At 42.6% G+C, this 60,000-nt stretch overlaps 3 protein-coding genes across 4 annotated transcripts in view; 2 read left to right on the forward strand and 1 right to left on the reverse strand.

Annotated features, from left to right (window-relative positions):
* tgs1 (trimethylguanosine synthase 1) overlaps positions 1-10,502 on the forward strand; it is an 11,087-nt gene extending 585 nt beyond the window's left edge. The window contains exons 2-15 of the mRNA XM_034702952.1: positions 400-467; positions 1,451-1,575; positions 1,672-1,753; positions 1,912-1,989; positions 3,850-4,341; positions 4,605-4,734; positions 6,050-6,136; positions 6,354-6,510; positions 7,223-7,583; positions 8,521-8,685; positions 8,773-8,919; positions 9,202-9,418; positions 9,755-9,833; positions 10,072-10,502. Of these exons, the coding sequence (XP_034558843.1) occupies positions 400-467; positions 1,451-1,575; positions 1,672-1,753; positions 1,912-1,989; positions 3,850-4,341; positions 4,605-4,734; positions 6,050-6,136; positions 6,354-6,510; positions 7,223-7,583; positions 8,521-8,685; positions 8,773-8,919; positions 9,202-9,418; positions 9,755-9,833; positions 10,072-10,194 (2,311 nt within the window). The 3' untranslated portion in view covers positions 10,195-10,502. The remainder of the gene's footprint in view (positions 1-399; positions 468-1,450; positions 1,576-1,671; positions 1,754-1,911; positions 1,990-3,849; positions 4,342-4,604; positions 4,735-6,049; positions 6,137-6,353; positions 6,511-7,222; positions 7,584-8,520; positions 8,686-8,772; positions 8,920-9,201; positions 9,419-9,754; positions 9,834-10,071) is intronic.
* Positions 10,503-13,506: 3,004 nt separating this feature from the next.
* cntnap2b (contactin associated protein 2b) lies at positions 13,507-53,837 on the reverse strand. The gene is made up of 25 exons (XM_034704028.1): positions 53,280-53,837; positions 35,609-35,719; positions 34,529-34,722; positions 34,258-34,405; positions 30,981-31,178; positions 30,704-30,888; positions 30,302-30,445; positions 29,730-29,988; positions 29,468-29,617; positions 28,157-28,319; positions 27,956-28,062; positions 27,761-27,880; positions 27,224-27,339; positions 25,565-25,649; positions 24,939-25,098; positions 24,722-24,849; positions 24,469-24,639; positions 24,160-24,378; positions 23,831-24,067; positions 22,361-22,594; positions 21,793-21,926; positions 20,605-20,698; positions 20,122-20,352; positions 19,963-20,037; positions 13,507-17,779 (listed from the first exon to the last, which is right to left on the reverse strand). Exons 1-25 carry the CDS (start codon positions 53,359-53,361, stop codon positions 17,580-17,582), a joined length of 3,945 nt encoding a protein of 1,314 aa, XP_034559919.1. The 5' UTR covers positions 53,362-53,837; the 3' UTR covers positions 13,507-17,579.
* Positions 53,838-58,978: 5,141 nt separating this feature from the next.
* Positions 58,979-60,000, forward strand: part of LOC117826848 (acyl-coenzyme A thioesterase 11-like) — a 16,843-nt gene continuing 15,821 nt past the window's right edge. The window contains exon 1 of one of the 2 annotated variants that reach the window (XM_034703226.1): positions 58,979-59,060. The gene's annotated coding sequence lies outside the window, so the exon portion shown is untranslated. Of the gene's footprint in view, positions 59,061-59,116; positions 59,231-60,000 lie in introns of those variants that run through there. The other variant, XM_034703227.1, reaches the window with a different exon arrangement.

Raw genomic sequence — 60,000 nt, forward strand, 5'->3', positions numbered from 1 at the left:
GGTCAAAGTGATGCAATCTAAGTGCAAACATGTGTTTAAATCTGCATTCAGCTCATGCAAAATTATGTCTAAATTATTCCTCAGTTTGCTGTCTTACTATCATGAAGATAACTAGTTTTCCTTGCACACTTTTGCAGATTTCTAATGCATAGTTGGTCATTTCTCTTGTGCCCTGTTTGACCCAATGCAAGTGATGCTGATTTATTCCTAATAAATCCCTTAATGAAGTCTAAAATAATTCTGGCATCTATAATTATTCTGATTAAATGTTATGTCAGGGCTTCTCTGGTGTTACATGTCCAACTAGTTGCACTACTAGGGTTCATTTTATGTCCTCTTAACAGTTAGGAAAATAAATGTGACTGAAGCTGTGGACTTTTTGTCTTTTCCTCTGTCCAGGGATCGAGAGCTGTATCGCTCTGATAACAGATTCCTCTCCTTTGACCCGGCTGACCCTGCAGTCAGAGGTAAGTCATTCCCTTGTCAGTGGTGGACCAGCCGTCTGAGGGCTGAGGTGCAAAAATCAAAGGGATGTATCTGTTTTGAGTCTAGTGTGCAGAAGGTTCGCATGACAGCCTGTTGCACAGCATCACATTTCTGCCAGGAGTGGGAAAACCTGCAATGCAATTTACTACTCCAGCTTACTTCATTACTAATTACTATATATGAATAGACATAAATCACTCAATCTTTATTTATAAAGCACCAAATCACAACACATGTTCTCCTCAGACTCTTTCCAAACAGAGCAGGTCTAGACCGTACTCTATGTTCTATTATTAACAAAGACCCAACATCAAGACCGGATCAGATCCAGTCCCATCTTCCAGACAGGACTCAGTCTGATCTCATCTTAATCCACCATGAGCAGAGCACTTTGCAGCATTTAGCAAGTTACAGTGGCAAGGACAAACTTCCTTTAACAGGCAGAAACCTCCAGCAGGACCAGACTCATGTTAGACACACGTCTGCTGAGACCGGGTTGGAGAGAGGGATAGAGGGTGATGTTACTTCACTGAATCACTCAAGTAACAGTAGTGGTTGTTGGCAGGACATTAAGAGAGACAGGGTGGGGTGAAGATGGACACACCTGCAGCTCTTTAAATACATTTGATCTGAAATAGGTTGAATTAAATGCTGATACAGATAATCCGCCAAGTGCCTAATCTCAGCCTCAGATTCACTGCCAGGCTGATCATTGATTGACTTGTGTTTGTACTATATGTTTCTGTTTGTAAAGTCACCTTGAAAATGATGTCAAATCTCAATACAAGGGGTTATTCCTCTTAAAGTATTTCCATATAGAGTCAGGAGTTCCAGTAGGTTTTAGAAACGCCCTAAGCCACGCCTCTTTAACGTGTAATAACTTGTCTACACTCTGTGCAGTGGCAGAAACCTCCACGTAGTCTCACTGGTGTTTTCATTTCAAATCCATTTCCCCCTCTAACAGAAACAGATGATGAAGAGGAGGAGGAGGAGGAGGAGGAAGAGCAGGTGTTGGATGAAGAGGCTCTGTTGATGGCCAGCATGGGTCTGCCTGTGGCCTTCGTCAGCTCCTCGAAACAGAGGAGGGAGGTGAGTTGAGCTCATGAATTTACACCTCAGGAGATGACTGTAAAGTGAAATATCTGGAGCAGATCATGTGACTGAAATGTTCTGATCATGTGACAGGGGAGACGATCTAACAGAAAGATTACTGCTGAACCAGCTGAGGAGGAGGAGGAGGAGGAAGATCTTCAGACTGATAACACAGGTAATAGAAGGAACTCAAATGAACTATCTGCAGCACCAGCTCAGGCTGCTGTAATATGTACTTAACGTGGATCAAGTATCTTAATTATAAGGCGTGATCTTTAATTATAACTTTACATGGTGAAGTTATTTGACACTGCTCTGTGGTATTTGACTCAGCTGATCAGAGGGAGCTGTGGGATCCATCGGAGGAAGGAACAAAGGAGACTCAAGATGCCGGCTGGGAAGTCTACTGGGGTGAGGAGACAATGGTGTTAAGATCACAGTGAAGGTCAGCGATCACAGTCAGGCAGGGAACTCAATGATTCAATATGATTTAGGAGAGGACTCCAAGTCCTTTTCAAATGTGCTCGAGGAACCATTAAGGGAAAACATGAGCTTTTCAAGTCTAATAGACAGTAACAACTCTTTCACCCCTCCGTCATGAGATGGAGGTTGAGGGTGTTTCCATTTGAGGAGTAGAAGTCGCCTGGCCAAGAGGGTGGAAAAGGCAAGAAGAACAGTCTGCATGACAGTCTGATCTCATCTTAATCCACCATGAGCAGAGCACTTTGCAGCATTTAGCAAGTTACAGTGGCAAGGACAAACTTCCTTTAACAGGCAGAAACCTCCAGCAGGACCAGACTCATGTTAGACACACATCTGCTGAGACCGTGTTGGAGAGAGGGATAGAGAGAGATGAAGAGAGAGAGAGAGATGATAGTGGGGAGATAGATAGTAGTAGTTGTAGCAGCTGGAGTCTGGCACATCCACAGCAGCAGAGATCCAGAGGAACCTATGAGACAAGGGAGCTCAGGGACTCCAGAAAGGTCTAAGAAAAGAGAGAAGAGAGGGAGACCAGAAGAAAGAAAAAGAGGAGAATAAATGGTGAAAGAATGATAGAAGGAAAGGACTGGGTAAGAAAAGGAGAAAGAAAGGATGAAGAAACATGGAAAGAAAGAAAGAAAGAAAGAAAGAAAGAAAGAAAGAAAGAAAGAAAGAAAGAAAGAAAGAACAAAAGAACGAAAGAAATGAATAAAGAAAAAAGGAAGGAGAGAAGTAAAGAAAGAAAGAAAGAAAGAAAGAAAGAAAGAAAAGGACAGAAAGACAGTAGAAAGGAAGGAAGAAGAAAAGAGAGATGTGAAGAAAGGAAAAGGGAATTAAAGAAAGAAAGAAAGAACGAAAGAAAGAAAGAAAGAAAGAAAGAAAGAAAGAAAGAAAGAAAGAAAGAAAGAAAGAAAGAAAGAAAGAAAATAAAAACAACAGAAAGGAAAGAAAGAAAGAAAGAAAGAAAAATAAAAACAACAGAAAGGAAAGAAGGAAAGAAAGAAAGAAAGAAAGAAAGAAAGAGGGTGAGGGTGGAAAAGGCAAAAAGAACAGTCTGCATGATTTTAGAGGTAACAGGCTGCAGGGGGGCGCCAAACAAGTCCAAGAAATGCTCAGGAGTGATAATAAATGATATGCTGTGCTAAGCGTTTTGAATATTTCAGACCAGAATGTGGGAAGCCAGAACCAGAACATATGAGAATGGTCAACTGGGGATTGTTTGCACCTATTGCATGAGTCAGTTACATCGGGGTAAATCCGAGATAGTCTCAAATCAGTGCAGTGAGCTTTGTGCACAGCTTTACACTGTAAGAGGCCGTGCCTTGCACAGATTGAGGAGGAGTGAACCAAACGTAAAACTTGTTGCCAGTAAACATCAGGAAGCGTGGTTTCCAGCTCCTGCTCCCAAGAACCCTGGGGCAGGGCGCTGGGCTGTTAATGGTAGAATTGATAAGGCTGTAGATGCTCAAAATCAGCTGCTTTTGTTCAGGATCAAGAGCCAGGAGGGAGTCCATTAGAGTTTCCAGGGGGGCGACTGGGGAATTTGGGGTTCTGATTTTGAACAAAATGCCTTATGGGATTTTGGTAAGACATGAAACCATTCTATTGAAAAATCAAACCCATTCCACTACAGTCACTACAGCTTCCAGTCTCATCCTCATCAGCACATGGACTTTGCTTAGCTGTTATAGAACTTAGGGTACAAGGCGGCACTAAAAGTAGTCAACACAACCTTTGTACCTCTGAAACATGGCCTCCTCTTCTCATCCACTTCCTGTTTATCTCCTGAAGCTCAACAGGGTGAAGCTCTGATGTGGAGCAGCTGGCTTGAGAAGCATCCTGAGACTCCAGCTGAAGATCCAGGATCAGCGGCTCCACCTTGGGAAGACCCGGACACAAAGGCTGCCTGGGATCAACATGCAGCAGAGACGTATTACTCCTACTGGGAGCAGTATTCATACTGGGCAGCGCAGGGCTGGACCGCTGACCAGACCACCTGTGGAGGAGAGGCAGCAGCAGCAGGACTGATGGACGGCAGCACAGAGGGAGGGAGGGATGGACAGACTGAAGCTGAGAGCCAACAGGGACAAGAGGACAATGTGGAGGTTTTGAATGATATGGTTAAACAAAACTGCAGGATAGAAGAAGACAGGAGCTCTGAGGCGGACCGGATAGACGGACAGCGTGAGGGTGTGATCTGTTACTCTGATGATCCCTCTGATGGCGGGAACCAGCGCAAGAGACCGGCTTCCTCCTCTCAGAGGAACACCGCTGAACAGAAAGGTAACAACTGAGTGTGATACAGTCCAGGCTGTCTAAGCCTGTAACAGCATAACTAGGCACGGTTGCCGGTCTAGCATGGGCCAGCCCTGACTCTGAACTTTTAAGAGTAGGCTTCCAAGTTTCTCTTTATAAAAACCTCAGAGGGAGACTGCCCCTCCAACCCAAACCTGTGCATGATTTCACTCGAGAGGGGACCGATTAGTGAAGACTACCTCCCGTACTATTTTGGGAAACTCTGGTAAACATGTTGTGTTTTGTTTCAGGCTCCCAGCAGGTTCCCCGCAGCGCTGACAGAGACTGTGGCTCAGATAAGAAGTCAACATCAGGAGGAGAGGATGATGAAGATGATGATAGCAAGCCCCCAGGACGAGGACATGTTAAAGTCAAACGCAGGTGAGTTTGCAAATGTTTTTTCTTTAGACCGCCCTCTATGTTCTATTATTAACAAAGACCCAACATCAAGACCGGATCAGATCCAGTCCCATCTTACAGACAGGACTCAGTCTGATCTCGTCTTAATCCACCATGAGCAGAGCACTTTGCAGCATTTAGCAAGTTACAGTGGCAAGGACAAACTTCCTTTAACAGGCAGAAACCTCCAGCAGGACCAGACTCATGTTAGACACACATCTGCTGAGACCTACCGTGTTGGAGAGAGGGATAGAGGGAGATGAAGAGAGAGAGAGAGATGATAGCGGGGAGACGGATAGTAGTAGTTGTAGCAGCTGGAGTCTGACACGTCCACAGCAGCAGAGATCCAGAGGAACCTACGAGACAAGGGAGCTCAGGGACTCCAGAAAGGTCTAAGAAAAGAGAGAAGAGAGGGAGACCAGAAGAAAGAAAAAGAGGAGAATAAATGGTGAAGGAATGACGGAAGGAAAGGACGAGATAAGAAAAGGAGACAAAGGATGAAGAAACATGGAAAGAAGAAAGAACGAAAGAAAGAAAAAAGGAAAAAGAAAAAAGAGAAAGAAGCAAGGAATGAAAGAAAGAAAGAAAGAAAGAAAGAAAAGAAGGACAGAAAGACAGTAGAAAGGAAGGAAGAAGAAAAGAGAGATGTGAAGAAAGGAAAAAGGAATTAAAGAAAGAAAGAAAGAAAGAAAAGAACAGAAAAGAAAGGAGAAAAGAAGGGAAAAAAGAAGGAATGAAAGAAAGAAAGAAAGAAAGAAAGAAAGAAAGAAAGAAAGAAAGAAAGAAAGAAAGAAAAGAATGAATGACAGACCCAAAAAAAGAATCTACAGCAGAGATCCAGAGGAACCTACGAGACAAGGGAGCTCAGGGACTCCAGAAAGGTCTATGGTTAGTAACTTTAATGGGACAGGAAGAGTTAAAGTGAGAGACAGGCAGAGAGAGGAGAGAGAGGGAAAGACAGGATCCCAGTGTGTCAGTCTAAGCTTATAGCAGCATAACTAAGAGCTGGTCCAAGCCTGATCCAGCTCTAACTATAAGCTTTATCAAAAAGGAAAGTTTGAAGCCTACTCTTAAAAGTAGAGAGGGTGTCTGCCTCCCGGACCCTGACTGGTAGATGATTCCAAAGGAGAGGGGCCTGATAACTGAAGGCTCTAGTTGTTTCAGCAAAATCATGAATTAAATTTGTTCTAATCTGTGAGATTAAAAAACACTTTAAATGTATAAACTCATTTCAAAGTCTGCAGCACAGAAAGAATGTGTGTGATAAATAAACTGTCATGTTTTCTTCTTGATGTAGTCATGAGTTGGATTTGGAGGAAACCCCACAGATGACATCAGAGGAGGCTTGGAGTAAACTAGGACTCAAACACAACCCAAACCCTCAGTGAGTTTAATCCACGAGTGCTGCTGGGTTTCACTGGGAACTGGGTTCAGCTGGATTACAGTCCAGTCGGTCTACTGCTCAGTAACACTGACATGTCTCTGGGAAGTCACCTGATGTTGAGCAGGCTGCCAGCTGTTGAGTTTTCACTCAGGCATCACAGGGTTTAGGGTCTCAGAGAGAGTCCTCTTCCTGTCTGAAGGTTGATCTTGTGTCCCAGGTATGACAGCGTGCTGAGATTTAAAGGCGGAGCTGATCAGAGGGGTCCGAGAAAGTGGCTCACCAAGACGGCGGCCTGCAGCATCGGCAAACACACCAGATTCTCTGAGACAGGTGGAGGCGACCCGCAGCCCCGGATCAGCTCCACCCTCTGCAAGGTACCGCATGAAACCACTGTGCAGGATGTACCTGTGATTCTTCATTAAATAATTCCATATATGTTCTTTCATAGTTTTGATGTCTTCAGTATTAATCTACAGTGTTTACAATAATTAAAATAAATACAAACCCTTGAAGGAGAAGGTGTTTCCAAACTTCTGACTGGTAGTGTACATGTATTGCATTCTTCCTGGTGGCCAGCAGGGGCTCACTCCACCTGCTGTAAATAAAGAGCTAATGGGAACATGACCCTCCATCTAACAGTCATTATTACCTCAGTAAACATTCCCTCAATTCATGTTTGTTCCCCTCTGTTAGCTTTGAGTCTTCTTTAATGACAGCTGGATATGCATTTTTATTGATTTTATCATTGACAGTAAAATAAATAATAAGACAAGGGATGCTCAGGGCTGTCTTGTGATTGGCAGGTCAAAGAGCCAAAGATTTGAACCCTAATGAGTTAACCCTTTGTTCATCCCAAGATCCATTAAGCTTCCTTAATTTGAAACACCCTTTCCATCCACCTGCATGCTGCATAACTGAAGATATTCACCCTGAGACTTCAGCGTAAAGCCTGTGGTTCAACAAAATCCTGCAAAGTGTTCGGCTGAAACAACAGTTTGACTTTGATGAAAGAATAAGGTGAATGATGACCCTGCAGGCGGGCTGCAGCCATGCAATGATGAAATAAAACCTGTGTTTATTTTAAAGGTCAAAAACTTCCTTGAAAAGAACCAGAGAGCGGCAGAAACGACCCAACGGGACCCGAGCGAGACCAGAGGAGGCAGCGCACACACACAGGAGGTGCAACCCTCATGTCTGGAAGAAGGGATGGAAGAAGAGAAGAAGAGGAGCCTGAAGGAGGTGGATGGAGAGACTTCTAGTACTCTGTGTAGAACAGGTACTGACGAGAAGGAGTGCACCCAGCCAAGATCCTCTTTTAACTCTGCGACTTGGACTGTAGAAAGAGAGAGTGACGAGGAGGAGAGGGAGAAAGAGCAACCCGGGAGACAGATAGTGTGTCCAGAAACTCCGGACTTCCTCCTACCTGACGCACCTGAAGGCAGCAGAGGTGAGTATATTTGTTTATGTTTGTTTGAGTTTGTGTTTGTTTGTTTGTTTATGTTTTTTGTGTTTGTTTAGAATGTTTTATATTTGTTTATGTTTGTTTATATTTGTTCATGTTTGTTTGTTTATGTTTGTTCATGTTTGTTTGTTTGTTTGTTTGTTTGTTCATGTTTGTTCATGTTTGTTTATGTTTGTTTGTTTATGTTTGTTTGTGTTTGTTTATATTTGTTTGTGTTTGTTTAGAATGTTTTATATTTGTTTATGTTTGTTTGTTTATGTTTGTTCATGTTTGTTCATGTTTGTTTGTTTGTTTGTTCATGTTTGTTTGTTTATGTTTGTTTGTTTACATTTGTTTATGTTTGTTCATATTTGTTTGTGTTTGTTTAGAATGTTTTATATTTGTTCATGTTTGTTTGTTTATGTTTGTTCATGTTTGTTCATGTTTGTTTGTTTATGTTTGTTTGTTTATGTTTGTTTATGTTTGTTCATATTTGTTTGTGTTTGATTATGTTTGTTTATATTTGTTTATATTTGTTTGTGTTTGTTTGTTTGTGTTTGTTTATGTTTGTTTGTTTATTTGTTTATGTTTGTTCATATTTGTTTATGTTTCTTTGTTTATATTTGTTTGTTGATGTTTGTGCTTGTTTATATTTGTTTATGTTTGTTCATATATGTTTGTTTGTGTTTGTTTGCTTATTTTTGTTTGTTTATATTTGTTTGTGTTTGTCTGTTTGTTTATGTTTGTTTATATTTGTTTGTGTTTGTTTATATTTGTTTATGTTTGTCTGTTTGTTTGTGTTTGTTTATATTTGTTTGTTTGTCTGTTTGTTTATGCTTTTAATGTTTGTTTATATTTGTTTATATTTTTTTATGTTTGTTTATATTTGTTTGTTTGTGGTTGTTTATGTTTGTTTATGTTTGTTTATGTCTGTTGTGTGCAGAGATGAGCACAAAAGACCGAAAGAAGCCGACAAAGAGGAAAAACAAGCGAAGGGGGAAGCAGCCGGTTCCAGCGGAGATGGCAGCAGAACCAGGACTCGCCAAATACTGGGCTCAACGCTACAGACTCTTCTCCCGCTTTGATGAAGGGATCAGGCTGGACCGAGGTCAGTCTGTTACCTCTTGTCACACAGTCTCTGAGGACTGAGTCATGCTGTTTAGCGTCACTCACTTGTTCTTGTTGTGTTCTTCAGAGGGTTGGTTCTCTGTGACACCGGAGAGGATCGCTGAGCACATCGCCCTCAGGGTGCAGCACAGCTTCCCCGACTCTCAGCTGGTCGTGGACGCTTTCTGTGGGGTGGGAGGAAACGCCATCCAGTTTGCACTCACTGGAAAGAGAGGTAACTCTTCTGTATCCATACTTTAGTGTTTCCATCTATCCTATCAGTTTAACATGTCAGTGGTTATTCCTTAAGTTGGTTGAAGAGAGGATGAGTACATAAAAACAGAGCAGAGCTGAGGATGCTGCTTTGAATAATGTCAGACTGAATTTAAAGGGAGATTCGTTTCAGACTCAGAACTCTCATGTCAGTCTGAGCTGCTTCTCAGTTTCTTTCAAACCTTTCATTAACTATCAAACTGCAAGACTGGAAATGTTACATTCCTCTTCCTCTTCTTCTCAGTCCTGGCCGTAGACATCGACCCGGTGAGGTTAGATCTGGCACGCCACAACGCCACCGTTTACGGTGTCGCCCACCAAATCGACTTCCTGCAAGGAGACTTCCTCCAGCTGGCGCCCCACCTCCGTGGAGATGTGGTCTTCCTCTCGCCTCCATGGGGAGGGCCAGACTACCTGACCGCCGAGGTGTTTGACATCAAGACCATGATGGATCCGGATGGATATCCTTTGTTGTAGAAGCAGTGGGAGATGTTAGAGCTGGAGTCTTGCTACTTGCTACGGTGCCAATTAGTCAGAAAACAATGTGAAGTTAGCATGTCTGCAGAGTTTCTGGATTTTGGAGCATGCATAGGGCCTCAAAATATGAGACATATATAAGAAATAATGATGAAAAACCTCAGTAATTACACTGAGGCTCCTGCATCGTGCAGTGCTAGAGTCCTAATGAGTGAAATACCCCACAGTGAGGGTCTTGTTTGTCTGCAGGACTCCATTCTGATCCATTTCAACTCTGTATATATTACAATCTTTCTTGCTTCTTCCTTAACATCAGACACATTTGAGATTTTCCACCTGGCCAAGCTGATCTCAGACAACATCGTGTACTTCCTGCCTCGTAATGCTGATGTAGACCAGGTCTGTATGGTTCATGTTTGTTTGTGTGAAGTACAGGCTGAGACTAAGCACAGGATCTGATCCTGTCTTGATGTTGGGTCTTTGTTAATAATAGAACATAGAGTACGGTCTAGACCTGCTCTGTTTGGAAAGAGTCTGAGGATAATATTTGTTGTGATTTGGTGCTTTACAAATAAAAATTGACAACAACCCAGCAGCCTGTTTGATCATGTCTTTGTGTGTGTCTGTCTCTCTGCAGATCGCCTCTCTGGCTGGTCCAGGAGGAAAGGTGGAGGTGGAGCAGAACCTCCTCAACAACAAACTGAAGACTGTGACTGCTTACTTTGGCAGCTTGATCCATTCAGACTCTGAGGGACTCTAAAGGACTCTTCTCTTCCTCCTCTCAGTGAGAGTGGAACAGGAACTTACTTCAGACTGCTTTCAGATCAGATCCTTTACACTCAGTCGGTCTTCTACGTACGTCCTGTATTCAGATTTTAGTCGTTATGATTTAGTGATATGTAATGATATGTTGTTAATGATCACAGGTTACAGTTTCTGATGTTTGAGTTCCTTCAGTTGGTTTTATGGTTTTATAACACACAGAGGGGATGACATTTTTACAGATATTTATACATGTTGCTGTTTTAATTTTAATTCTATGTAAGAGCTAATAAATGTTTTCCAGAACGTTGTGTGTCGTCATCATTACAGTACTTCTACATTTAATAACACTCTTTGCTCGTAGCTTCAGATCTGGTGGTATTAAACCCATACGAGGTTAGCACTGGATCACATGATCACAGAAGAATATCTGCATGTAATGTGTGGAATAGATTTAGTATGATTTCTAAAATAAATGTTTGCATTTTATTATTAATACTGCATCATGTAGACTTCATCATTTAGCAGTGTGAAAAAATATCAAGCAGCACGACTTGTGCGCCTAGTAATCCAGATGTAGTGAGTCTACCTGTAAAGCAGCTGTTTTAACATATGAATGAGTTTTATGAATGAATCAGGACAGACCCTAACGGGCTGGGCTGGTTTTAGAGAGGTGTAGCTCTTTGAGAATGAGGAATAGTTCACTTTAGTGTTTCTTTTCCCTCAGCTCTTCTATTTTAGGGGATGCTCCCCGTGTATCGGGGTGTTCAAGTCGGATCCTTTAGCCAAATATTCAGCTGACAGGTTGGAGAGTAAGATGTGTGTTTCTAAGTTTTCATAGCGGCAGGTTTTCTTGTCTTTTACTCTTAATACCTGTCTATGATTCTGAAGTAGAATACAGTCATTCATGTAGTTCAGTAAATGTCAGTGATTAAGGGCTGGAGACTGAAGTAGAGGAGGCTCTGCTGAAGAAGAATTCAGCTAAAACAATGAACGTGAAATTGTTCATTTTTAGTGTGAACTGGCACAACACTGGCCTCAGTACATGAGGTGCACGCTTAAGCCACTCAGCCAAACAGCTCCACCATGTAGAGAATGTTAGCTAACATTGTGTGCACATTTCCTACTAGCTGGGATGTTGCTCATTAGCTGCTGGCGTACCTTTCCACCAGGTGTCACATCATGTTTTAAGAGTTTTGACAAAGACCAGGAAAAGAGAGCACACATTATGCCTATTTTAAAATCTTTACATTGATTTTAAAATTATTTCACTTGTTTTTAAGGCGCTGCATGGCCTCGCACCAGACTACATCTCAGAGATGCTTTTAGTGTTTAAACCAGGAAGTGCTCTCAGATCCTCCGGCTCCTCTCTTTCAGCTGTTCCTCAGAGAACAGAAACATTTGGTGACGACGCTCCTGATTATCTGAGGGGAGCTGATAGAGATATTAAGACTTTTAAACGTAAACTAAACACATATTTATTCAGTCTGGCTTTTATGCAGGGTTTAACAATTATATTACTAACTTTTTCCTATTATATTGATTTTTTTTAAATTATTATTATTTTGTTAATTTTAAATTTGTATCTTATTTTATTTTTATGAATTTATTCATTCAATTATTTAATTTATCTACTCAGTTTTATTGATGTTTTTAGCCTTAATTTTATTTTCAACTCTTATCCTTACCCCTTTTTAAAATGTATTTATTTTAAGTATTTATATTCTTAATATTAATTTGATGCTTTAACTTATTTTAATTACACACATTTTATTTTATATATTTTATAGTTTTCAGTGTGCATTAGTCTCTATTTTAAAATTTGGTTTTTAATGTGTCTTGCCATCATTTTATTTCTGCTTCTTTCTTGTTTTCAATCGCCATAAATTTCTTACTGCTAAACTCAGGAAAAACTGAAGTGATTGTTATCGGCCCCAAACACCTCAGAGAGACTTTTTCTAATAATATAAGTACCTTAGACGGCATTAGTCTGGCATCCAGCACCTCGGCTAGGAATCTAGGAGTCCTATTTGATCAAGATTTATCCTTCAATTCCCAAATTCAGCAAATCTCAAGGTCAGCCTATTTTCACTTGCGCAATATTTCTAAAATTAGACACTTCCTATCTCAGAGCGACGCAGAAAAACTAGTCCATGCATGTTACCTCCAGGTTAGATTACTGTAACTCCCTCTTATCAGGCTGCCCCAATAAGTCTCTAAAGATTCTTCAGCTTGTTCAAAACGCTGCAGCTCGAGTATTGACTAAAACTAGGAAGAGGGAGCACATCTCTCCAGTGTTAGCTTCTCTACACTGACTCCCAATAAAATGTAGAATAGAATTTAAAATCCTTCTTTTAACCTACAAAGCCCTTAAAAATCAGGCACCCTCGTATCTTAAAGAGCTCATAGTGCCCTATTATCCCTCTAGAACACTACGCTCCCAACATGCAGGCTTGCTAGTTGTACCTAAAATCTCTAAAAGTAGTATGGGAGGTAGAACCTTCAGATATCAGGCCCCTCTCCTTTGGAATCATCTACCAGTCAGGGTCCGGGAGGCAGACACCCTCTCCACTTTTAAGAGTAGGCTTCAAACTTTCCTTTTTGATAAAGCTTATAGTTAGAGCTGGATCAGGCTTGGACCAGCTTTTGTCATGCTGCTATAGGCCTAGACTGCCGGGGGAACTGGCACACTGACACACTGGGATCCTAGCTCACCTTCTTCCCCCCAACCCCTTCATCACTTACTTTAACTCTGCCTGTCCCATTAAAGTTACTAACCATAGACCTTTCTGGAGTCCCTGAGCTCCATTGTCTCGTAGATTCCTCTGAGCTGCCGTTGACGTCCTCCTGCTGCGGACGATCTGGACTCCAGCTGATCCGGACGTGCTGGACTCCAGCGGCAACAGCTTCTACGACTCGTCTCATCACTATCACCTCTCTCTCTTACTCCCCTCTATCTGTCTTTCCAGACCCAACTCAGTCGAGGCATGATGGCTGTCTAACATGAGTCTGGTCCTGCTGGAGGTTTCTGCCTGTTAAAGGAAGTTTTTCCTCACCACTGTAACTAGCTAAATACTGCGATGTGCAATGCTCATGATGGATTAAGGTGGGGTCAGACTGAGTCTTACCCTGTCTTGGTGTTGGGTCTCTGTTCATAATTTGACATAGTGTGGTCTAGACCTCCTATGTTTGTAAAAGCGTCTTGAGATAACGTTTGTTGTGATTTGGCGCTATACAAATAAAGATTGATTGATTGATGATTGATTGATCCAGGGCGATCACAAAGTTAGCTCTCCTCCAAGAATGAACCCACTGCTGTGTCATATTTTACTGATCTTTCCAACAGGAAGCATCACAAGTTTCCAAACTTGAGAAAGCACAAAGAATGATGTATCACTTATAAAAAAGAACAGATTTACACATGAAGAGAAAATGTGATGCTACAGTGGCTCAGCATAAGAAATTTGTGTCATTCCGTGTCAAACAGCATGCCATTACACTGCGGTGCAGTCAAAGGAATAGAAATGCAATACAATCAAATGTCAGAATGTTAGCCAGAGTTTTTGAATGTGGATAACAAACATTCATTTGCAGAAAAATATCTACTTCATAAAAATCAAAGACAAAGCAAAGGTTTCCAAAGAAGAGTCTCAAAGTTCTTCACGCCCGTCTGAAGAGGTAGCCACGAGTTAGAGAAGCAGTCCCACGTCATGAAGGAGCCGCTCCAAAGTCCTTAGCATGGCCATCTTATCCGAAAACCAGATCCACCAAGCTCAAGAAAACATCATCACTCACTCAAAAATCTGTAGCTGGGGACAACAACTTTCTTTATCTGGTAGATTCATTGCACTTCAAAATCTTCATCCAGCACAGAGATACGTTTAAGGGAGACTTCTCACTTCTATCAAAAATGAATCCAGTTATGTTTATGTATCTCTGACCTGACCCCGTCTCTTCACTGTCTCAGTCTCTCGTCTGAACTTATCTTCTGTTCCTTTAACTTCTGATGAACAGCTCCGCCGCTCTCTCTCAGGGAGGATGAGGCTCTTCTACATCTGATCCAAAATGAGTCTTTACCTAAACCTTTCTAAAGGCAGAGGACTGATGTGACTGAAGTTACAGCACTTCATACAACAAGACCCACAAGGTGTCTTAAGCCTGAACTGTAGAAGACATCAGGGTTGATGTTTCTTGAGGATCTGAATCTCTCTTTGAGGCGGGAGTCAGGTCAGAGCTCCGTCTTATCTCTACTGTAATGTCAAGTTTACAAAATATTAAAATCAAACCAGACAACTTAAAGTTTTTTAAACGTTTTTAAACAGTTAATTTGTTTCTAAATGTCCTCAGGCGGAACCATAGACTGTATAAAAAATGGACGTCATCTCGCTCGGCTTGGGTGAACTCACCCAAATGGACTTGAAGCTCTTTGTTCCTCTTACTGATCTTGTTTCCTCTTGTCTAAATCTTTGCTTGTGTTGCTCTTGTTCTCGTATGTGCGTCGCTTTGGATAAAAGCGTCTGCTAAATGACATTGTAACATTGTAAGTGAGGCCGCCACAAAAGCTGCTCCCCCTAGTGGCTGGCTGCTGTATAGGTCAAAAACTCTCTGCGGTCAAACTTTAAAAAATAAACACACGTCGTACGAATGTTTCTCACATCCGTATGCTGTGATGATATGTAGTTAGTATTTGACTGTTTTGTGTTCAAGGCCTCTTTTTTTCTGAAAAGTTTATTTTTCATTAGTTATTAGCAAGCGGTCTAAAAATATGAGTCCAATGCAGAAGTGTTAAAAACTGCAGTTCATTGAGGATCCACTTGAGGCTGGCTCCAGAAGTACAGGAAACCACATACACACTCATTCAAAAAAGCTGATCTTTACAGCAGAAATAATCATGTTTACAGCCTGGTACCAAAGACGAGTGTATTAAATCATTATCTGGTCCAAAGGCTGAACTGCTCAATATTATGTTGTATGCTGCAAGTGTGGCTTGAAGCACATCCACCTACTTTGTATCTATTGTTCCTTATAAGAGATTATCCCATGCACTACAAGGAACCCTTGATGACTCTATCAAAAAGTGGTCCCCCCCTCAGAGTGTATCTTGGTGACGAGTGGTTATCAATTACCTGCCTTGGAATAGACTGAGAATTCTTATTATTTTCTTTTCTCAACTTAAATTAATCATGTAATAAATCAAAATCTTCCGCTTTAGTATTGGGTTTTTTTTTCTTTTTGTGCTATTAATGCTATTAAAAAAATAAAAAAAGACCAGTGTAGTCTGGATAGCTCATTTCTTGATTGGCACACACTGTGAGGGGGGGGTGAATTTTTTTCTAACACAGCAATTTTGAAGATATTGAGATTATGAGTCTTCCAATGAGAGGCACAGCTGACTGCGGGGACACTGTAGCTGTTAGCTAGGAGGCTCAAACTCCGCCTCTTTACGTCACACTGGCTCCACAGCAGCAATATGGCTGCCGCCGCCGATTGGCCTCAAAACAGCGCTTCACAAACAGATGGGTGACGTCACGGATACTATGTCCATATTTCATACAGTCTGTGGTTATTAGAGGTTAAAAAACAGGGTTAACATCTGGTTTTACTTTGATTGACAGCTGCCGTAGAGAGAAACTCTGTAGGACCTCGGGATGGTACGCTGTAGGGCGGAGCTTATCACACAAATTCGCAACTGCGCAGACTCTGGCAGTACGTACTGATTAGGCCAGAATTCAGTATGTAGTAAGGGAACAAGAGCAAAATCTGCAGTATGCCAGAACCCCCCGGATGTCTACTAATTCAGGAAAATTTCACAGTATGCATCGGACCAGTCTGCCTTGCGTACCGTTTCCCACAATGCACAGCGCTAACGTTCTGCTTTTTCTTTTTCCTTCTTTTTTTGACGGGAGGAAATCAAATTACATTTAAACCACTTCCTAACTTTTTAAATCATTAGTGATGCTAAAGAAGCAGTTTCTCTAACCGTTGTTTACTTCCACTTTCCGAAACCGGAAATCCAGTGACGTCTGACTCAACGTACTGCAACAGAGATCAAACAGAACTGTCATACTACAGACTAAATTCAAATGCAGTATGTAGTAGGCAATACCTACTGCCTGCTACATCAGTAGGTAGTATGTAGCAGGCCGTTTCAGAAACAGACTCTGGCTGCAGAAAATTTACAAGATGTCAGCGTTCTGGAACGGGATATTTTGGCTTCAAAACCGTACAGTGGGAAGAGGCGGAGCGACGCTGTCCACTATATATACAGTCTATGGGCTGAACACATCCCTCAGTGCTCTCTGTGCTGGATGCATGACTTCAAATTGTTCCTTTAATTTAATCAATGTGTTAAAATAAAATAAATACATAAGAAATTGAAAAACAGTACATTTTGTGGTGTCTATTTTTGAACAAATGTTTCTGTGCTATCACTCTAACAGAGTCAACCTCTGCGTCATGTCTGAAAGAAAGAAAGAAAAGAAAGTGAGAGGAGCTCAGTCCATTCTTCAAAAAGCTGCACCGACCCTCCGGACTCTTTTGGCATCAAACAAGTCAAAACAAAAAGATGCAATCAAAAAGAGGAAAAGGAAAAAGTCACAAAGACGTTAAAAGCTAGTAGATAGAAATAAATAAAGTGTGACATTTCCTCTTTAGAAGTCCAGAGTCATGGCTACATCTCCTTCACACACAAGTAAGCAAGTCACCCCCCACACACACTCACACACACACACACACCCACACTCTCACACCCCAGAGTTCTCTGTCTTAAGGCTGAAATGAAACTTTATTGTCATAAATGTAAAAATAAGGCAAATGACTGAAATCAAGGTTTCATAAATTTTGAAAGAGGAATTCTTGAGCGTTGCTACAGGCGTCGAGGATTACTGCGGTAATGGATTAAAGAGCATCGCCGGGAGCGATGCAGATGATAGACCAGCAAGAACACAAAGGCGTAAAGATGTTCAGTTCTGAAGGTTGATGAAAAAATATATATTACTGAAAAATAAATAAATAAATAAATAAATAAATAACTGTGAACTGAAATCAAATAGAAACGAATACAAAACGTAAAAGCTCGTGAACACATTCACTCATCCAAGGCCTTTTTAACTTCATGGCACCATCCTTTACTCCACCTGAAGGCTGCCGTCCTGCTGTCCTCATCAGAGAATAAACCGAGTCTCATCTCTTCAGGCTCCGCCCAGCAGCACTGTGCTTTAACACCCACACTCCCAAACCCCACGGTGTCCATAAAACTCAACGAATAAACCACTCACTACGTCCTCGAGGTTTCCTCAGCTGGTCTCCTCTCTACTACTCCCTAGGCTTCTTAGAAAAACTACATACATCCTAATGTCATGAGCCGAGTGGTCGGGCTGGGCTTCAGATGAACCACTCCTTCTTGCTCTCGTCGATGGTTTCGGTGAAGGCGGGGTCGTTGACGATGATCGCTGCGTCGGCGCAGTCTGCCGACTCCGCCCCCTTCGCCTCGTTGGTGTGGTAGGAGCCTTTGTGACGGAAAAGATGGCGGATGACGAACACCATGATCCCGAGGACGATGAAGATGACCATGGAGATGATGCCTGGGAATGAAACAGAAGTGCACTTCAGTTCCAAGAACGGATTGTGACGTTAAAGAACTTCAACATTTGACTTCTGAAGCACTTAAAGTCACACACGCTAACATTTCATTGGACCGCCTTTGGCTTTGAGTACGACATGCATTCACAGTGGCATCGTTTTGATAAGCTTCTGCAATGTCACAACGTTTATTTCCGTCCACAGTTGCATTCATTTTCCTCTCAGATCTTGTATTGGTGACGGGAGAGTCGCTGCACAAAGTCTTCTCTAGGACAACCCAAAGATTCTCAATGGGGGCTGAGGACTGGACTCTGTGGTGCTCCCTGAACCCCTCATTCACAATGTGAGTCTGATGAATCCTGGCATTGTCATCGTGGAAGAAAAACTCCACTGATGGAAAGACTAGGGCCCGTATGCACGTCCAGTCATCACACAAACGGGGCCATTAGTCTCAACGTACCGTTATGGAACGGCCAATTTAGCCGTAGCGTTAGCCGCAGGAAACGACTGCAAATAATTGGCCAATTAACTAATTGTGCCATGAAAGCGAGGCTGGTGCAAAACGTCATATGTCCAGGGAACCTCCTGGAAAACCCAGATCCAACAAATTCAAATTGTGCATGCCTGCTACACATAAACAACAATAAACATGGCGAGCAAGATCAAGAAGAAATGGACATTTGATTAGAAGAATCTAGAATGAACAAACAGCTGTTATCAGCAAGTCAATCCTCAAAGAGAACAAACAAGGAGAAAGGGAAAGTCTGGCTTCAGATCTTGAACCGGGTCAACGCTTGTGGTGTTTCTGAGCGCGCTCAGTAGAAGACCTACAAAATTAAATAAGCAACATGAAAGCGGCTTTGAGCAACAAGCACCACCACCAACGTGGTCCAGGTGGAGGACCACCTGTCCCCCCATTGAAGGGTGAGGACTTGTTAATGGAGTTGTCAATCAATCAATCTTTATTTGTATAGCGTCAAATCACAACAAAAGTTATCTCAAGACGCTTTTACAAACATAGGAGGTCTAGACCACTCTATGTCAAATTATGAACAGAGACCCAACTTCCAGACAGGGTAAGACTCAGTCTGACGCCACCTTAATCCACCATGAGCATTGCACCTCACAGTATTTAGCTAGTTACAGTGGCGAGGAAAAACTTCCTTTAACAGGCAGAAACCTCCAGCAGGACCAGACTCATGTTAGACAGCCATCATGCCTCGACTGAGTTGCTTGGGAAGGATTCACTTCACGGTGTTGCTGATAGGTTACCTAAGAATTATGTGGCGTCTCCTGAATCTAAATTTGCTGTATATTTTGACATTGTCAGACTTTTCCAAAGGATTTGTTCAACCCCTAAATATCCGTCGTCTTTGCATATTTGGTCTTAAACGGTAACTCATAAGCACGATGTCCTCCATCTTTAAACAACAGGTGTGGTAATCCTGCAGTTAGCACCTGTAATGGTGGGGTCTACCTCCATTAAATGTAATGCTTTGTTGGGGCGTTAACCTGGCTCATGCATACCGCTAGAGAAGTACAAAGGGCCTGTTTCATCGCTAATGGCTGGACGTGCATACGGGCCCTGGTCCTTCAGTCAGCTGACCTCATTCTTTTGGTCACATAACGTTACTGAACCTAGACCCGACCAACTGCAGCAACCCCAGATCATAACACCGCCCCCACAGGCTTGTACGGTACGCACTAGGCATGATGGGTGCATCATTTCATCTGCCTCTCTCCTTATGTGATGTGCCCATCACTCTGGAACAGGGTCAATCTGGACCACATGACCTTCTTCTATTGCTCTAGAGTCCAGTCTTTATGTTTCAGAAGCAAATCTCCTGAGTTGTTTACTTTGCTTGATGCAGGCTGATAATTTGACCCTTGTGAAACAGATTGACATCCTTCCCACGACCACAGGATGTCTTCTGACATGGTTGTTTAAGAAATGAGAAGCTGCTCACCACATCAGCTGGAGTTAGATAAGTGGTTGCGAGCTGAAACATCTTCATCACTCTTACCTCTCTTACCTACTTGCTTCTTTAAATCCACATTGTGACCTTTATTTTGGACGTGCAGTGTGTTTATAGTCTCTATCTTTGTTTGATCCATTGTCCATCAATGGATCTAAATGTATTCTAACAGTAGACGTTATAACCATGAAGAGGTTTGAGAGGCTTACCTCCAATTATTGCAGAGTTGCGGTCCACCTCGTCACTCCTGGCCTTGTCCTCATTGAAGGGAAAAACCGCTCCAGCTGTGAACAGAGCAAACATCGATGATCACTTTGATTTGGAGAAGCTCTGGATGTTGAACTGCGATCATATCTTTCTGTCTCTACCTGCTTCTACGTGCCAGGGGTCGCTGGCTGAGGCCATAGGGGAGATGGTCAGGGGTGAGGCTCCACAGTTGGAAGGCACCAAAATCCCATGGGTGCTGACTGCAGCCGACATGCCGGAGCGCAGTGCAGCTTTCAGAGGGGCCACGCTGTTCAGCTGGACCCTCGACAGACAGCCCACAAAGCCCGGGGTGTTGTAGCGCTCGATCAAGATGGGGTCAATCTGTCCTGTTTCTGAAAGACAGACACAACAAGGTTTAGGGCTTTTAAATTGTAAGAGTGAAGTTTTGATGTATGGATATTTTGAAAAAGGAAAAGAAAGAGCCAAATGAACATTGATGATAAAGTTGTGTTTAATTCCTTTACACTGTATTAAGGATGCAGCTGAGTTAGACTGTACAGGGTCTGTGCTTGTGACTGGTAGTTTAGTTGCTCTTACAATAAACCCTGTTGAGATTAAACACTGACACTCTTCAGAATACTTACCAAAGACTTTTCCAAGGAATATACTTTTGATCAAGTTGAACTGAGTGTCCGAGGTGTCAGGCAGCGTGTATGTGGACACTGGATAGTGGTCCAGCTGAAGAATATGACAGAGCAAAGAGAAAGTTTATCCATTACATTCAACCATTACTGCATTCTGACTTTCTACTGCTACAACAGGACATGTTCACCTTCCAATAAGGACTCTAACAGAGAGTTCATTAAAATAATAAATACATTAAATAACTTGAAGCTCTCAGACTAGTGAGTTAAGGCGTTTATACACTGCAGGAACTTTACCCCAGAACTAAGGACTTTACCCCTGAACTATGTGCGTTTTGACCAGAGGAACCAGGGTCTACATTTAGTTCAGGGGTAGATAATCTCCCCCCTGAAAAGCCCCTGCTTTGGGGGTAGTTTACACAGTTGTTGAAACACAGAGGGAGTTCCTGGGAACTAGTTTAGTTTTTTATTAAGATTTGAAAATATTATTTAATATAATTTTTTCCCCTCCATACGTCACTGGCCTGATTTTCACAATCTACCCGGGACTTCAGCCTGCGGTCGAAACACAGACAAAAATGGGGTTACAGGAACCTTTTAGTTCCGGGGGTAAGTAGTTCTGGGAGCTAAAAGACCCCTTAAAATACACCTTTACTCCATCCAGTTCAACTGACAAAAAGTTCCCATTTATACTTGCAGCATACATTATTTGGTAAACCTTCCTTTGGGGATATTCTAATAAAAATAAAAATGCTACTGCTAATAATTATAATTATTATTAAAATTCTGTTTATATTTACAATTATTTCAATAATAATAATAATCATTATCACAGTAATAATAACACCACTCATAATTATAATAATACAAATACAAATTACACTAATAATAATAACAATAATAATGATAATTATATTATTATAATAATGACAATTAAAATAAATAAATACATAAATAAACAAATAAATAAATACATAAATAAACAAATAAATAAATACATAAATAAATAAATAAATAAATAAATAAATAAATAAATAAATAAATAAATAAATAATAATAAATAAAATAATAATAATAAAAGCTAATCCAGCACCATTTAAAAAACAATTTACAAAGTGCTGAACAATTAAAGATGAAGGCAAATAAAAAAAAAAGAAGCATGGCAGTGAAAAGTCAGGAAGCACCAACCTGTAGTCGTATCTCTCTTAAGTTCCTCGTGATGTTCACAGAGTGTGGCTGTCCGTTGGCCAAGTTCCTATGGTCCACATCTATGGTGTAAGGTTCTGTTAGCCCCCCAAGGCTGTATCGGATCTGGAGAGTGCCTGGTGGTCACACAAAAGAGGTATAGAGTATGTTTAACAAAGGATATCTCTGGAGCATGCTGCCTCAAATAATGGGAGTCAAATAGAAGAGAGTCCAAAATAAGAGCTGGACACATCATCAAATAAAAGCCTGGATGAACCCAGTGCTAAAGGACGCTAAAGGTTTTCATGTGATGTGCCTGTTAACTGAGCATAATGTTTAAACATTAAATTTAAAGTGACACATAATGATCCCTGCAGGAGAAATCTAAACTTATAAACCTGAACAATCATTATGAACATACAGAACATTTGGAATTCTTCACTCTGATAAAAGCCTGATTCAAATAAAGGCCTGGTGCCTTCTGCAGCTGAGGTAAATAAAGGCCCCACTCACTGTTGCAGAGATGAATCAATGAATAAAAATGGATCAAGCACAATGTTGACAAGCTCACCGTTGTGCCTGAGCACCACAGCCATGTAGTCCTGAGTCCTTGAACTGATGTAGACCAGGATGCTGGGAGCACTGGAGGTGCTGAAGCTGAACACTAGCTCCTCGTGTGTCAGGTTCGCCTCAATCGGAAGACCAGAACCTGGCAGGCTCCTCTGCTCCGGCACTGGAGAAGTTCCCGTCTCCGGCAGGAAGTCGTACCGTACCAGGGTTCCTGTCTCAAAGTAGCCACCAACATCTAACACACACACACACACACACACACACACACATGGAAACAGAAGCAGAAGAGGAAGAGGTTGTTAAAAATCCCAGTTTGTTGCTGCATCAAATCTGATGTGACCACAGATGACATTATCTAATGGAAGCTGATGTGATGTATTATAATTATCATTATTATTATTTATTTGTATTATTTTATAATAATAATTATTAATAAATCTAGTCATTTTTCACCATTATATTAATGATTATTACTATGATTACTATTATTGAGGTTGTTTATTATGATGTGTTTTTATTACTGCTGTTATTATTTTATTTTATTTTGAATAAAAATGTTTATTTTTCACCATTACTGATGATTATTGTTGTTATTATCGCTATTATTATTATTATTATTATTATTATTATCATTATTATCATTATTATTATTATTATTATTATTAATAATAATAATAATAATAATAATAATAATAATATTTTTCACCATTATTTTGATGATGAATATTATGGTTGTTTATTTATATACTTGTTTTGTATTATTATTATTATTATTATTATTATTATTATTATTATTATTATTATTATTATTATTATTTTTAGTATTATTTTTAGTATTATTATTATTAGTAGTATTAGTATTGAAAACTGCATTAAAATATTCCTTGTTTTCCTTGTCCTTGCCTCATTTTTTGGCTTCTTTTTTAAAAGCCAGACAATAAAGCAGCCTTCTTATAAATATATATATTTTAAAAAATAAATAAATACATAATACAATTAACAAACATTAGTGCCAAACTTAAAGTTATGTACAATAAAGAGTCAGACTGGTAGGAAGTACATTTGGGAAGAGGATGCTCAGGGTGCTTTCTTCAGAGAGTGAAAGCATTGAGTCTGTTTTTAAATATATAATAATAAGTTGATTTCTTTTGGCAGATGAAGCTGTCAGCAGAAAGTGAGGAAAATGCAACAACATCAAAGTCCTTTCTATTTTGTCTGGTCGGTATAAAGGACTCTCCAAAACTGACTATCAGGGGCCAGGGTTTGAGTTTCATACTGAAGGCTTCGCTTACTGTATCGAAGAAAGACAGATAAAATGCATCTACTTTAGAACACCCTAGGTCTGTTAAATCAAGACCAAGCTCATTTTCCCTGATCCCCTTTCCCCCACAGGAGAGAGTAACTGAATGAACTTCAAACTCAGAGGATCAGCTGATGTGATCTCCTCTAATCTGCACGTTGGAGGACGTACCATCAGTGCAGAAGGGTCCATCGTATGCAGTGTGGGAGCAGTCACAGGAGTATCCGTTGTATTGCTCCACGCACTTCCCTCCGTTCCTGCAGTGCATCCCGTATTTGTTGCAGTGGCCCTGGCAGCCTGAGTTCACCCCTGGAGTCATCCTCGCCCTCCCCTCCAGGTCAAAGGTCACGCCGTTCATCTTCAGAGCCCGCATGCAGCCCAGGAAACCCCTCTGACCACTGGAGGCGCCTGGCAGATAAGAGATGGAGAATGAGTGGAAGCGTGATGTGACAGCTACAGAGGACGTCACAGTGCATCAGGTGTGTGTGTGAGAGTCTTACCAACATATAGCTCACTGTAGAACTCCAGTTTTGAGTGTCCCTGAGGAGGGGTAGGTCTGACCTCTCTGTGCTGTCCATCCAGCTGCAGCACCGCCTCCTTGATGTTCTTCTCAGCCTCCACACGATGCCACTGGTCATCATTCAGGGGCACATGTGAGTGGACGCTGAGCTCCACCCGCTCTCTGCCCACGTCAAACGAGAAGACAACCATGGAGCCTCCTGTGGACACCGAGACAAACAATCTGACTTTAGTTTAAGACTTCAAAATGAGACACACAAGCAAGGAATGTAGATCTCAAACAGACAGACCTCTGAGCTCAATGTGGAGGAAATTAGTGGTTCCAAGGTTCTCCAGAAAGACTCCATGAGTGGAGGACGTCTTGAAATAGAAGGAGATGTCCGTGCTGGTTTCTCCTCTGAAGGAAGGGAAGTGCAGGTAGGAAGCAGGACTGCTGAAGGAGGCGGCGTTCCAGTAGCTCCCTTCAGAAAACAGCAGCAGGAGAAAATCCTAAGACTCACAAAATCTGTTTGTTGAATGTGCGAGAGAGACGGAGACACTTACGGTCCCCTTGACATCTTAGTGGCCCGACTGTCAGTTTGGCTTCAGATCCCGCTCTGCTTGTGTCGCCGACTACAACCTGACTCACTGGGAGATGGTCTTTGTAAACCAGGAGGCCTGCATCTTCCCTCCTGTGTGCAAGCAGGCAGAAACACAAATGTTCAAATGTGACAGCGACCAAGAAAGAGGACAAATCATCTTCATCATCTCGTCTTCTTACCAGGAACGAAGGTCAGCGTCACAGTTGCAGAAGTACTTGGGGTCGGTACAGTTGTGTTCGATACCACAGGAGCACTTCTGTATCCCTGGTCCTGAACCCCCCCAGTAAAAGTGCCTCTCATTGGCTCTTCCCACCCACCAGGTGAATGGGGCTCCTTCTGCTGGTAGGACAAACAGACTGAAGTCAGTTCACTTTCAATGTCATGAGAACAACTTATACTAATGTATCCTGTCTGATTGAAGTCTGAGCTTGTAACCAGGTGAATAAAAATATATATCTTAGAAAGTAAATAACAGTATCTTTATGTGTTTTCAGAAGTCAGGCTGATGTCTTTGCTGATCATCTCTCTTTGGCTAATTGTCTTAGAAACACTCTTCAGTATTTCTTGGTTCTGAAAGAATATTTCATTTGATTGTTAAAAAAGTGAGATATCCACAGAGCTGGGTTATTATTTTTTCCTTATTTTAAACATTGGAAATCTGCATGTCCTCCCTCACTAAAACATTGGAGTAATGAACTACCTTAGTGTGCAATAGCTTACCTTACTATCAACTCATAAGATAGAAGTGTAGAAGTGTACATATTACACATATTACAAGGTGTGAAACCTCAGCTCAGATACTTACCTGGAGTGTTCAGCAGACGAGACATTCGGCAGGCGTACGCTAAATACTGTTCACAGTAACTGGCACCTCTGGTGACTGACAGAACCTGGACCACACAGAGAGAGAGAGAGAGAGAGAGAGAGAGAGAGAGAGAGAGAGAGAGAGAGAGAGACAGAGAGAGAGAGAGAGAGAGAGAGAGAGAGAGAGAGCATTTATTTTATTTTAACTAACTTTTAGTGAGACATGATGAGAAGTGACCTAATACGTTATAAGACAGTGACAGGAATTGCATTTAGATTACTGCAGGTAACATAAATTAAGATGACATGTTTTAAATAACATCTGCTACGTGTAGATCCTCACATCCTAGTGTTTGCGTGCCAGAGTCAGAGTCAGAGTCAGAGTCGGAGTCGGAGTCGGAGTCGGAGCCGGAGTCGGAGCCGAGGCTGGAGTGGGGGTCGGAGTGGGGGTCGGAGCCGGGGTAGGAGTCAGAGTGGGGGTAGGGGTCGAAGTCGGAGTCAGGGTAGGAGTCGGAAGTGGAGCCTTCGTCACGGAGTCGGAGTCTGTGTTGTCAGAGTCGGGTTCGGAAGCCGGGGGTAAGGCGCGGAGGCGGAGTCGGCAGTCTGGGTAGGAGTCGGAGTCGGAGTCGGAGCTCGGTGTCGGAGTCGGGTGTCGGGGTCGGAAGTAGGAGTCGGGGTAGGAGTCGGACGCCGGGGTCGGCGGCGGATCTGGGGTCGGAGCGGGGTAGGAGTCGAGTACGGAAGTCGGAAGTCGGAGAGTCGGAGTCGGTGTCTGAGTTGGGTAGGAGTCGGAGCCGGGGTCGGAGTCGGAGTCGGGGTAGGAGTCGGGGTTAGAGTCAGAGTGGAGTCGGTGTCAGAGTCGGGGTCGGAGCCGGGGTGTGAGTCGGAGTCGGAGTCGGGGTCGGAGTCAGAGTCGGGGTAGGAGTCGGAGTCGGAGTCGGAGTCGGAGTCGGGGTCGGAGTCGGAGTCGGAGTCGGGGTAGGAGTCGGAGCCGGGGTCGGAGTCGGAGCTGGGGTCGGAGCCGGGGTAGGAGTCGGAGTCGGAGTCGGAGTCGGAGTCGGAGTCGGTGTCGGAGTCGGGGTAGGAGTCGGAGCCGGGGTCGGAGTCGGAGTCGGGGTAGGAGTCGGGGTAGGAGTCAGAGTTGGAGTCGGGGTCAGAGTCGGAGTCGGGGTAGGAGTCGTAGTCGGAGTCGGAGCCGGAGCCGGAGCCGGAGTGGGGGTCGGAGTCGAAGTCGGAGTCAGGGTAGGAGTCGGAGTCAGAGCCTTGGTCGGAGTCGAAGTCGGAGTCGGGGTAGGAGTCAGAGTCGGGGTAGGAGTCGGAGTCGGGGTAGGAGTCGGAGTCAGGGTAGGGGTCGGACGGAGTTGGAGACGGGGTAGGAGCCTGAGTCCGGGTAGGGGTCGGAGTCAGAGTCGGAGCCGGAGTAGGAGTCGGGGTAGGAGTCGGAGTGGGAGCAGATGTCGGGGTAGGAGTCGGAGTGGGAGCAGATGTCGGGGTAGGAGTCGGAGTGGGAGCCCGAGTCGCAGCCGGAGTCAGGGTAGGAGTCGGAGCCGGAGCAGATGTCGGGGTAGGAGTCGGAGACAGTGTCGGAGCCAGAGCCAGAGCCAGAGCCTGAGCCGGAGTTGGAGTCAGAGTCATAGTCAGCGTTGTAGTTACTGCATACCTGTACATCAGTCACATTGTACGTGATCTGCAGCACAGCCTTCTCCTCCTGGTCTGCACTGTTCACTGAGGTCTGAGGGGACAGATTGTTCTTCAGGGTGGTCCAAACGATCTCCTCTGTGGGAGCAGAAACATGTTCCATCAATACTTCACCTTCCTCTGCAGAGATTCACTCACATTATACAACATGATAAAAACACAGAGGTGAAAAAAATTTCATTTCTGTTAGCATAGGAAAAAAAACATTTCCGTCAGCATGCTGAATTGGTATTCTAAACAAGACTTCTCCTCCTGCACATGTTAACAGCCGCCTCTCTTCAACACCAGATGGAGTATTCAGAGTTTGCGAGCAGATCTGACAGAGAGAATCTGCAGCTGTATCAGGAGCTGATTGTCCTGAAATGATCTTTGAAATGTTCGGAGTGTGAGACCACTCAAGAACTAGAACATTACAGGAAGCCCATGCACACATTTTGGCTCTTACCCAGAGACAAATACAAATCTAATCAGATTAAGCTTGGAGGAGGAGACAACTCACCCGTCATGTCACAGCTGACTCTGAAAGGAGCCAGAGATCCACTGCCGTCTGGGTCGATCCAGTAACTCCCTGAGTTCTTCCCCTGGTGCTTATACTCCTCACAGGACTGCTGATACATGGCTATAGAGGACACAACAAGTCAGTCAGGGCCTTCTGTGTGTGTGTGTGTGTGTTTGTGTGTGTGCGTGAACTCACAGGTATGGCAGGTGGCTCCGGTGTAGCCTGTGCCGCTACAGTTGCAGCTGAATGAGTCCCACGTCTGTGAGCAGCTTCCTCCGTGCTCACAGTGGTTAGGAACACACCTGATGAAGAGAACAGCATGTGAGATCCCACACAAAGAACCCTTCCTCTTCTCCTTAAGGTGACACCTTCACTACTCGACACTGCTCTGTTTACCTGTCTATGATGGCGCACATATCCAGACTGACGTTTTCAAAGGTTCCGATGAGGCCCTGCTCCACGGCCCTGAGGTCGGCTAGATGGTCGTCTACGTGGATCATCTGCATGCAGCCCTGGAAGGAGCGCTGCAGGGATCGGCTGATGGTCGGGAGGAAGTAGCCTGGAGGAAAGCAGGAGAGGTCAAAGTCGTCTCTTAAAGTAGTATGGGAGGTAGAGCCTTCTTTTATCAGGCCCCTCTCCTTTGGAAACATCTACCAGTCTGAGTCCGGGAGGCAGACACCCTCTCTACTTTTAAGAGTAGGCTTCAAACTTTCCTTTTTGATAAAGCTTATAGTTAGAGCTGGATCAGGCTTGGACTAGGTCTTAGTTATGCTGCTATAAGCTTAGACTGACACACTGCGATCATGTCTTTCCCTCTCTCTCCTCTCTCTGTCTCTCTCTTCCTTTAACTCTTCCTGTCCCATTAAAGTTACTAACCATAGACCTTTCTGGAGTCCCTGAGCTCCCTTGTCTCGTAGGTTCCTCTGGATCTCTGCTGTAGATTCCTTTTTGGGGGTCTGTTATTCATCCTTTCTTTCTTTCTTTCTTTCTTTCTTTCTTCACTTCTCTCTTTTCTTTTTCGTTTCTTTCTACTGTCTTTCTTTCCTTGTTTTCTGTTCTTTTCTTTCTTTCTTTCATTCCTTTCTTTCTTTCTCTCTTTTTCTTTCCATGTTTCTTCATCCTTTGTCTCCTTTTCATATCCCGTCCTTTCCCTCTGCCATTTATTCTCCTCTTTGTCTTTCTTCTGGTCTCCCTCTCTTCTCTCTTTTCTTAGACCTTTCTGGAGTCCCTGAGCTCCCTTGTCTCGTAGGTTCCTCTGGATCTCTGCTGCTGTGGACGTGCCAGACTCCAGCTGCTACAACTACTACTATCCGTCTCCCCACTATCATCTCTCTCTCTCTTCACCTCCCTCTATCCCTCTCTCCAACACGGTAGGTCTCAGCAGATGTGTGTCTAACATGAGTCTGGTCCTGCTGGAGGTTTCTGCCTGTTAAAGGAAGTTTGTCCTTGCCACTGTAACTTGCTAAATGCTGCAAAGTGCTCTGCTCATGGTGGATTAAGATGAGATCAGACTGAGTCCTGTCTGTAAGATGGGACTGGATCTGATCCTGTCTTGATGTTGGGTCTTTGTTAATAATAGAACATAGAGGACGGTCTAGACCTGCTCTGTTTGGAAAGAGTCTGAGGATAACATGTGTTGTGATTCGGCGATATATAAATAAAGATTGACTAATAAAACACAACAGACTTTTTTTTTTTTTAAATCACCTCCAAAGTAGTAGGTTCCTCCGGTCTGGATCTGGATGGGGATGGCTGTTCTGACTGTGGACGCCTCGTCCCCATCAACTGTTAGCATAGCGTAGTATTCCAGAGCATTTAGATGCACACTGTGCCACTGGCCATCATTCAGCCCCGAACCTGCAACAAGAAGCACACTTCAGTGATTTAGACCTAAAGCAAAGTGTTTCTTTGGACTGTCTCATGTGAGGGGCTGTTTAGTTTCCAGTTAACTCCAACGAGCTGAACTCACCCGATGAGATATCGATGCGTGTGTTCGGCCTTTGCGTCACATTCACGTGGACAGTCACCTTCCCCTCCGTCAGTCCCACCTCCACCCAGCCGTAGGCCAGCGCCGTGAACATCAGGAGTCCGTTGGGGTTCCAGGTCCTGAAAGACAGGCTGACCGACAGAGTGTCGCTGTCGCCCTGACCGGGCAACCGCAGGAAGGACGTGGAGTTGAAGAAGACCGAGAAGGAGTTGGATTCAGCGCATGAGAAGGTCAGGTTACGCTGTGAGGGAGAGAGAGAGAGGAGAGAGTGGAGCTCTGAATGGATTGAACTTCTGAGCCGTCATTTATATCCTGAGAGGATTTTTCCTTGATAGATATTCTTTAGTGCATGTGAGAAAAATGAAGAGGCACTGGCAGAGGTTGGAACTTTGTCCTATACTGTATACAGAGGCTGCAGTCCTTGAAGGGTTCAACAACAACACTCCTTCCTCTTAATGTGATCGAGTGGTTTTAAGTTAATTGCAAGTCGTTAAGGTAAACAGGTCTGTATTCACACACACACACACACACACACATATCCACAGTTTCCTTACAAAGCTGGAGACGTCGACCTTCTTCCTGCGGACCAGGCTGGTGATGTTGTCTTTATTGTAGGTGATTCCCTCCATGCAGCCTTTAAAGTTCTCTCTCGCTCCGGTGCTCGGCTTCACTGACGCAGGAATGCCTCCAAAACTGATCTGAGGAGAGGCAGCAGAGGAGACGGTTCAGACTCAGTCACTCACTGTTATCTCTGCTGTACATGACTGACCTTACATGATCAGATCACTGCTTTACAATCCAAACTGAACTCTTATTTCAATAACCTCTTTATAAGTAATAACACATATATACAGACAAGGCTGTTGTTTTGTATTTATAGGTTTTGGGGTTTTGGACTCCCTCTGTATTTCATCATTCAGGAGGTCTTCTGTAACCCAGACCCACAGCGTCTTTACCCCATGGTCCAGATCCAGGTGGTCAAACTCTCCGTTGGTCCTGAACTGTTGAGTGTGATGGTCCAGAGTGAAGTTGACATTTCTTCGGTAACGCTCTATAACCACTGAGTGCCAGTGGTCGTCATCCAGTAAGCTCCCGCTGGTCACAGAGGTGTGACCCTGAATGGACCCGTACTGGTTACTGCCTGCAGAGCAGAGACAAACACACGTACGTCATGTTGCAGACTGCTTTATCTTCTGCTGTGAATTTAAAAGGGGCTGAGAACTCCTGCAGTACCTAGGTTGATGCTGAGCTGTAGTCTTGCCCTGCGGAGCTCCAGGGAGATGTAGTCTCCCTGCTGTCCTTCTCCGTGCAGCAGGACTCCATCTCTAGCCATGGTTCTGAACTTCAGGGTGGTGATATCCTTTACAATCTTCCTACTTTTGATGCGGTAAGAGATGACGCCATGGCCGTCAAAACTGATCACATCCGCCCCTGTTAAGAGAAAAGAGAAGGCAAGTCTTCTTACTGTCAGCAGAGCAGAGGAGGGACCAGAGGGACCAGAGGGACCAGAGGGACCAGAGGGACCAGAGGGACCAGAGGGACCAGAGGGACCAGAGGGACCAGAGGGACCAGAGGGACCAGAGGGGCCTGTAGCTGCTGCAGGACCACCTCAGAGGAGCTCCCTTTTCTCCTTCATTTATTCAGCAATCACAATACTTTTGTGACGTGTCAGAGAGGAAGGGTCATCATCTTTTATTCTATCAGGGCATCACAAGAGATGAATCATCAGCATTAAAGAAAACAGAACTTACAGGAAGACAAATGAAGAACAAAATGATTGGAAGAAAATGAGGCAATGTGCTCCTAAACTTTAGAGCAGTCAGAGAAAGCAGTAATGAGACCGGAGGATACAGTAACATTTATTAAATAAAGAAATAATAATGATATTAATAAACTTTATCTATATGGCACTTTAAAAAAAACAGGGTTACAAAGTGCTTTACAAATTAAAAATAAGAGACAATTTAAAGGTGACATATCACGCTTTTTTCATCAATATATATTGGTCTAAGAGGTCCCCAAAACATGTCTTTAAAGTTTATGCTCAAAAAAACACTTTGAAATCAGATTTTGGTCTGCCTGAAAAACCCTCTTTTTCAGTCCTCCTCAGAACACTCTGTTTTCTCTCTGACCACGCCCCCTCAGGAAGTGGATGTGCCTCGGCTGTCCAGCACGTTGATCTAATGTTTACATGTTGGCTGAATATACACGGCTGCTCAGAGATCACGTTACTTCAACCCTCTGAATCTGATCCAGAATCTGATCCTGACGGACAGGCGCCTGTAGCAGGACCTTTCTGAACCATTGGTCACAGATTTAGTGTTTCTTGTTGTTTTATTTATCAGTATGTAGAAGTGTGTCTTGGTACACAGCTATGAACATGTAGCTATGTGGCTATGCTAACTAGCGCTAGCACTTATCCATGATAAGTAAAAGTCATCCACTAGATCTTCAAATCTGCAGACGTGGGGAGTAAAACCGACCTCTGCCAGAAAGGCAGCAGGACCTTTCTGAACCATTGGTCACAGATTTAGTGTTTCTTGTTGTTTTATTTGTCAGCATGTCGGCGTGTGTCTTGGTACACAGCTACAGCTACGACATGTAGCTATGTAGCTATGCTAACTAGCGCTAGCACTTATCCATGACAAATAAAAATCATCCACTAGATCTTCAAATCTGCAGACGTGGGGAGTAAAACCGACCTTTGTGTTTATTAAGACAGCCTACAACTAGCATGCCTCCCTCCTAAGCTCCTTGTTAGCACACGTGTGCAGGGAATGAAAAACGGAGGAGGGGTTGAGTTGTATTTTATACAGTCTATGGGCTGAACAAGCTCCGAGCTCTGACTCCGTGACAGACCGGATATTGTTGTGACGTAACAAAAACACGGAAGTCTGAAACGGCTGGTTTCAGCACACATTTACAGAAAGGTGGAGAAATCAGAACAGGGGCAGAATGGATTCTTTTCATTCTCGGGGGGTTTGTAGACAGGGACACATATTTCAGGTAGAGAACCATTAAAAAGTCCATTTTGCATGATATGTCACCTTTAACAAAACTAAAATAAAACAAAATAAAAGAGAAATAAAAGGAAGACAATGATTAGATAAAATAAAATACAATAAAAAAATGTGATTAGAAAATATATATTTTTAAAACCAGGGCGTGAGCAGCCGGTGGTAGTTTGAGCCATACATAGCAACTTTGTATATTTGCACGACTATTCTGCACAACACATTTCTTTTAGCACTTTTTTTTTTCTTTTTCTTTCTTTTATTTATACCTAAGTTATTTTGATTTATTTTGATTATATTTTACATTATTATTATGACTGTTCTTTTAAACTTACCGGTGTTTACTGGTCGTCACTGTGGATATTATGTATACATATGTATGTTTCTACTTGTCTGTCTCACTGTGCAACATGTTTGTGGGAGGGAGGGGGGGGGAGGATGTTCTTGTTCATGTATGTTAAAAAAAACAAAAAACTATTGTATGAAAACAACACTGTGATTTATACCTGCCTTTTGAAAAATAAAAATTATAAAAAAATATATATATATTTTTTAAATTAATTAAATTAAATCCAAAAAATGTAATTCAATTTAAAAAAAAATGTTTTTAGCAAGATAAGAGCAACAAAAAGACAGAAAATGAGAAGTGAGTAAAAAAGATGGATGAAAAATGAATAAAACAAGTTTTAAAAGTTAAAACCAACTACCATAGAATTAACAGAAATAAAACAAAGTCATAAGAATGAAACCAAAGATAAGAGATTAAAAGAGAAAAGATATCAAATCCAGCATCTGGAGAATTAAAACTTGTTAAGCACATCTATAAAAAAGTGTTTTTAAAATAGATTTAAAAGAGGATAAATATTTAGGATCTCTTTGAGGAGGTTGTTCCAGAGAGTCGGGGTTCTAAACATAATTTAAATCATCACAATCAGAGAGGATGAGTGAACTTAAAGACCAAAAGAGGATCCAGTCTGACCTCAAAGAGAGTGTTAGAGCCATTTCTGCATATTTTCTTTATTATTGTTATTGTTTATGTTTTATTTCAAATGCATAATGCTTATATTATGAGATCCTCCTTCCCAGAAATGAGGGACAGGTGTTGCTGATGAGACAGGGGAGAGCTGTATTGTTTTTGGACCACTCTCTTTTTTCATTATTTAACTACAGATATAAGCCTAATTGCACCATCGACTGTAATAAATCTTCAGTTCGATCCAAGCCAGACTGATTGTTTTTTAATCAGGACTGCAGGTCTCCTCTGAAGTAAGGAAGGCGGCCGAAACCCATAGCAAAGCCGCCACAGTGAGTATTCTCACAGGTCAATCAAATGCAGTGTTACAGCAGTAAGGACAGATCCAATCAATGCATCTGAAAATTCCTTTGTGATCAGTGGACAACATGGATTGAAGTATTCAGAGGTGAAAACTGGTCTGGACATGGATTAGGTTGAGGATCTCTCTAATATCACGTATCATCATTAAATCTGAACTCACAGTACGAGCAGCCGTAGAGCTCCAGGCGGACTCCGATGCGTCCCTCTCGGCTCCAGGCCACAGGGATGAAACGGATGAAGCGAGCCAGGACGGGGTGCAGCAGCTCGTGCCGAACCACACCCTCGCTGTTCACGTTCCCCTCAAACGTCTGAAACACACACAACACACACACACAGCACACATCTCTAGAGGAGCAGGTCTAAGTCCAGGGTTTGATTGAGTGTCATGTCAGAAGTGGTCGGACTATCATAGACCATGAACTGGTCCTCACCCAGATGTTCCCGTCCTGCAGGTAAGGCCTCCAGTTCTTCTGCGTGTCACTGTACAGCAGTCGGTACTTGCTGGTCCAATCAGAGGTACTGTAGCGACCCTGCGTGGCTATCGCAACCACCTGCTTTCTTGAACCCAGGTCCACCTGTAACCACTGCTGATGGTCTGTTTCCAAGGGGGTCCACCCTCCAAGACCTAGATTGAAAGGTATCATCGGGGTTGACAGGTTGAGGGGCGGGAGGAAGAGAAAAGGGAGAAGATAGGGAAAATTGGATCTGGAGGATTTGGAACAAAAATTGATCATGAGTGGGTTTTTGTATTTTATTTTAGAGCATCGTGAGACATGAACTGGTGAGTTCAGTGAGTCCACACCAAGCGGCAACCTCGGGTCTCAGCTCAGCTCACATGACAGGGAGCTGGACTGCCAGAGTGGGACTGAAAGCTGGCTCCATGAACAGAGTCCAGAGACCTCCAGAGGGACCGGACAAACAACTCAGACAGCATGAATAAAAAATGAAGATCTAGTCAAACTCGATGGCATGCTGTTTACTGTGGACACGAGAGAAGCTTTAGAGCCGGGGGGGGGGAAGAGAGGGAGGACGACGCTCCGGGGTCCAAAGAGAGAGAGAGGAGAAGTTTCTGTGCTGAGTGGAGAGCAGGAGAAGTCCTGAGTGACCTGGTGGTGCAGGTGTGTTCACTGTGAGCGACAGCTGTTAGATCCTCAGGATGTTTCTGATCACAGGTCAGATTATTACTCCTTTTTTTAAAAATGTTCACTACATTCTTGCTTCCCTGATTCTGCTTAGTGTTCTCATACCTGTCGCCACCCTGTCACTTGCACTCCCTTCTTGGAAAGCACAATTAAAAATAAAGCAATGACAAAAAATAAAGCATTAAGCCTGAAGCTGAAGCTGAAGACTCTTTCTCTCTATAGTGTAATGCCATATTAAAAAGACACTTCACTACATAGAGGCACCGCTCAGTGATAATCCACCAGTATGAATGCATCATGCTCTTATGACCCCAAGTGCACACACACAGCAGGACAGATTCAGCTCCTCTCAGGACCTCAAAGGCTTACCTTGTTTCCGGTTGAGTTTGGCATGACCCGCTTCACGTCCTCGGCCGAACACTGAAGAGGAGGTGAAGGAGCTGAAGGGAAGAGGAGTGGCCAAGCTGTCCTCACACTTTCCTAAACGAGAGAGAAACAAACAGATGCAAAGATCAGCTGATGCCCAGTTAGGAAATACATTATAAATACAGTCTGCAGAAGTCAGCTGACTCTCCCTCCAGTTTATAAACACTGTTATTGAATATACCAGACCTTACTTAGGACCCTTTGGGACTCCCTGAACTCACTCACGACTGTTAGAGTCTTATGTTTTCTAGCTCTTCCCCGGTGTGGTCTGAACTGAAGAAGCCTTTCTGAGGAGAGGTGATTTCAGATATGGCCACCGCCGACGATTGGCCTCAAAACAGAGCTTCAGAAACTGATGGGTGACGTCACGGATACTACATCCATTATTTATACAGTCTATGGTCTTGACTATATCACCTTTGAGGTGCTACTTTTATAACTTATTCTTGTTTCTATTTTTTACTTTAAGTCTTTATTTTTGAGCGACCTACTGTCTGTATCTATTCTGTCATGTTAACTTTTTTCATACAGTAGTCCTCTTTCTTTTTCCCTTTATCTACTACCAGTCCAAAGTTTGAACACACCTTCTCATTCAATGGTTTTTATTTATTTTAATTATTTTCAACATTGCAGATTAATACTGAAGACATCAAAACTGTGAAATAATCTGGTTTTACCATAATCTGGATTACAACAGTAGTCAAATAAGTGTACTAACCCTACCTCTGAACAACACAACTGATGGTCTCAAACACATTAAGAAGGCAAGTCATTCTACAAATGAACTCTTGACAAGGCTCATGTTCATTAGAAACCATTCCAGGAGACCACTTCATGAAGCAGACTGAGAGAATACCAAGAGTGTGCAAAGCTGTCATGAAGGAAAAAGGGGGCTACTTTACAGAATCTAAAATATAAAACATATTCTGCTTTTTTTAACACTTTTTGGGAATTAAATAATTCCATATATGTTCTTTCATAGTTTTGATGTCTTCAGTATTAATCTACAGTGTTTACAATAATTAAAATAAGTACAAACCCTTGAAGGAGAAGGTGTTTCCAAACTTTTTAACTGGAGTACATAAGAGGGAGCACATTACTCTGACCCTGGCCTCCCTCCACTGGCTCCCTGTGCACTTTAGAGTCCATTTTAAGATTCTGTTATTTGTTTTTAAATCTTTAAATGGTCTGGCCCTGCCATACCTCTCTGAGCTCCTTCGCCCCTACGCTCCTGCTCGGTGCCTCAGGTCAGCTGATCTGCTGCTCCTGGAGGTACCGAGGTCAGAACGGAAGCTCAGAGGGGATAGAGCTTTTTCTGTTGCTGCTCCTAAATTATGGATGCGTTCCCCTCCACATTAGACTCCTCACTGTCCATTTTTAAAACTTGTCTTAAAGGTGACATATCATGCAAAATGGACTTTTTAATGGTTCTCTACCTGGAATATTTGTCCCTGTCTACAAACCCCCTGAAAATGAAAAGAATCCATTCTGCCCCTGTTCTGATTTCTCCACCTTTCTGTAAATGTGTGTGAAACGAGCCGTTTCAGACTTCCGTGTTTTTGTTACGTAACAACAATATCCGGTCTGTAACAGGAAGTCAGAGCTCAGAGCTTGTTCAGCCCATAGACTGTATAAAATACAACTCAACCCCTCCTCCGTTTTTCATTCCCTGCACAAATGTGCTAACAAGGAGCTTAGGAGGGAGGCATGCTAGTTGTAGGCTGTCTTAATAAACACAAAGGTCGGTTTTACTCCCCACGTCTGCAGATTTGAAGATCTAGTGGATGAGTTTTATTTATCATGGAAAAGTGCTAGCGCTAGTTAGCATAGCTACATGTCATAGCTGTGTACCAAGACACACGTCGACATACTGACAAATAAAACAACAAGAAACACTAAATCTGTGTGCAATGGTTCAGAAAGGTCCTGCTGCCTTTCTGGTAGAGGTCGGTTTTACTCCACACGTCTGCAGATTTGAAGATCTAGTGGATGATTTTTATTTATCATGGAAAAGTGCTAGCGCTAGTTAGCATAGCCACATAGCTACATGTTCGTAGCTGTTTACAAAGACACACGTCGACATGCTGACAAATAAAACAACAAGAAACACTAAATCTGTGACCAATCCTTCAGAAAGGTCCTGCTGCAGGCGCCTCTCCATCAGGATCAGATTCTGGATCAGATTCAGAGGGTTGAAGTAACGCAGGTCTGTGAGCAGCCGTGTATATTCAGCCAACATGTAAACATTACATCAACGTGCTGGACAGCCGAGGCCACACCCACTTCATGAGGGGGCGTGGTCAGAGAGAAAACAGAGTGTTCTGAGGAGGACTGAAGAAGAGGGTTTTTCAGGCAGACCAAAATCTGATTTCAAAGTGTTTTTTTGAGCATAAACTTTAAAGACATGTTTTGGGACCTCTTAGACCAATATATGTTGATGAAAAAAGCGTGATATGTTACCTTTAAACCCATTTTTATTCCTTGGCTTTCAACCCCACATGAGACTCTGCTCCTGTTTTAGTGCTTTAGTGTTTGTTTTATTGTTTTCATTGTTTTATGCCTGCATTGTTTGTCTATTTATGTACAGCACTCTGTCCCGTTTAAAGTGCTTTCTAAAAAAAGGTGAGTTGAGAAGTTGAGTAGTGTATATATTTCTATCTTCTGTTTATGTGCTTAGATTTGAAAAAGCAAAATAAAATATGTTAAATAAAAATGAGAGGAGAATAAAAAAATACCAGAGATAAAGAATTTGATGCTCAAATCCTCCTGAGCGAGGAATCCCTCTAGAAAATTCAGTTTTTGGACAACCTTGCTTTAAACTGTAAAAATGAATTCACCAGCTTGTAACTTAAACTGAATTTAATTGGAATGATTGATTGTTCAAATAAAATCAGCTTTAAAGGGAGAATTGTCCCCTCAGTGTTTCAGGATGGGAACACCTCTGCCTTGTTTTGAGCCAAAGAAAATCCTGACTACTGAACGAAATGATCTTTCAAAGTCAAAAACTTAAAGAAACACAGATGTAACTTTTGATTTCATGGAGACTTCTCTTCAGTTTCTCCATTAATGAATGAGAGTGCTCTGTTGTTACCTTTGCACCTCGTACTTGGACGTTTGTCTGTGCATGCTGGCCTTTGTTCTCGACATCTTTAGGGGGACTTGATATGAGATGGAATTTTGGGTGGGGGATGGGTCACAGCACCGTGTGTGTGTGTAAGGGGGGGTGTGGGTGTGTGTGTGACAGGTGCGGGGTATGGTAATGAGCCCTCTCATATGCATTACAAAACAACAAGCCAAGCATAGATCACGCAGTTCAAAAGGAACAATAAATAGAGAATGAGGAAAATCATCTGAACATTTATCCAGCAGCTCGTCTCTCTGAGGATCGCTCTGATTCCTCTTTATGGTGTTTATTTATTTAAGCAGCATTCAAAGGCTACTCTTTAATTTTAAAATGAAGTGATATACAATTAATAATCTGGTATCATAACTCTAGATTGCATTTTACATCCATGTGTTTCCCACTGAACTGAGCTTAGCACACAGGATGTATTTGTATAGTTAGATGTGACGGATGAATTCTTTACCCTTTAAAGAAAACAACAGCATGTAAAGGTCAACCTCTGACAGGACGTGTTGTTTGAGGTGACAGTGACCTTTGACCTTTAACCACTCGAACAGTTCATCATTAAGTCTCAGAGGATATTAGAATATAAAAAAGCAAAGTTAAAGGTGACATATCACGCTTTTTTCATCAACATATATTGGTCTAAGAGGTCCCCAAAACATGTCTTGAAATCAGATTCTGGTCTGCCTGTAAACCCCTCTTTTTCAGCCCTGCTCAGAACAGGCTGTTTTCTGTGTCTGTGCCTTTAAATGAGAATGAGCTCTCTGACCACGCCCCCTCAGGAAGTGGGTGTGGCCTCGGCTGTCCAGCACGTTGATCTAATGTTTACATGTTGGCTGAATATACACGGCTGCTCACAGACCCGCGTTACTTCAACCCTCTGAATCTGATCCAGAATCTGATCCTGATGGAGAGGCGCCTGCAGCAGGACCTTTCTGAACCATTGGTCACAGATTTAGTGTTTCTTGTTGTTTTATTTGTCAGTATGTAGACGTGTGTCTTGGTACACAGCTACCAACATGTAGCTATGTGGCTATGCTAACTAGTGCTAGCACTTTTCCATGGAAAATAAAAATCATCCACTAGATCTTCAAATCTGCAGACGTGGGGAGTCAAACCGACCTTTGTGTTTATTAAGACAGCCTACAACTAGCATGCCTCCCTCCTAAGCTCCTTGTTAGCACACATGTGTGCAGGTAATGAAAAACAGAGGAGGGGATTCAGTATTATTTTATACAGTCTATGGGCTGAACAAGCTCCGAGCTCTGACTTCCTGTTACAGACCGGATATTGTTGTTACGTAACAAAAACACGGAAGTCTGAAACGGCTCGTTTCACACACATTTACAGAAAGGTGGAGAAATCAGAACAGGGGCAGAATGGATTCTTTTCATTCTCGGGGGGTTTGTAGACAGGGACACATATTTCAGGTAGAGAACCATTAAAAAGTCCATTTTGCATGATATGTCACCTTTAAGATTTCAGCTTTGGGACTTAAACCTTTGTCACTTTGTCGTTTTATTCTTATATTTGTGTGAAATGATGTCAAACTTGATGAGAAAACTCGAGTTATGGCCAAAGACTCTTTTTTAAAAGGACACAGTGACCTTTGACATGTAACTAGGGCTGGGCGATAATTCTCTAATAATAATTATTGTGATACAATTTTCCTCAACATAACTATAACAAACAAGTGTTATATAAAAATTGTATATATTTAAACCTGTAATTACACCCCCATACCACTGGAAAGGGAGGGGGAGCTAAGAATTAATGTGACGATGACAGCATGCCCCTAAGTGTGAAGTGCAATCCCCAAAAAGTCTCCCCAGCTGCAAACCACACTGTCCACTTCAAAGTTTAAACCCGGCTCGAGGCAACAAAAAACACCCGTTCAAAAGAAGTTAACATGACACTGATTAAAATCATGAATGAAATGTGGCGTCCACATATCTGAGGGGTGTTCCCTCCATATCCCCCTGCACTGAGTAAACCTCCAGAGACAAGATGAGACTGCTGGAGCAGGAAGAAGTGGCAACAACATTTATTCCAGACGAGGGATGCAAAATGTAAGTATTCACTGTAATCGATCTTTGGAAATGTGAATGATTAATTATCTATTACTCATTAAAAACAACTTAGACTTCTCCTCTGACATAATGCATATAAGTGACAGTGCTGCATACTTAAAGAACATAAAGAGACGAATGAATTATCTCTGCAGACATATCGTCATGTGGAGCTGCAGACTTTCAAACGACTGAATGTGGATTTAATGCAAAAAGAGAAGTGATCAGAAATGAACACTTCAGACTCTCCAGTCCAGTTTAGAATCATAAAACATAAGCATGTCTGCATGGTCGGGTGTCAGTCGGGATCTCATCCGGGTCACAATCAGTCCGGTGTCTGTATGCAGAAATGCTGCCGTGCCAGCTTTGAAGACTGAAACTTCTCTACCAGTCTGCAGGCTTTGTTTTCAGAGATGGGCTGATGTCCTGTAAAGAGCTCTCAACCTCTGTGTCCGTGTCGTTCATGCTGCTTGTATCAGCTGACATCAAACTTGGAGAGCAGAGAGGTCAAGTTTACCCGATGACTGAGATACAATGCTCTTTCACTGTAAATATTAACATCAGTTTTGACACGAGGAGGAGGAGGGGGCGGAGCTCTTTGGTCAGCTTGGTGCGTCATACTTCATCTCTTCACTACATCATTGATATGAGACTTTCTTATCAGGTCAAAATGTAAACAGGTATTATCATGGACAGTAAAGCACAGCAGTATGACTACCATCACGACCTTGGTAAGAGCAGTGATGGTGCCGTGCCCTGCTCTGAAAACACACTGATCTGTGCTCAAGATGTTAGATACTTCAGTCAGGACCACTCTCATCAAACAGAACTAATCAGTTAGAATTGGTAGTATGGATCTGTTCTACATGCATATGTGGAACGCCAAAGCATGAGGCGGGGAGAGCACAGCTTCATGAAGGTCAAGGCGGGGAGAGCATCAGCAAACAGAGCAGGGCTCAAGTGACAATACAGATGGTAAAATCAGACACAGCTCAAGGGAGGAGCCGTGTCTGAAGGAGCAGGAAGCAGGAAGTGGGGAGATGCGTACAGAGTAATAGTGAGCTGTCAGCTGATCTAAGCTGTTGTCATGATCAGCTGATGTACTGTGGGCTGAGCTGGCCTACCTGAGCTAATGCTATGCTCAATAAATGAGTACAACTTTGAGTTTCACATCAAGCGCCAAGCTTCTGCAGAGAGTGGAAACCATTGTGGCATGATAAACTGCAGCTATCCTGTTCTTCACAGCAGTGTTGTTTGTAAATCATCACCGCAGCAACTCCAGAATTTAGATCAATTAAGACCGAAGCTAACCAGCATCCCACATAGCAAAACTGGTCTGGCCCGGTTCTGGCCCTAAACACACTTAGACTTGGCCAACACACCGCAAAGAATGACAGCCTTTAAGTGGCCCAGATATAGTTTGCCAGAGACGGCCCACACATGGACCAGCTTAATCACAAGCTCAACCTTAATCAGCCCAGATGCAGCATGGACAGATCTGGGCCACATAAACCAAGCCACAATCAGCCCAGATGTGGCAGACCATCATATATACAATGCCATCATTGCCAGACCAGATTTGGTTGACATACCGCTTGCCATGCTAGCAGACAGCCAGCAGCAGTGCCGGCTTGACGCCAGATCTGGCCCAGACCTATCTGCTATGTGAGATGTGTTGCATGCAAGCGGCAACCTCCGCTCTAAATGTATGAGTCTAATGCAGAAACTGCAGTTCATGGAGGATCCGCTTGAGGCTGGCTCCAGAAGAACCGGAAACCACATACACACTCATTCAAAAAAGCTGATCTTTACAGCAGAAATAAACATGTTTACAGCCTGGTTCAAAAGACGAGTGTAGTCTGGATAGCTAATTTCTGGATCGACACACACTGTGAGGGGGGTGAATTTTTTCATAACGCAGCATTTTCAAAGATATTGAGATTATGAGTCTTCCAATGAGAGGCACAGCTGACTTGATTGACAGGCGGGAAAGGCTAAAGCCCGCCTCTTTACGTCACAATCGCTCCACAGCAGCAATATGGCCGCCGCCGACAATTGGCTTCAAAACAGAGCTTCAGAAACAGATGGGTGACGTCACGGATACTACGTCCATATCTATACAGTCTATGGTTGTGTGGTTATTTCAGCAACATCCACACACACACCTTAACTTCCTCACTCATTGGTGATCAATCTGATCCGGCAGTGCTGATTGAACACAAAGCTTTCCCTCCCTCCTCCAACACAAACAGAGCCGCTGATGAAAAAGCAGCGACTCTGACTAAACCAGATCTTCACACTTTGCGCTCCCTCCTGAGCCGCTGCTGTCTGCCATCTATATCTTTATGTAACCAGCTGACTAACATTATTCATCTGGTTCAATGATAGTTACAAATAACTGTGACATAACAGGAAGCTCGCTGAAACACGTCTTTAATGAACCGACAGATCCGAGAACTTCAGAGTCCGGTCTTCAAGCGATGAAATGATCTGAGTTTAAGTTTAATAATGACATTAATTCACTTTGTAGTTTGGTGTTTCATGGCAACACAAAACAGTAGTGAGCAATTCTGCACTGTGACACACACTCACCTCAACATGATCGAGTTTCACTATAGTACAAATAAATGTAAGGAGAGCTCTTGTGTCAGGGCATCGAGATTGTCACAGCAGAGAATCAAAAGGTGCTTTTCGACTGCCAGAACTTTCCCCAGGAACTAGGAACCTTTTGAGAAACTATGCATGTTTCGACAGCAGGAACCAGGGTCTAAATTTTGCTCCGAGGCAGTTAATCTCCCCCTGAAACCGACAGTGATGCATACACAGCTGTTAAACCCAAGTGAATCACAGTTGTGTGAGATGTTATTGTTAACTGTGGGTGAAATAAAAACACTGCATTTACTCTACCAATCAGAAACCGCCCCCCAATATTATCCTGGACCTTTGGAAAGTACCACCCCCAAAGCAGGGACTTTTCAGGGAGAGATTAAGCACCCCAGATGTAAATTTAGAACCTGGTTCCTGCTCTCAAAACGCAGAGTTCCTCAAAAGGTCCCTAGTTCCTGGGGAAAGTTCCTACGGTCAAAAAGCAGCTAAACTTTGACCTCTGACCCGGTCTCTAACTTGTGTCTCTGCAGCTTCAGTTTGAATTTATAATCACAGACTGTCACAGCTCTCAGGAGGACCAGTTTATATTCTAATGAACGTTTCATATCACACCATCTGTTTCAGAGAACGGTGTGACGTCTGGATCCTGGAGCTAAAACAATTTGAGCATCAAACTCTTTCAAACAAGTTTTAATGTGAGGAACTTTTAAAACAACACACCAGTGTTCATCTCATTAACGAGAATTCTGAAGATAAATGTTCATCAATGACTCATTTTTTCATGATGAAAACGAGACTAAGACGAGATAAAGTGCTTCACTGATAATAAAAACTCTGACGAACATGTTCTGATTTTGTAAACGAGGCAATGACGAAACAAAAACTTTAGTGGCCGACCGTCGGACATTCAAAATCCATGTTTCCCCCGCTGCTCGTCTGATCTTTAGAAATAAAAGTGATGCATTCCTGTGACAGGCTGAGTTATTATTTGAGGGGCGCAGTGCAGTGTTGCCAACTCCTCAGAGAGGAAAGTAGCTATTGGCTGTCCTAAAGGTCCCTAGAAGTCGCTATATGACGTCATTATCCCTCAATTTCCTTACATTAAACAGCAATAAAACCGAGGTTCTCCTCATTGGCACCAAATCCACTCTATCCAAATCCAATAGTTTCTCACTCACCATTGATGACTCCTCCGTCTCCCCCCAGGTTAAGAGTCTGGGTGTCATCCTTGACAGCACATTATCCTTTCAATCACACATCAATAACATCACCCGGACCGCCTACTTCCATCTTCGTAACATCAATCGTCTCCGCCCCTCCCTCACCCCTCACACTGCCGCCATCCTTGTCCACAGCCTTGTCACTTCCCGTCTGGACTACTGCAACTCTCTCCTCTTCGGCCTCCCTCACAAATCCCTCCATAAACTCCAACTGGTCCAGAATTCAGCTGCCCGTATCATTGCCCGAACCCCCTCCATCCACCACATCACTCCTGTCCTCCAACAGCTCCACTGGCTCCCTGTTCAGTTCCGCATTCAGTTCAAAGTCCATCTGTTGACATTCAAGGCCATCCACAACCTCACCCCCCATATCTGTCCGACCTCCTCCATGTTCCCACTCCCTCCCGCTCCCTCAGATCCTCTTCCTCCATACACCTGTCTGTCCCCTCCGCCCGTCTCACCACTATGGGGAGCCGAGCACTCAGCCGCTCTGCTCCCCGTCTCTGGAACTCATGACCACCTCAACTCAGAAACACAGATTCTTTCCCCCATTTCAAATCCCAACTCAAAACATATCTGTTCAAAACCGCTTACTCCGTCTGACTCCAATTGCTGTCATTTTGTTATTGTTTCTATTTTTTTCTTACCCCTTGTTAGTTTATATTGTTTTCATTTCTGACTCTGATTTTGTTTCCTTTAATGTGAATTCGTGTATGTATATATTTCTATCTGTGCCGTGTCCTTGAGTGCCGAGAAAGGCGCCTTTAAATAAAATGTATTATTATTATTATTATTTAATTTGCATAGTTGGAATTGTAATAGACGCTGCAGGAGAGACGTATAACGTTGAGGGAGAGACAGAAAGAGGTTAAAAAACACCTTAAATATTTTTAGAACTACACTCAGGAGCCGACAACTAATCTAAGTAAAACATGACATTTTTCAACCAGAACATTTTCAAGATGTTTATTATATACAATCTACATTATCTATCTAAATGGACCAAAAAGAGGCAGTAGGTGGGATCGGCCAGCGGTGTCTTCGATGTGTGATACATTAACAGTCTGGATGCTGAGGGGTGAACGCCTCCTGATCTGAATGCAGCTGGGAGGGACTCACGGCAGCATCCACTGCTCGTTGAGTAAGAACGATTCATGCTTTCACGTCAGTCTCCAAAAGTCTCCGTTCAACACCAGAAAAAGTCGCTAGATTTGTCTCATAGTCGTTGTTGCCGCTCTCACCGTAAAAAGCTCGGCGTCTACAGCTTGATTTAATCCAGTTTGGTGAAACATCAGACACATGTAGTAAGTTTGGATCAACTCCTCGTCATCAAAGATGAAGATGCATTTCAGAGTGCCGTGAACTGACTGTCTGTCCAGTGCTGCCTGTCACTGCAGGTGCATTCAAGGACCGTCGTAAATGTGCAATACAGTCCCTTCATGGCATTTTTCTGTGAATCAAGAGAATCAAAATACAGTCACAGTGGTCACATCAAGAATGTTTTCTTTTGACTTTTTAGCATGGCCAGGCTGAATTATTTACCTTAAGATATTACACAAGCAAAAGTGTTAAAGGAGTGTTGATGATTTTAACACTTGGTATAACCCTGATACTGATATCTGATCCACTAAATGAATTATTTAAAGAGTGAAGATGTCAAAGACTAAAATGTGACTAAAACTAACAGACATTTTCGTCTAAAGACTAAGACTAAATCTAAAATAGCTGCCAAAATGAACACTACACCCTCCATAGTTTAGTATTTTCATGTTTTCAATACTTCTGGGGATAAGGGGTTTAACAATGCTTGTTTGCTGAATCCACACATCCAACAATAATGTGTCACATTAATTGCAGCATGGATGTTTCCACACCTTCCAGAAAAGAACCATCTGGTCTGTGAAGAAGCCCATTGAGGGCTTGACAGAAGTGCTGAGTTTCTTCAAACACAAAGCCATCTGTGACTTTTTGTTTTGTTTTTGCGGTGAAGGTATTAAACTGTGGGATTACAAAATATCGCTCCACTCAGAGGATGCTTATAACTCTTTCTGCTTTACTGTCAGTGTCAGGGAGAAAAGGCTGTGTTTGAAGAAAGGTGTGTGTTCATTTGTGCAGGAGAGGAATGAAAAGGAGGTAAAGGAGGTGTGTGAGTTAAGAGATTTTACAATTCATGGAGATAACACTGAATGTAGGGTTTGAGTGTAAATCAGGAAATGTGATCTGTGTTTTAGGTATGAATGTGTCACAGGAGAGGGTCTCAGGGTCCTCTACTCTGGTGTATTTTGAAGCACCAGCTTCTCCTGAATCTTCTGTATTCACGAGGGAATGGTGACACATCATTTTCTAAGTAGGGCTAATTCACCCTCAAATTAAAAAATGAACATATCACCAAACTCTGACAAAATGTGGTGTTGATTTTTTCTCACCCTGCAGCACACACATTCTTCTACTCAGCACAGGAAGCTTAATAATGCAGCACACATTCTACTGAGCAGACGTTAGACATGCCGTATGTTCGGCCTGCGGTCAGCATCAGGGCGCTGAGTTCGAGCACTGTGTGCATTATACACAACATCTACAGGAGGTGGGCTCTCTGCAATATGTAAGTGCTGCCCACCGAATCACGAGAGGGGAATCACAGCAGCACCCTGAGATCTATTCCTCAACCGGCTGAGCAAAACATTTTGTTCCTTTGTCTTTGGGTGGACAGGACTCAATTTAACTTTATTCAATGTTGAGTAATGTTGATCTACACGACCACTGCAGCCAGCAGTGACTCACATATTCACATTTGAACATTAGAGACTCACATGATTTGAAGTTTTAGTCAGTTGTAACTAGGGGTGAGAATCAAAAACCGGATCCGACTTAGAACCGGTTTCAATTGATCAATTACACCTCAAATGTTATCGATTCTTCTTAACGATTCATTTCCCAGCACCACGTCATGTCACGTCACGTCACGGTACGTTGCATTACGTCACACACTCTGCGACGCAGAACCTCAGTGCAACGCTGTCATCTCATGTAAAGGTGCAAATACCTCAAATATGCTGAAGCATTTGTCACATCGGGGAGGCGAACCACCGCCTACATCTCCCCTTTTGGAGTCGGGACGCTTTCCCTCAGGCTCCAGGGGCCACGTCAGGACTCAGCGGCAAATGAGGCACCGAGAGCGGGTAAAATACCTCCACGATAACCCCCGGAGGAAAAGCGTTTTTCCTCTCCAAATTCAGTCTTTTCATCCAGGCTCCAGGGGCCAAGTCAGGACTCTCGCAGCCGCAAATGAGGCACCGATAGCAGGTAAAATACCTCAGCAATGACCCCCTGGAGGAAAAGCGTTTTTCCTCTCCAAATTCAGTCTTTTCCTCCAGGCTCCACGGGCCACGTCAGGACTCAAGCGGCCGAAAATGAGGCACTGAGAGCAGGTAAAATACCTCCACGATGACCCCTGGAGGAAAAGCGTTTTTCCTCTCCAAATTCAAAGTATTTTCCTCCAGGCTCCAGGGGCCACGTACAGACTCATGCGGCCGAAAATGAGGCACTGAGAGCGGGTAAAATACCTCCACGATGACCCCCAGAGGAAAAGCATTTGTCCTCTCCAAATTCAAAATCTTTTCATCCAGGCTCCAGGGGCCACGTACAGACTCATGCGGCCGAAAATGAGGCACCGAGAGCGGGTAAAATACCTCCACGATGACCCCCGGAGGAAAAGCGTTTTTCCTCTCCAAATTCAGTCTTTTCCTCCAGGCTCCAGGGGCCACGTACAGACTCATGCGGCCGAGAATGAGGACAACCTATCGTATCAGTCTGTTCAAGTTGAATATGTTCATGTTCAGTCTTGTGCAGACATCATTTTGGAAAAAATGAAATGGTTCGTTTTGGTGCGGAAGACTGTGAAGATCTACTTTTTTCCCCTCAAAAAAATGACAGTATTAGTTCACAGAATGTGTGTGATTTGACTGTTTTAGTACTCGTGTTTAGAAAATACGTCACGTCCTGATATCTCTTTACCACATTAAACCATTTAATAACTGGAGACTTTTATTTAGTTGAATTGATCAGGATTTAAGTGTGTTTAGCATCACAATAACTCAGCCTTTGTGGGGCTACAATTAGCTGCTCTTGTAAAAAACACTGTGTGGAGTTACAGTATTTACAGCCACAGCCTGCTGCCTTTCACCATCATCATCATCATCATCTCTGACATCAGACAAGCAAGTCATCACCGGAAACACACCTTCAAGCAGGTAGTGCTGCAGTGATGCAGTTTGCTCCAGTCAAACCAAGTGAATCCACTCCAGCACATAGCCTAGAGTATATTAAAGTCCCTGCAGGAGAAGCACAGCAAGCGAGCACACCTTCTTACAGTTTTTTCGACTGCATAAACACTAAAATCCAAAGTATTACACAATTATCAAAACCTTACACTCAAGGATAAAAACAAAACATACACACTTTTGTACATTAGACACAGAAGTATATCATGATGTCACTCCCTTCAATTCCAAAGCACTGGCTGTCAAATGACCACACCTATGAGCCAATTAGTTAAAAACAGCCATCAGGTGCACAAACACACGATTGCTTAATTGTAGACGCACCAATCAGGTTTAAGCATTATAAAAATGCAGCAGGTGAGTACACCAGATTCAGTATTTGATGTTTGTCTGATATTTACTGAGCTTAGTGTTATGTACTCTACTAGCATGAAACCTGGGACATGTTTTGTTGTGATTCTCCATGTTGACATGTCGACTGATTTGGATCTATAGAGGGAAATAAATGATATTTCCATCAGTCTGCAGCGTCGGTCTTGTGTAGTGTTTGGTGGATTTATTGTATATTTGCAGTTTCTCTGTGTTCTTCACTTACAGAACTCTTACCACTGAGAAGTAGAAATGCTGGAAGTGTTATAGGTTAGCAGCAGCAGCAGTGTGTAACTGCTTCAAACAGAATTCAGTCATATGGTTTTGATAAATGAGTGTGAAGTTTTTGCAAGAGTGTTTCATTTTGCAATGGATCTGAGGTGTTCTGCTACTTGTGTGTGTGGTTGTTCAAAATCATGTTCAAGCAATCAAAAATAACTGCAATGTTGCTTTAATTTACTGACATCTAACTTAGAGAGGAGAGAAGTTTTCCTGACGCCTGGCTCTGCTCTGAAGGGAGAGACCACAACAAGCAGAAGACCTGGTTTCAATCTACGTTGGTGTCTGTCATCAAACACTTTGTTATTATTTACCCGCCGATGTGCCTGATGAGAGAGGTAAACCACTGAAACCAAACTGTGTGACCAAAACCAAAACCTCTGTGTTAATCTGGGGTGGACCTGGTTGTAAAATCCATGTCATGCAGAATATGACACAGAGGAGGACGACAGTGAAACCTGTATGCTGCCCAACGCTACAACCTGGCTGTGGCACTGAGACTCATTTGGTTAATTATCTAGTCTGTTAGTCATCCAGTCTCTTTTGAGTCCCGGTGCACACTGGTGATGGAACTAAAGCCAAATCTGACACTCCAAAGCAGCTGTCAAAAACCTTGTGGATAACTTCTTGATCACTTCATCCCTTCCTTGAATCCAGTTAGATCCCTCAGCTCTGGCTTCTCATTGATTTCTGTCATGTAAAAGCAGCAACACTTCATGAGCCTGGCTAACCTGGCCAACTAGAGGAACCAAACTAACTCAGCACATAGATTGACATGTTAGTGTTTACATCCTGCTGCTCGTTTCCTCTGGTTGGTGTCAGACAGAGATTATTCCAGAACAAACCAAAGAGTCTTTAGTTTGCCTTTCAGTGGGAGATTCAGTGTTTGACTGTGAGAACACAGCAGGAGGATATTTTCATTCAAAGCATGTACAGGACAGAAATCAGCAGAGAGATAAGATGCACCACTTTCTCCAGACTTCAACACTAGAATTAATTTTCTCCAAGAATCTTTCAATGTGCTTTTTTAAATCAATCAATGCTTTAACCCCACAGGGTGCTGGTGGCCTAGTGGTCTAAGCGTCCCACATACAGAGGCTACAGTCCTCGTCGCAGAGGTCGCTGGTTCGACTCCCGGCCAGTCAATCATTTACTGCATGTCATCCCCCGCTCTCTACTCCCCACATTTCCTGTCTCTCTTCAGCTGTCCTGTCCAATAAAGGTGAAAAAAAGCCCAAAAATGTATCTCAAAGGAATATGTTCCACATGACTGAATCATAAATACGCTTTTTAATGATCCAGGTACCAAAGGGGCGTGTCAAGAACTTTTTGACCGGGGTGGCCCAACTGAGGCTCTCACATAGGCAGGGGTGGCCAGTTCATTTACAACCTACTTTCATTAAAGTATTAAATAGTTGTTATATTCCTTTTGACTTAAAACAAACATGACAAAGTGGAATAAATCTTCTAAGCTTAATTCTTTAAAGCTAGGGTTGGTAGCAAGATGCAACCTCCGGTCTCAAACTATGAAGCCCATGAGGAAGTGTTATAAACTGCAGTTCATTGAGCTTCCGCTTGAGGCTGGCTGCAGAAACACAGGAAACCACATACACACCCATGGGAAAAAGAGGATCTTTGCAGCATTAATAAACATGTTTACAGCCTGGTTCAAAAAACGGCTTCAGTCTATGAAGCTAATCTCTCTATTGGCACACACTGTACGGTTCAGAAGATATTAAGATTACAAGTTTTTGCCCAAATAAGGACATGACTGATGTGACTCCCGGTCATGAGCACATAGCTGTTGGCTAAGAGGCTCAAACTCCGCCTCTTTACGTCACACTCTGCCTGGTTGAGTTCTGCATTTCCAATATGGCTGCCACCGTCGATTGGCTTCAAAGCAGCTCTCAGGAACAGATGGGTGACGTCACGGATACTGCCTCCATATTTTATACAGTCTATGGTTGGTAGTCACAGAAGTATCTGAATTTCAAACGAACAAATTTTATTTGACTTTATTTTGTTTTAACCATTTTAAGAAATATATTTTGAAAGAATTGTATTCCTTTAGAGTTCTTTTAGGGGAATTTTATGTCTTTTAAAATATGTTTATTTCTTTATCTTGACTTGTGTGTTTCTATGATCTGCCTGTTTCATTTTGCTGCCCATGTAAAGCACTTTGTAACCTGGTTTTGAAAGGTGCTCTACAAATCAAATTATTATTATTATTATAAAACTAGCATGAATTTTCTCCTGAGCCCTTACAAAACCTCCAGGCCTCTGAGGTCTCCTGGCAGATCCCCGGTCAAAATATAAACTGAAGGGCGACCGTGCTTTTAGTGTAAAGACCCTGCATCTTTGGAACAGCCTCCCCTCTTCAATCAGGGCCGCCCCCCTCTGCAAGACTCTCCTCAAAACTTACTTTTATATTTATGCATTTGAGTCCTCGAGCCCTGATTAGGTTCTCATTTCTAATGCTGTGCTTTCCTTGTCGTTTGTTTGTCTCTTTTTAAATGATTGCTTGTTTGGTCTCACACTGTGTTTTTTATGTGTTGTACAGCACTTTGGTTGGCTTGTGTTGTGTTTTTAAATGTGCTTTATAAATACATTTAACTTGACTTGAATGTAGCATTTCCTCAGGACTCCTTCTAACTCCTCCCTGCCTTCCCCTCAGAGCTCCTCCAAAACGTCGCCCCCGCTCACATGCACGAGCGCCGCTGATTCGCGACCATATGATGGTGACTGATTCAAAACTGGTCCTCGGCACATCAACTCATGTCTCACTCAGCGGTAAGAAAACACCAAAACATTCTCATAGTGAAAGTTAAAAACACAAACAAACATGGAATGTACGCTCTGCAGGAGGCGGGCAGAACGGCAGAACCGCATCTGATTGGTTTCATAAATTGGACCCTAATGAACGTGATTGGTTGGTGTTTTCCCAGGTTTACTCCGGCTGTAAATTGAGGCTCTTTTTTTAAGAACACATTATGTATTGATTCCCATCAGGACATAAAGATCATTTTAACCAGTGTAACAAAAAGTGTATCTAAATCTGACGACCAACCCCAGCTTTAAGGTCATACAAAATATGTGTTTTCAAAGTCACATTTGAGGGCACTAATAAAGAAATCTACTGTCAGCCTTTTTAACTCATCCCAAATTATAGATTTGAACAGAAACCCCACCTCTGACAAGGCAAACAACCAATCACAGTTTAGGATTTTGGGGTGGCCCCTGGGCCACCCTTGGCCACCCCTCTGGACACGCCACTGCATGTACCTATATGTCTATTATTAAGGAAGAATATATCATTGAAATGATCTGTTTCAAATAAGAACTGCAGCTATCAGAGTCTGACTCTAGACTCCAGTCCTCCTGTCAGAGGTTTTGTTTTCCTCCTCAGTAACAGAGAACCTGTGATGTGAGGCAGTCTTCAAAACACAGACCGTACACACTGTACCAACACAAGCCCTGCTGGTAGGGCTGCTGGTTTGTGGTCTCATGCTGAGTCCTCCTGACTGTAGTCCACATCCCTGACTGCAGGAGCAAGCTATACCAAATTAACCAAGGATGCTCGTTCATGTGTGTGTGTGTGTGTGTGTGTGTGTGTGTGTGTGTGTGTGTGTGTGTGTGTGTGTGTGTGTGTGTTAGCCTACTTACGGGATACTGAGGATGCAGCGCTGGAGGTGCTGATGATGCTACACAGGACTGGCAGCAAAAGCATCCCCCTCACAGAAGACATGTTCCCTGGAAATCCACGCAGTCACGCAGACAAAGGGAGGCAATAAAGGGGGTCCAGGCGGGTCCAGGCGGGTCTTGCGGTGCTCCTGTCTCGCTGGGGAGTCTGTTGTTCCGGTGATACACAGAGGAAGAGGAGGAGGAGGAGATGCTTTCCTTTCTTAGCGATGAAAGCAAAGCGCAGAGGCCCGTTGCGCCCTGTGCGTCTTTTCTCTCCTCTGAGTCCTCTCCGCACCTAGGTGCCTCTATGCGCCCCTCCTCCGGTCCTGGTCCTGGTCCTGCAGCGGGGTCTGACCAACAACCTCCGGGATGAGCCTGTGAACACGGCGCGGTAGTGCAGCAGGACGGGCCTCGAGCTCTAGGCGCATGGTCAGACAAACAGACAGCAGCTGTCCAACCGTTCAAGTGCCGGAATAATGAAGGCACTCTCACCCCCCCTCTCCTCGGTTGCATTTGGTATGGCCCAGTACTTACAACAATGCAGGGCTCCCAACATGAGGAGGGGACAGAGGGGAGCAGGAGTCCAGACGTCCACACAACACGGTTTATGGTTTTGTAAATGCACACAATAGAAAGGTGTGCAGCTCTGGATCTGTTATTTGTGAACAAATTAAAGGGGGCGCGTAAGAACATGTTTAATACATGTGCGTTAAAAATGAAGATTAAGAGCAATCAGCAAGAAAATCATTATCACCTGTTTTGGTCCTCCTGTCCCAAAATACACCCTCTCTGGTTTGATGTACAGAAAGAACTAAGGTTTGTAAAGTTGTGCCCACTGAAAATAACAGAAACATTTCTCCACGTTTAGCTCCAAAATGTCAGAACAATGTAGAGGGAATTTTTAAAATCAATTTTTTATCACATTTAGAGGAAAATTTGAGATCTTCTTCACATTCACTTTTGTTGTGAAAAAATATATTCAGTTAAAATCAATGTTAAATCCAAATACTAAATATAAATATAAACATAAATGTTAAATATAAATATAAATGAAAAATATAAATGTTAAATATAAATGTTAAATATAATATAAATGTTAAATATAAATATAAATTTAAACATAAATGTTAAATGTAAATCTTAATGTTCAAAAATAAATCTAAATGTTCAAAAATAAATCTAAATGTTAAATATAAATATAAATGTTAAATATAAATATAAATGTTAAATATAAATATAAATGTTCAATGATAAATCTAAATGTTAAATATGAATCTAAATGTTAAATAGTAATATAAATGTTAAATATAAATATAAATTTTAAATTTAAGTATAAATGTTAAATATAAATCTAAATGTTAAATCTAGATATACATGTTCAATGATAAATCTAAATGTTAAATATTGCTCCGTGATCCTAAATATTTAGCTAATAAGCGGCAGTGTGAATTCGCATATCAGCTAAATATTTAGGATCGCACAGTAACATTTAACATTTATATTTAACATTTATATTTAATTTTAACATTTATATTTATATTTTATATTTATATTTAACATTTATATTTAATTTTAACATTTATATTTATATTTTATATTTATATTTAACATTTATATTTAATATTTATATTTAACATTTATATTTAAATTTAAGATTTATATTTAATATTTACATTTATATTTAACATTCAGATTTATATTTAACATTTAGATTTAGATGTAGCACTTGGATTTAACAAAATTTAACAAAAAAAAATGACTTTTAAAAATTCACTCTACATTGTTCTGACGTTTTGGAGCTAAATGTGGAGAAATGTTTGTTATTTTCAGAGTGCACAACTTAACAAACAGTGCCCCAGACTAAGGGAGGTGTTTGATACAAATGTGACTTTTAGTTGGGACCAGCTCTTTGTTGGACACCTCCACACATCCAATAACAGAACATGTAGTTATGTATTTGAAATATTGAGTGTAGCTGCCAGGGCGTGATTTAAAGATAACTGGAAGGTAACAGAGTCCACATCTCCTGATTCAGTGCTCTGTAGTGCAACCTCAATGATGCACTGTACACAGCAGGATTTAGGAGGTTTGGTCACACAGCCCTCCTCCGACTCAGAGCTATCACTGGGGGCTGGTTTACACTAATTAGGCACACAGAGCCAGAGGAAGCAGTATCATAGCAGCATCACCCCCTTAATCACCTGAGTAAGCTCCTGAACACTCTGCCTCATCCATAGAGGCTAATGACGTCAGAAGTTAGACAACATTGATCTATTTATATCAAAGTGCTCGATGCAGCACTGAAAGGCTGTCCTGAAACAGAGCTGGGTAAAATGTTCTGTGATATAAATCAACACATGAATAAGGCCTCTACAGTTTTTGCAATCTCCAGCAGGACACAGCAAAGAAGAGAGCTCTGGCCACCACAGACTGGTAGAAGGTCTTCACAAGCCTGCTGCAGACACTGAAGGACCTGAGTCTCCTCAGGAAGAACAGTCTGCTCTGTCCTTTAGATGGCTTCAGTGTTGGTGGACCAGTCCAGTTTGTTGTTGATTTGGACCTACTTGTATGAGTCTCCCTCTTTCTCTGGATTACTCCAATACACTGCTCAACAGCATCCCTAGCAGGGGCCTCAAATCTCCAATATGTACAAAGCAGCGCTGTTAGGATCTTGATGAGGTCACTACACTTGCTTTCCATCCACCTCAGACTTATTCCGTATCTCCCTCCTCCCTTATCAGTGCTTACACGGCAACACCCGAAACATATATCTCAAACAACTCTTAATCCCCCAAACCACCACAAGAAGCCTCTGATGTAAAGACATAAACCATCCCTGTGCCTCCACCTCCTCAAGACTGAGCTCTGTACTCCTCTACAGGATGCCTGTGGAGTACTCGTCCAGGACACCGGAGGGCCCCACAGGCTGCTGAAAGCTTTTTGGGGAACTTATTACTTTGACTCCATTTGAAAGAACGTCAGGAGGTGTAGAATACAGCACTGCATGTTTCCCCTATGTTCACATTTCTACTTTTGTTTTTTAGTTTTTTCTTTGTGCACATTAAGTCTTTTTCTTTCTGTATTGCAATGACATGGTCTGTCAACAAATTAAAGTACATAGTAAAAGCGTAAATGTGAATCTTGTCCAGTCTCTTGCAATCAATCTCCCACATACACTAAGGCAGGGGTTCTCAAACTTTTTGGAGCCAGGGACCCCTTACAGGTGAGAAAATTGTCCAAGGACCCCCTCATAATTGTAACACAGATTAAGAACATTAGTGATGTGTCATGATCAGAAGCTGCGGCTCTGAGAGTCGATGCTTTATAGTGAATCAGAAGAGCCGGCTCTCTCTCGATTCGAGCCGGCTCCCAGTTTGTTCCTTTCCCTGCTTAGCTCTCTCAGTGCTCAGCCCCAGCTCTGCTCACAGCAGAACTTTGTTTTGATTGGTCAGCATGGCGGCCATGCGGCCAATCACATATGAGGATATAGGATACAGGTGATGGAGGGGAGGCTGTGTATCGTGGCTTCATCTGTTCCTTCTGAGAGGGTTAGGGTTCTTCTCAAAGACCGGGCAAATACTGAGAGGAGAAATCAGATCAGCCCATCCAAACTGAGGGATCAGATTTTTCTCAATGCCAACCTGAGGACATTAATAATGTTTGCTCCAGTTTGGTTCTGGTTCTGTTTGCTTGAGTTGGTTCGGGTTCTGGTTCTGTTTGCTTGAGTCGGTTCTGGTTCTGTTTGCTTGAGTTGGTTCTGGTTCTGGTTCTGTTTGCTTGAGTCTGTTCTGGTTCCGTTCGGTTCTGTTCGGTTCGGTTCTGGTTCGGTTCTGGTTCGGTTCTGGTTCAGTTCTGGTTTGGTTCTGGTTCGGTTCGGTTCGGTTCTGGTTTGGTTCTGGTTCGGTTCTGGTTCGGTTCTGGTTCGGTTCTGGTTCGGTTCTGGTTCGGTTTGGTTCTGGTTCTTGTTCTTGTTCAGTTTGGTTCTGGTTCGGTTTGGTTCTGGTTTGGTTCTGGTTCGGTTTGGTTCTGGTTTGGTTCTGGTTTGGTTCTGGTTTGGTTCTGGTTTGGTTTGGTTCGGTTCTGGGTAGCTTTGGTTCTGGTTTGGTTGTGGTTCTGTTTGCTTAAGTTCAGTTCTGGTTCTAACCCTAACCCTAATCATAACCCTAACCCTAACCCAAACCCGAACCCGAACCCAAACCCTAACCCTAACCCAAACCCTAACCCTAACCCTAATCCTAACCCCAACCCTAACCCAAACCCTAACCCTAACCCAAACCCTAACCCAAACCCTAACCCTAACCCTAATCCTAACCCCAACCCTAACCCTAACCCTAACCCAAACCCGAACCCTAACCCTAACCCTAACCCCAACCCTAACCCTAACCCCAACCCTAATCATAACCCGAACCCTAACCCAAACCCGAACCCAAACCCTAACCCTAACCCAAACCCTAACCCAAACCCTAACCCGAACCCAAACCCTAACCCTAACCCAAACCCTAACCCTAACCCTAACCCGAACCCGAACCCGAACCCAAACCCTAACCCTAATCATAACCCTAACCCTAACCCTAACCCTTACCCGAACCCTAACCCTAACCCTAATCCTAACCCTAACTCTAACCCCAACCCCAACCCCAACCCTAACCCTAACCCCAACCCTAACCGTAACCCTAACCCTAACCCCAACCCTAACCCTAACCCTAACCCTTACCCTAACCCTAACCCTAACCCCAACCCTAACCCTAACCCTAACCCTAACCCCAACCCTAACCCTAACCCTAACCCTAACCCTAACCCCAACCCTAACCCTAACCCTAACCCTAATCCTAACCCTAACCCTTACCCTAACCCTAATCCTAACCCTCACCCTAACCCCCTAACCCTAACCCTAACCCCAACCCCAACCCCAACCCTAACCCTAACCCTAACCCTAACCCCTAACCCCAACCCCAACCCTCACCCTAACCCCCTAACCCTAACCCTAACCCTAACCATATTGTTCACGGACTTTGAGAACAAATGCACTAAGGTGTAACTTACAATTTACAATACTTGTCATCAAAACTTCAGCCATAATTTACATCAGAACGTCCCTCCAGAGCACACTGCCATAATGACAACATGACTCAGAAGTTTGACTGTCTTATCCGTACACAATGACACAAGGACTTGTACCTCTGATGGCACTGACATGTTCATTGACACATATATTAGATATAGATATTTACTGTTGAGAGATGAACTCAGGATACTGTCTTCTGGAGATCAGACTTGCAGAGTCAGTCCCTTGTTTTGTGTCATTACTCAAGACACACTTTTAAAGGAAAGCTTTTATTGTGTGATTTTATTTAATTTTAGCTCTGATTTTAAGGGTCTGTTTTAGTTTGTAGTTTGTCTGGTTTTTAAGCTTTTATTTCATTTTATTTTTAACTGCTTCATTTTGCTTTGCACTTCTTGTTTTTATTGCCCACTGTAAAGCACTTTTTTACTTGTATTGCAAAATTTCTATATAAATATATTATTATTTTTATTATTATTATTATTATTACTACTATTATTATTATTATTATTATTATTATTATGCAGGTAATCCATGGTGTTTTTATATTTGTACGAATTGTTTTGAGAAATGAGAGTAGACTTTTATTTTCCTAATCAGAAACATTTATGCGTACGTCACTTCCAGGAATGTGGGGCGTTCGTAAGCACGTCAGGAGCTTTGGTTCGCGGAGCGCTGCAGCTGAGCAGGACTGAAGTCAGGTCAGTGTGTGTGTGTGTGAGTGTGTGTGTACCATAGGTGTGTGTGTGTTTATTTATGAGTAAAGTTTGATAACTCTTCCAAAGTGCACTGCAGGAGTTTTATATCCATGTTACTCTTGAAGCTGGCTTTAACTTCAGCTCACAGTGGACACATCTGACACAGAGGAGAGGTTTACAGTCTGCTGCTGTTTATGTTCCGTGTGATGACTCTGTTTACAGCTACGTGACTACACACAGTTGTATTTAAGGCGCTTGAACTTTTTCATGTATTGGTTGATAAAGTGAAAGCTGCTCCTGTAACGTAGTGCTTCTATATATCATGCAGCTGAGTCTGGTTTGCTGGATGTGTATGCACTGCAGGGTTCCCCTGTCAGACCTGCGTGGACCTGTCCCTGATGTTATGGCATGTCATAAAACAAACATGTTGTTTAGAGGACTTAGTCTCTGCAGTGTTTAACGAAAGGAACACACATAATAGAGACTTAGGACTTACCTTTTTAATTTGGAGTAATTTATTTTTAGCCCTGGACTGCATTATTAATATTATTATTATTATATATTATTATTATTATTATTTTTTTTTTTTTACTATTTTTATCATTATTTTTTATCATTATTATTTTAAGAATTGCTTTAACATTTATTTATCTTATTTAATTATTTATTTATCTATTTATTTCTTGTATTCATCTGATCTTTTGAACACTACCTTATTTTTTATTTTTATTTATTTATTTAAAAAAAAATTTTTCAACATTCTTTTTATTTAACATTTTCAAAATATTAACAGTCCAGCACAGTGCATAAACAGGTTGTTTGAAACAGGCAGTAAATCCAAATCCAAAATACATCCGCAGCAATGATCCAAAAATTCCTTGTTAGGTCTAACATTTCAGGAGCAATACCTTATTTTTAAGTTTTCTTTCCACTAATACTTATT

Source organism: Notolabrus celidotus, chromosome 15 (genome assembly GCF_009762535.1).
Source record: "Notolabrus celidotus isolate fNotCel1 chromosome 15, fNotCel1.pri, whole genome shotgun sequence".
Lineage (NCBI taxonomy): Eukaryota > Metazoa > Chordata > Actinopteri > Labriformes > Labridae > Notolabrus > Notolabrus celidotus.

Excerpts from the sequence above, each read along its gene's own strand:
- cntnap2b (XM_034704028.1), bottom strand. The coding sequence starts at position 53,361 with ATGTCTTCTGTGAGGGGGATGCTTTTGCTGCCAGTCCTGTGTAGCATC. Across the intron at positions 30,889-30,980 it reads ACAGCTCAGCATCAACCTAG|GCAGTAACCAGTACGGGTCC; the intron begins GTACTGCAGGAG and ends TCTGCTCTGCAG. Across the intron at positions 27,881-27,955 it reads CGGAGCCACCTGCCATACCT|CCATGTATCAGCAGTCCTGT; the intron begins GTGAGTTCACGC and ends TGTCCTCTATAG.